This window comes from Triticum dicoccoides, chromosome 2B (genome assembly GCF_002162155.2).
Source record: "Triticum dicoccoides isolate Atlit2015 ecotype Zavitan chromosome 2B, WEW_v2.0, whole genome shotgun sequence".
Classification (NCBI taxonomy): Eukaryota; Viridiplantae; Streptophyta; class Magnoliopsida; order Poales; family Poaceae; genus Triticum; species Triticum dicoccoides.
This window is the reverse complement of record NC_041383.1, coordinates 65451005-65505881: the sequence shown is the minus strand read 5'-3', so window position 1 is coordinate 65505881 and position 54877 is coordinate 65451005. Positions and strand designations below refer to the sequence as shown.

Here is a 54877-nt window from a genome sequence, read left to right as displayed (position 1 = left end):
CCCGAAACCATCCGAAACCATTCCGATGTCGGATAATAGTCATCCAATATATTGATTTTTACGTCTCGACCATTTCCATACTCCTCGTCATGTCCGTGATCATATCCGGGACTCCGAACTACCTTCAGTATATCAAAACACAAAAACTCATAATACTGATCGTCATCGAACTTTAAGCGTGCGGACCCTACGGGTTTGAGAACTATGTAGACATGACCGAGACACGTCTCCGGTCAATAACCAATAGCGGAACCTGGATGCTCATATTGGATCCTACATATTCTATGAAGATCTTTATCGATCAAACCGCATAACAACATATGTTGTTCCCTTTGTCATCGGTATATTACTTGCCGGAGATTCGATCGTCGGTATCTCAATACCTAGTTCAATCTCGTTACCGACAAGTCTCTTTACTCGTTATGTAATGCATCATCCCACAACTAACTCATTAGCTACATTACTTGCAAGGCTTATAGTGATGTACATTACCGAGAGGGCCCAGAGATACCTCTCCGACAATCGGAGTGACAAATCCTAATCTCGAAATGCGCCAACTCAAAACGTACCTTCGGAAACACCTGTAGAGCTCCTTTATAATCACCCAGTTACATTGTGACATTTGGTAGCACACAAAGTGTTCCTCTGGTAAACGGGAGTTACATAATCTCATAGTCATAGGAACATGTATAAGTCATGAAGAAAGCAATAGCAACATACTAAACGATCAAGTGCTAAGCTAACGGAATGGGTCAAGTCAATCACATCATTCTCCTAATGATGTGATCCCGTTAATCAAATGACAACTCATGTCTATGGCTAGGAAACTCAACCATCTTTGATCAACGAGCTAGTCAAGTAGAGGCATACTAGTGACACTATGTTTGTCTATGTATTCACACATGTATTATGTTTCCAGTTAATACAATTATAGCATGAATAATAAACATTTATCATATATGAGTAAATAAATAATAACTTTATTATTGCCTCTAGGGCATATTTCCTTCAGTCTCCCACTTGCACTAGAGTCAATAATCTAGATTACACAGTAATGATTATAACACCCATGGAGCCTTGGTGCTGATCATGTTTGGCTCGTGGAAGAGGCTTAATCAACGGGTCTGCAACATTCAGATCCGTATGTATCTTGCAAATCTCTATGTCTCCCACCTGGACATGGTCCCGGATGGAATTGAAGCATCTCTTGATGTGCTTGGTTCTCTTGTGAAATCTGGATTCCTTTGCCAGGGCAATTGCACCAGTATTGTCACAAAAGATTTTCATTGGACCCGATGCACTAGGTATGACACCTAGATCGGATATGAACTCCTTCATCCAGACTCCTTCATTTGCTGCTTCCGAAGCAGCTATGTACTCCACTTCACATGTAGATCCCACCACGACGCATTGTTTAGAACTGCACCAACTGACAACTCCACCTTTCAATATAAACATGTATCCGGTCTAAGATTTAGAATCGTTCGAATCAGTGTCAAAGCTTGCATCGACGTAACCATTTACGACTAGCTCTTTGTCACCTCCATAAACGGGAAACATATCCTTAGTCCTTTTCAGGTATTTCAGGATATTCTTGACCGTTATCCGGTGATCCACTCTTGGATTACTTTGGTACCTCCCTGCTAAACTAATAGCAAGGCACACATCAGGTCTGGTACACAGCATTGCATACATGATAGAGCCTATGGCTGAAGCATAGGGAACATCTTTCATTTTATCTCTATCTTCTGCAGTGGTCGGGCATTGAGTCTGACTCAACTTCAAACCTTGTAATACAGGCAATAAACCTTTCTTTGCTTGATCCATTTTGAAACTTTTCAAAACTTTATCAAGGTATGTGCTTTGTGAAAGTCCAATTAAGCGTCTTGATCTATCTCTACAGATCTTGATGCCTAATATATAAGCAGCTTCACCGAGGTCTTTCATTGAAAAACTTTTATTCAAGTATCCTTTTATGCTATCCAGAAATTCTATATCATTTCCAATCAACAATATGTCGTCTACATATAATATCAGAAATGCTACAGAGCTCCCACTCACTTTCTTGTAAATACAGGCTTCTCCAAAAGTCTGTATAAAACCATATGCTTTGATCACACTATCAAAACATTTATTCCAACTCCGAGAGGCTTGCACCAGTCCATAAATGGATCGCTGGAGCTTGCACACTTTGTTAGCACCTTTTGGATCGATAAAACCTTCTGGTTGCATCATATACAACTCTTCTTCCAGAAATCCATTTAGGAATGCAGTTTTGACATCCATTTGCCAAATTTCATAATCATAAAATGCAGCAATTGCTAACATGATTCGGACAGATTTAAGCATCACTACGGGTGAGAAAGTCTCATCGTAGTCAACCACTTGAACTTGTCGAAAACCTTTCGCAACAAGTCGAGCTTTGTAGACAGTGACATTACCATCAGCGTCAGTCTTCTTCTTGAAGATCCATTTATTTTCGATGGCTTGCCGATCATCGGGCAAGTCAACCAAAGTGCATACTTTGTTCTCATACATGGATCCCATCTCAGATTTCATGGCCTCAAGCCATTTTGCAGAATCTGGGCTCATCATCGCTTCCTCATAGTTCGTAGGTTCGCCATGGTCAAGTAACATGACCTCCAGAATAGGACTACCGTACCACTCTGGTGTGGATCTTACTCTGGTTGACCTACGAGGTTCGGTAGTAACTTCATCTGAAGTTTCATGATCAATATCATTACCTTCCTCACTAATTGGTGTAGGCGTCACAGGAACCGGTTTCTGTGATGAACTACTTTCCAATAAGGGAGCAGGTACAGTTGCCTCATCAAGTTCTACTTTCCTCCCACTCACTTCTTTTGAGAGAAACTCCTTCTCTAGAAAGGATCCAAATTTAGCAACAAAAGTCTTGCCTTCGGATCTGTGACAGAAGGTGTACCCAATATCTCCTTTGGGTATCCTATGAAGACACATTTCTCTGATTTGGGTTCGAGCTTATCAGGTTGAAGTTTTTTCACATAAGCATCGCAGCCCCAAACTTTAAGAAATGACAACTTTGGTTTCTTCCCAAACCACAGTTCATAAGGCGTCGTTTCAACGGATTTTGATGGTGCCCTATTTAACGTGAATGCAGCCGTCTCTAAAGCATAACCCCAAAACGATAGCGGTAAATCAGTAAGAGACATCATAGATCACACCATATCTAGTAAAGTACGATTACGACGTTCGAACACACCATTACGTTGTGGTGTTTCGGGTGGCGTGAGTTGCAAAACTATTCCACATTGTTTCAAATGTAGACCAAACTCGTAACTCAAATATTCTCCTCCACGATCAGATCGTAGAAACTTTATTTTCTTGTTACGATGATTTTCCACTTCACACTGAAATTCTTTGAACTTTTCAAATGTTTTAGACTTATGTTTCATTAAGTAGATATACCCATATCTGCTCAAATCATCAGTGAAGGTGAGAAAATTATGATACCCGCCGCGAGCCTCAATATTCATCAGACCACATACATCAGTATGTATGATTTCCAACAAATCTGTTGCTCGCTCCATATTTCCGGAGAACAGCGTTTTAGTCATCTTGCCCATGAGGCATGGTTCGCAAGTACCAAGTAATTCATAATCAAGTGATTCCAAAAGTCCATCAGTATGGAGTTTCTTCATGTGCTTTACACCAATATGACCCAAACGGCAGTGCCACAAATAAGTTGCACTATCATTATCAACTCTGCATCTTTTGGCTTCAACATTATGAATACGTGTATCACTACTATCGAGATTCAATAAAAATAGACCACTCTTTAAGGGTGCATGACCATAAAAGATATTACTCATATAAATAGAACAACCATTATTCTCTAATTTAAATGAATAACCGTCTCGCATCAAACAAGATCCAGATATAATGTTCATGCTTAACGCTGGCACCAAATAACAACTACTCAGGTCTAAAACTAATCCCGAAGGTAGATGTAGAGGTAGCGTGCCGACCGCGATCACATCGACTTTGGAACCATTTCCCACGCGCATCGTCACCTCGTCCTTAGCCAATCTTCGCTTAATCCATAGTCCCTGTTTCGAGTTGCAGATATTAGCAACAGAACCAGTATCAAATACCCAGGTGCTACTGCGAGCATTAGTAAGGTACACATCAATAACATGTATATCACATATACCTTTGTTCACCTTGCCATCCTTCTTATCCGCCAAATACTTGGGGCAGTTCCGCTTCCAGTGACCAGTCCCTTTGCAGTAGAAGCACTCAGCCTCTGGCTTAGGTCCGGACTTGGGTTTCTTCTCTTGTGCAGCAACTTGCTTGCCGTTCTTCTTGAAGTTCCCCTTCTTATTCCCTTTACCCTTTTTCTTAAAACTGGTGGTCTTGTTGACCATCAACACTTGATGCTCCTTCTTGATTTCTACCTCCGCAGCTTTTAGCATCGCGAAGAGCTCGGGAATAGTCTTGTTCATCCCTTGCATATTATAGTTCATCACGAAGCTCTTGTAGCTTGGTGGCAGTGATTGAAGAATTCTATCAATGACACTATCATCAGGAAGATTAACTCACAATTGAATCAAGTGATTATTATACCCCAGACATTTTGAGAATATGTTCACTGACAGAACTATTCTCCTCCATCTTGCAGCTATAGAACTTATTGGAGACTTCATATCTCTCAATCTGGGCATTTGCTTGAACTATTAACTTCAACTCCTGGAACATCTCATATGCTCCATGACGTTCAAAACGCCGTTGAAGTCCCGGTTCTAAGCTGTAAAGCATGGCACACTGAACTATCGAGTAGTCATCAGCTTTGCTCTGCCAGACGTTCTTAACATCGTTAGTTGCATCTGCAGCAGGCCTGGCACCCAGCGGTGCTTCCAGGACGTAATTCTTCTATGCAGCAATGAGGATAATCCTCAAGTTACGGACCCAGTCCGTGTAATTGCTACCATCATCTTTCAACTTAGCTTTCTCAAGGAACGCATTAAAATTCAACGGAACAACGGCACAGGCCATCTATCTACAACAAACATAGACAAGCAAAATACTATCAGGTACTAAGTTCATGATAAATTTAAGTTCAATTAAACATATTACTTAAGAACTCCCACTTAGATAGACATCCCTCTAATCATCTAAGTGATCACGTGATCCAAATCAACTAAACCATGTCCGATCATCACGTGAGATGGAGTAGTTTTCAATGGTGAACATCATTATGTTGATCATATCTACTATATGATTCACGCTCGACCTTTCGGTCTCAGTGTTCCGAGGTCATATCTGTATATGCTAGGCTTGTCAAGTTTAACCTGAGTATTCTGCGTGTGCAACTATTTTGCACCCGTTGTATTTGAACGTATAGCCTATCACACCCGATCATCACGTGGTGTCTCAGCACGAAGAACTTTCGCAATGTGCATACTCAGGGAGAACACTTATACCTTGAAATTTAGTGAGAGATCATCTTATAATGCTACCATCAATCAAAGCAAAATAAGATGCATAAAGGATAAACATCACATGCAATCAATATAAGTGATATGATATGGCCATCATCATCTTGTGCTTGTGATCACCATCTCTGAAGCACCTTCATGATCACCATCATCACCGGCGCGACACCTTGATCTTCATCGTAGCATCGTTGTCATTTCGCCACCTATTGCTTCTGCGACTATTGCTACCACTTAGTGATAAAGTAAAGCAATTACAGGGCGATTGCATTGAATACAATAAAGCGACAACCATATGGCTCCTGCCAGTTGCCGATAACTTTGTTACAAAACATGATCATCTCATACAATAAAATTTAGCATCATGTCTTGACCATATCACATCACAAAATGCCCTGAAAACAATTTAGACGTCCTCTACTTTGTTGTTGCAAGTTTTACGTGGCTGCTACGGGCTGAGCAAGAACCGTTCTTACCTACGCATCAAAACCACAATGATAGTTCGTCAAGTTAGTGTTGTTTTAAGGGACATTTACATTTATGCCCCTAATTTGTGCCCAGTCTCAGATTTACCCCTAAATTTTTTATGTGCTCAAATTTGCCCCTAAAAAGCATTTTCAGTTGCAGGAATGCCCTTCCATCTGGTCAAAGTTGTTTGACCAAAACTTTGAAAATTCATACCAAATTCATACGAAGTCAGAAAAATGCAAATAAGATATCAAAATGTTCATAAAAACATCACCTATACGCGAATGTCATTTACGTTCCTCACCTACATGTGCATTTATTTGAATTCACCCTAAATTGTTTTTAATGTTATAAACCCTAAAAAGCTTTAAAGAGTGCTTTTGTCATGAACGTAAATGACACATGCATATAGGTGTTGTTTTTATGAGCATTTTGATATCTTATTTTGCATTCTTCTAAGTTCATATGAATTTGTTATGAATTTTCAAAGTTTTGGTCAAACAACTTTGACCAGCTGGAAGGGCATTCCTGTGACTTAAAATGCTTTTTAGGGGCAAATTTGAGCACATCAAAAAGTTAGGGGTAAATTTGAGTAGTGGGTTCGAGTTAGGGGCACAAATGTGAATGTCCCTTCTTGTTTTAACCTTCTCAAGGACCGGGCGTAACCACACTCGGTTCAACTAAAGTTGGAGAAACTGACACCCGCCACCCACCAATGTGCAAAGCACGTCAGTAGAACCAGTCTCGCGTAAGCGTACGCGTAATGTCGGTCCGGGCCGCTTCATCCAACAATACCGCCGAACCAAAGTATGACATGCTGGTAAGCAGTATGACTTGTATCGCCCACAACTCACTTGTGTTCTACTTGTGCATATAACATCTACGCACCAGGCTCGGATGCCGCTATAGGGGAACATAGTAATTTCAAAAAAAATCCTACGCACACGCAAGATCATGGTGATGCATAGCAATGAGAGGGGAGAGTGTTGTCCATGTACCCTCGTAGACCGTAAGCGGAAGCGTTAGCACAACGCGGTTGATGTAGTCGTACATCTTCACGATCTGACCGATCAAGTACCGAACGTACGGCACCTCCAAGTTCAGCACACATTTAGCTCGATGACGTCCCATGAACTCCGATCCAACAGAGCTTTGCGGGAGAGTTCCATCAGCACGACGGCGTGATGACGGTGTCGATGATGCTACCAACACAGGGCTTCGCCTAAGCACCGCTACGATATTACCGAGGTGGAATATGGTGGAGGGGGCACCGCACACGGCTAAGAGACCAATGATCAATTGTTGTGTCTAGAGGTGCCCCCTGCCCCGTATATAAAGGATCAAGGGGGAGGTGCGGCTGGCTAGGAGGAGGCGCGCCAGGGAGGAGTCCTACTCCCACTGGGAGTAGGACTCCCTCTTTTCCTAGTTGGAGTAGGAGAGGGAAGGAAGGGAGAGAGGAGATGAAGGAAAGGGGGGCGCCCCCCCCCCCCTCCTTGTCCTATTCAGACTAGAGGGGGATGGGGCGTGCGGCCTGCCCTGGCCGCCCCTCCTCTTCTCCACTAGGGCCCATGAGGCCCAATAAACCCCCCAAGGGGGTCCGGTAACCGCCCCGGTAGTCCAGTATATGCATGAAACCTTCCGAAACCATTTCGGTGTCCGAACATAGTCATCCAATATATCGATTTTTACGTCTCGACCATTTCAAGACTCCTCATCATGTCCGTGATCATATCCGAGACTCCGAACTACCTTCGGTACATCAAAACACAAAAACTCATAATACCAATCGTCACCGAACTTTAAGCGTGCGGACCCTACGGGTTCGAGAACTATGTAGACATGATCGAGACACGTCTTTGGTCAATAACCAATAGCAGAACCTAGATTCTCATATTGGCTCCTACATATTCTACAAAGATCTTTATCGGTCAAACCGCATAACAACATATGGTGTTCCCTTTGTCATCGGTATGTTACTTGCCCAAGATTCGATCGTCGGTATCTCAATACCTAGTTCAATCTCGTTACCGGCAAGTCTCTTTACTCGTTACATAATGCATCATCCCGCAACTAACTCATTAGCTACATTGCTTGCAAGGCTTATAGTGATGTGCATTACTGAGAGGGCCCAGAGATACCTCTCCGACAATCGGAGTGACAAATCCTAATCTCGAAATACGCCAACTCAACATGTACCTTTGGAAACACCTGTAGAGCTCCTTTATAATCACCTAGTTACGTTGTGACATTTGGTAGCACACAAAGTGTTCCTCCGGTAAACGGGAGTTACATAATCTCATAGTCATAGGAACATGTATAAGTCATGAAGAAAGCAATAGCAACATACTAAACGATCAAGTGCTAAGCTAACGGCATGGGTCAAGTCAATCACATCATTCTCCTAATGATGTGACCGCATTAATCAAATGAGAACTCATGTCTATGGCTAGGAAACTCAACCATCTTTGATCAACGAGCTAGTCAAGTAGAGGCATACTAGTGACACTATGTTTGTCTATGTATTCACACATGTATTATGTTTTCGGTTAATACAATTCTAGCATGAATAATAAACATTTATCATGATATGAGGAAATAAATAATAACTTTATTATTGCCTCTAGGGCATATTTCCTGCACAGAGTGTGTATAATCCATGGACTCAACATTAGTCAAAAGAACTCATATACTTATTGCAAAAATCTACAAGTCATCAAAAACCAAGCACTACGCGCATGCTCCTAGGGGAATAGATTGGTAGGAAAAGACCATCGCTCATCTGGTCGTCCCCGACCGTCACTCATAAGGATGCACAATCTAAGAACACCTCATGTTTCAAATTTGTTACACAACTTTTACCATACGTGCATGCTACGGGACTTGCCAACTTCAACACAAGCATTCTTTAAATTCATAATCACCCAACTAGCATGACTCTAATATCACTACCTCCATATCTCAAAACAATTATCAAGTATCAAATCGATCATAGCATCCAATTCACTTCCTATGGTAGTTTTTATTATACCCAACCTGGATGCCCATCATTCTAGGACAAATTTTATAACCATAGCAAATATCATGCTGTTCTAAGAGACTCTCAAAATAATATAAGTGAAGCATGAGAGATTAACAATTTCTACAAAATTAAGCCACCGCCGTGCTCTAAAAGATATAAGTGAAGCACTAGAGCAAAAACTATCTAGCTCAAAAGATATAAGTGAAGCACATAGAGTATTCTAATAAATTCCAATCAAGTGGGTTTCTCCCAAGAGGTGTGTACAGCAAGGATGATTGTGGTAAACTAAACAGCAAAGACTAATATCATACAAGACGCTCCAAGCAAAACACATATCATGTGGCGAGTAAAAATATAGCTCCAAGTAAAGTTACCGATAGACGAAGACGAAAGAGGGGATGCCTTCCGGGGCATCCCCAAGCTTAGGCTTTTGGTTATCCTTGAATATCTTGGGGTGCCATGGGCATCCCCAATCTTAGGCTCTTGCCACTCCTTATTTCATAGTCCATCAAATCTTTACCCAAAACTTGAAAACTTCACAACACAAAACTCAACAGGAAATCTCATAAGCTCCGTTAGTGCAAGAAAGAAAAACTACCACATAAGGTACTTTAATGAACTCATTCTTTATTTATATTGGTGTTAAACCTACTGTATTCCAACTTCTCTATGGTTCATACCCCTACATACTAGCCATAGATGCATCAAAATAAGCAAACAACCCACGGAAAACAGAATCTGTCAAAAATAGAACAGTCTGTAGCAATCTGTAACTATTGAATACTTCTGGAACTATAAAACTCTTACCAAAATAGGACGTCCTGGGAAATTTGTATATTGATCTACATCAAAAAGAATCAACACAAAAGCACGTTTCTGTGAATTACTAAAATTATTTTCATGCAAGCAAAGTTTCTGTTTTTCAGCAGAATCAAATTAACTATCACTGTAGTTAATCCTATAGGTTCTACTTGGCACAAACACTAATTAAAACATGAAAAAACATCTAAACAGAAGGTAGATGAAAAATTTATTACTAAACAGAAGCAAAAACAAAAAAACTAAAATAAAATTGGGTTGCCTCCCAACTAGCGCTATTGTTTAATGCCTCAAGCTAGGCATAAAAGCGAGGATATATCTAAGTAGTGCCATCTTTGGCACTCAATTCCTCAATAGAGCACTTATAATCTTTAGGGGTTTCTCCCTTTTTAGCAATGATTAAGCCCTTAGGCAAGAATTCAAGAAATTCATTTGTAGCAAAAGGTTCCTCAATGATAGAGAGACAATTGGGATGAACAGTTATTGATTTGAGCTCCGCATTTTCCTTACTACAAGATTCACCCGTATTCTTAGGAACATAGATAAATTTGGTAGTTTTGGTAGGGGGAGTTGGAGTATTTTTCACAAAGGAAAAAGCTGAACCTAAGTTAGTGATAATATCTTCAAGTTTACCGATTCTTGAAGAATCTAGATTGATTCTTTAGTTAACTATGGGTTCTTTCTCCTTAAGATTTTTCAAAGTAACTCCAACCCTAGACCCATATTGGGTAATTTGGTTGTGGATCTTTTTATCCAAATTTTCAATTAACTCAACAGTGACAACTTTATTTTCAATAATTTCAAGCCTTTGCATCACATGTTCTAGAGTTAAAATAGTTCCATTAACCAAAAGAGGGGGTGGACCAAACAAATCTAACATAGCATTATAAGCATCAAAAGTATGGCTATCCAAGAAATTCCCTCCGGTAATGGTATCACGAATGCATCTATTCCAAGGGGTAATGCCTACATAAAAATTGCGAAGAAGAACGGAAGTAGAGAGCTTCCTAGTAGATCTATTTTGAGCATTGCAAATTCTATGCCAAGCATATTTTAGATTTTCTCCCTCCCTTTGCTTAAAATTAAGAATTTCATGTTTGGGAGTAATAACGAGGATAGGAGGACTAGCCATAGCGACGAGAAATCCAACACACAAGCAAACAAAAAGGCAAGCGAAAGAGAGAGGAGATTGGGAAAGAGAGGGCGAATAAAACGGCAAGGGTGAAGTGGGGGAGAGGAAAACGAGAGGCAAATGGCAAATAATGTAATGCGAGGGAGATGAGTTTGTGATGGGTACTTGGTATGTCTTGACTTGAGCGAAGACCTCCCCGGCAACGGCACCAGAAATCCTTCTTGCTACGTCTTGAGCTTGCGTTGGTTTTCCATGAAGAGGAAAGGGTGATGCAGCAATAGTAGCGTAAGTATTTCCCTTAGTTTTTGAGAACCAAGGTATCAATCCAGAAGGAGGCTCCTCAAAAGTCCCACGCGCCTACACAAATAAACAAGAACTCGCAACCAACGCAATAAAGGGGTTGTCAATCCCTTCACGGCCACTTGCGAAAGTGAGATCTGATAGAGCTAATATGATAAGATAAATATAATTTTGGTATTTTATGATATAGATTGGAAAAGTAAAGATGCAAATAAAAGTAGATTGAAAGCTTATATGATAAGAGATAGACCCAGGGGCCATAGGTTTCACTAGTGGCTTCTCTCAAGATAGCATAAGTATTACGGTGGGTGAAAAAATTACTGTCGAGCAATTGATAGAAAAGCGAATAATTATGAGATTATCTAGGCATGATCATGTATATAGGCATCACGTCCGTGACAAGTAGATCGAAACGATTCTCCATCTACTACTATTACTCCACACATCGACCGCTATCCAGCATGCATCTAGAGTATTAAGTTCATAAGAACAGAGTAACGCATTAAGAAAGATGACATGATGTAGAGGGACAAACTCATGCAATATGATATAAACCCCATCTTTTTATCCTCGATGGCAACAATACAATACATCTCTGGCTGCCCCTGCTGTCACTGGGAAAGGACACCGCAAGATTGAACCCAAAGCTAAGCACTTCTCCCATTGCAAGAAAGATCAATATAGTAGGCCAAACCAAACTGATAATTCGAAGAGACTTGCAAAGATAACTTAATCACACATAAAAGAATTAAGAGGAGATTCAAATATTTCTCATAGATAAACTTGATCATAAACCCACAATTCATTGGATCTCGACAAACACACCACAAAAAAGTTACATCGAATAAATCTCCAAGAAGAACGAGGAGAACTTTGTATTGAGATTCAAAGAGAGAGAAGAAGCCATCTAGCTAATAACTATGGACCCAAAGGTCTGTGGTAAACTACTCACAACTCATCGGAAGGGCCTTGGAGATGATGTAGAGGCCCTCCGTAGTAGATTCCCCCTCCGGCGGAGCGCCGGCGAAGGCTCCAAGATGGGATCACGCGGATACAGAAGGTTACGGCGGTGGAAATAGTTTTTCGTGGTCGCTTCTGATGTTTTCGGGGTACATGGGTATATATAGGAGGAAGAAGTAGGTCGGTGGACGCTCGAGGGGCCCGCAAGGGTGGGGGGCGCGCCCACCTGTAGGGGGCGCGTCGGGCACCTCGTGGCCGCCTCCCTTGTTTCTTGACTTCCACTCCAAGTCCTATGGATCACGTTTGTTCCAAAAAGATCGCTCCCGAAGGTTTCATTCCGTTTGGACTCCATTTGATATTCCTTTTCTTCGAGACACTGAAATAGGCAAAAAACAGCAATTCGGGCTGGGCCTCCAGTTAGTAGGTTAGTCCCAAAAATGATATAAAAGTGTAAAGTAAAGCCCATAAACATCCAAAACGGGTAATATAATAGCACGGAACAATCAAAAATTATAGATACGTTGGAGATGTATCAATAGCAGTGTGTGGCACATACTTTAAACCATGAGGCCCAAGTTCAATGGCCCACTTGGCGACTCGTCCTGTGGCTTCTATGTTTTGAATGATATCTCCTAAAGGAGCAGAACTGACCACAGTGATAGGATGGCCCAGGAAATATTGCTTAAGATTTCGGCTTGCCATGAACACCCCATAAACGAGCTTCTACCAATGTGGATACCGTTGCTTGGACTCAATAAGTACCTCACTGATGTAATAAACCAGCCGTTGAACCAGACGTTCCTTGCCAGCCTCCTTGCGCTCCACCACAATGGCCACACTGATCGCACGTGTGTTAGCAGCCACATATAACAATAATGGCTCCTTATCAATGGGAGCAGCAAGGACTGGCGGCTCAGCTAGCTGTCTCTTCAAATCTTCAAAGGCAGCATTGGCAGCATCACTCCAGACGAAGTTATCTGTCTTCTTCATCATCTGATACAGCGGTATGGCCTTCTCACCTAACTGGCTTATGAACCGGCTTAAAGCAGCAATACGACCCGCCAGACGTTGAACATCATTGATACACGCTGGTTTAGCCAAAGAGGTGATTGCCTTGATCTTCTCCGGGTTAGCCTCAATGCCTCTGTTAGAAACCAGAAAACCCAAAAGTGTGCCTGCCGACACACCAAAAACGCACTCAGCCGGGTTAAGCATCATCTTGTAGACCCGGAGATTATCAAAGGTCTCCTTCAGATCATCTATCAAGGTCTCCTTTTCTCTGGATTTCACCACAATGTCATCCACATAAGCATGAACATTGCGCCCGATATGATTGTGAAGACAGTTCTGCACACATTGCTGATAATTCGCCTAGGCACTCTTAAGCCCAAAAGGCATAGACACATAGTAGAAGGCTCCAAATGGAGTAATAAAAGTCGTCTTCTCCTGGTCCTTAACTGCCATCTTGATCTGATGATAACCAGAATAAGCATCCAAAAAGCTCAAATGCTCACAACCCGCCATAGCATCAATGATTTGATCAATATGAGGGAGAGCGAAGGGATCTGTCGGACAAGCTTTGTTTAAATCCGTGTAATCCACACACATACGCCAAGTGTTGTTCTTCTTAAGCACCAGCACCGGGTTAGCCAACCACTCTGGATGAAAAACTTCAATAATGAACCCGGCTGCCAAGAGCCAGGCCACTTCCTCACCAATGGCCTTACGCCTCTCTTTATTGAGCCGCCAAAGAAACTGTTTGACCAGCTTAAATTTTGGATCAATATTGAGAGTGTGCTCAGTGAGTTCTCTTGGTACACCCGGCATGTCAGAAGGCTTCCATGCAAAGATGTCCCGGTTCTCACGGATGAACTCGATGAGCGCGCTTTCCTATTTGGGATCCAGATTGGCATTGATACTGAATTGCTTAGATGAGTCGCCTGGAACAAAATCAACAAGCTTGGTATCATCAGCCGACTTGATCTTCATTACCGGCTCATGGTCTGTGGTTGGTTTCTCCAAAGATGTCATGTCCGTCGGTCAACATTGTCCTTGTAGAACTTCAACTCCTCTGTTGCACAAACAGATTCAGCGTAAGAAGCATCGCTTTCCTCACGTTCCAAGGCTATCTTCCGACTCCCATGCACTGTGATGGTGACCTTATGACCCGGAATCTTGAGATGCATATAAACATAACATGGTTGTGCCATGAACTTGGCATAAGTCGGTCATCCAAACAGGGCGTGATACGGGCTCTTGATTTTGACCACCTCAAAAGTTAACTTCTCAGCCCTAGAATCATGCTCATCTCCAAAGGCCACTTCCAGTTCAATCTTACCCACTAGGTATGCCGACTTACCAGGGACCACTCCATGAAAAACAGTGTTGGAAGTCTTGAGGTTTTTATCAGTCAACCCCATGCGACGGAAAGTCTCATAATAAAGGATATTGATGCTATTGCTTTCATCCATGAGCACCTTAGTGAACTTGTATCCACCAACCTGAGGTGCCACCACCAAGGCCAAGTGACCCGGATTGTCAAACCGGGGAGGATGATCTTCCCTACTCCACAGAATAGGTTGCTCAGGCCATCTCAAATAACGAGGAACTGTCGGCTCAACAGCGTTCACAGCCCTCTTATGAAGCTTCTGATCCTGTTTGCACAAACTGGTGGTAAACACATAATATTGTCCACTATTCAGCTGCTTCGGATTACTCTGATATCCACCTTGTTGTTGTTGTTGACCTCCCTGGCAAGATTGCTGATTATAACCACCTTGATTACCTTGAGAGCCCTGAAAATTGGAATTTGAACCGCCGCTCGGGCCATGAAAGCCGCTGCCACCTGAGCCGCCGCTCGGCCCATGATTACCATCGAACATGTTGGAATTCTTGAAAGCTTTCATGATCGTACAGTCCTTCCATAAGTGAGTGGTCGGCTTCTGCGGAGTACCATGCCTTGGACAGGGCTCATTCAGTAACTGCTCAAGCGTGCCGAACCAAGGAGGTGGTCTCCCCTTACGTCGTTGATTGTTGTCCTGCACATTGGTGTTAGCCACAAACTCCAAGCTACTGTCAGCCTTACATTTATTATTACCTCCTTGATTTGTCGGGTTATACTAGGGACCCTTGGCGTTGTCGTTCTTCTTTCCCTTCCCTGTCTTCTCATCGTCAGAATCAGGATCCTTGGTACTATCAGAGTCGGCGTATTTGACTAGAGCCGCCATCAGCTGGCACATGTCATTACAATCGCGCTTGAGCCGCCCCAGCTTCATCTTCAGAGGCGTAAAACGGCAATTTTTCTCCAACATTAAGACTGCAGAGCCAGCATCCATCTAATGTATTATGGCTTTCACCCGGCGCACCCAATGGATCGTGGACTCACCCTCTTCTTGCTTGCAATTAGTCAAATCCACAATTGACATAGGCTGCTTGCATGTATCTTTGAAGTTCTGAATGAACCGGGCTTTTAACTTTGCCCATGAACCGATGGAATTAGGCGGCAGCCCCTTCAACCAAGTGTGGGTCGTCCCATCCAACATCATGGTGAAGTACTTGGCCATCGCAGCGTCACTGACTTCCAGTAGCTCCATAGCCATCTCATAGCTTTCAATCCACGCCCCAGGCTGTAAGTCGGCCGTGTAATTATGCACCTTTCGAGGCCCCTTAAAATCCTTGGGAAAATGCTCGTTCCGCAGAGCCGGCACCAGATAAGGGACACCTCCGGTCCTAGTGGTCATGCCTGCCTCAATGGAAGTCGTCGGATAAACCGGAAAAGACCGGTAAGCTGCCCGCTAAGCCGCCCGCTCAGCCTCTTACGTATTCTGTCCTGATCAACCAAGTTAAGAGCTCCATCATGCGTCGGGTCATGCCCGCATGGCTGGTCACGGCGCTGGGCGTTGCTTGAAACGGCCGCTAAATCCATGTGCCTGCTATAACTCGGGTCCAGCTTGGACGAGGGGTCGAATGAATCATGTCTCGGCTATACGAGTACGCCTCCTGCTGCACCAAAGTCGTCTGAAGAAGCTCTCTGACCCTTCGAGTTTCAATTGCCGTCGGAGAGTCGCCCTCCATCGAGAGAGTCGCCAATCGTGCCGCCGCAGCAATCATGTTCTCCAAAGGGTTAGAATAATGACCCGGTGGTGTTGGTACATACTGAGATGGAGCAATATTCATCCGGGGAGGTTCCGTCATATGTGGCTGAACCGGCATTCCAACCCCGGGTGTTGCAACCCAGTCTATCTCCGGCGGGTTACTGGGCCCTGCATCGAGTGTACGGAAGAGGTTTCGAGGATCATAAACCGGAGGCAGACGGGATTGAGTCTTCTGGTACCTCCTCCTTATGACCTCATTCGACGCGTTCTGATCCCACGTGAGCTGGAAAGCCTGCGGCTGAATCCGCTGAGCCTGGGCATCCAGAGCCGCCTGCTCTGCGGTCATCCTGACATCCTCTGCCGCCAGGTCTTCCGTAGCCTGCACTATATCATGCTTTAACTGCGCCACTTCCGCATCATGTTGAGCTTGATCCGCCTGGTTGACCACGGCGGTTAATAGACTTGTCATCTTATCCGTGAGATACATCAGCACCTGAGCCGGCAGACGCACAGGGCCTCCTACCCCGGCATCCACTGACCCGGAGGTTATCACTGCCGCAGTCGTAGAGTTTTGAACGGGTTGCGTGCCAGCCATGAAGATCCCAACTCTGCTCGGTGGCTCAAGGAGGTCCGGAATACTGATGCCATCGGAAGAGCCCCCAAGCCCGTTGTCTTGCAATTGATATAACGAATCCCTCTCACCCATGGACGACTCACCATCAGAATAGATGGACGTCTCACCGATGGACACAAATCCTTCAGAAAGTCCCCCTCCGTGGATGCATCCCATGAAGGCACGCTTCATGGCAGGCTGAGCCCGGGCGGGTCTCGCACGCTGAGCCGTCTCGACGAGGTCAGTGTAGATGTCCGGCTCAGGGCCCGGCTCGCCGATCTTGCCGATGAAGACGTGGATTCCGCCGAAGGTGACCCGGTACCTGTACTCAATTGAGCCGGCGTCGGGGCCCCAGCCTGCATCGTCGATGTAGAGCTTGCCGCAACGACTCTTGGTCAACCAGACCACAGCGTATCCCTTGAGCCCTTTGAAGCTGCCCTTCAAGAACTCAAATCCATCGTGCGCTAGCCCCACGGTGGGCGCCAACTGTCGTGGAATTGTCACGTCAGATGTCCTAGTGAAAGGACTTAGTTGTGGAGCCATCGCAAGTAGGAAGCTTAAAGGGGTTAATCGGGACAAAGGACACGGGGTTTATACTGGTTCGGCCCCTTATGGTGAAGGTAAAAGCCTACGATCCAGTTTTGAGTGGGATTGCTTATGTCTCGATTACCAGGGAGCGAAATCGCTTGACCTAGCTCTCGGTCTGATGTCACTTGCCCTGAACCGCCGTCGGGTCGTCCCTTTATATACATAGGTCAACGCCAGCGGCTCACAGAGTCCCGGCCGGCTCATAAACAGTGCCCGGCTCGGTCTCTAACTATTCTTGCCTTACAATACAAGTTATGTACACATGGCGGTTTATCTCTACGGGCCTTAAGTCGCCTTTGGGCTTTGGGCCCTTAACTGAACCACCATCTTCAAGCTTGTCTTGGGCTTCAAGAGTCTTTATAGGTATAACCCGGCCCCTCCTGGGCGGGTCATACCTAATAGTTATATCCTCAACAGTGACTGTAATTTGAGGATTATGTATATTCATTAAAAGTTAATGCTTTAATCTGGTACTTTATCAAAGGAGTATCTTAGATAGCCTTAATTTCCATTAGGATCCTGCACAAATGGGAGGGTGGGACAAAAGACATGGTGTAAGTTCCTATTGAAAACACGTATAACTATATATAGAATACATTCCTACATTGATGTGATGAATTTGAGCTGGCATGTTGTTGCCTATGTTTATACTATCAACACCCTATTATCCATTCTCATGCCTACTGATCATTTTTGCTCTTTCTAAGAAACTTTTTACTTGGCAATTGCTGAGTATTGTTGCTTTTGTTACTATTCTGCAATCCAACTACAATCACTTCATCCCATTTGCTACTAACGAATTCCCCCGAGCAAGTATTTACTTACATGTGTGGTCGAGTTGACAACTCAGTTGCTAAAGCTTATAAATATTCTTTGTCTCCCTTGTGTCGAATCAATAAATTTGGGTTGTCATACTTCCCATCGCAGATTGTTGCGATCCCTTGCACTTGCGGGTTATCGTAGACCAGTGATGAGAGTGAAGTCCCCATAGTACTCTTCCATGGACATGTCTTCTTGTTATCGAGTGTTGCAAATTCTGCAACAAGGAAAAAGAAACTGCACCACCAAGGTGAAGGTGGCGCTGCTCAAAGTACTTCCATATCTCTTTAGCTGAAGTGTGATGCTCAAGACTCATTTGGGGTGACGGATCAACGCCCAGAACTAAGATTCTCATCACTTAATAGTCGATCTTTTGCCAAGACTTCCTAGTTGCATCGTCATTCAAATTAAGCGGGTCATCTGTCAAGTGAGAGCCAAAACCAGCCAACAAGATAGTCTAGGCTAAAATGCACATTCCCTGTTATTTGAACCATCAAACTTAATTTATATGGTCATACTCCCAAAATCGTTCCTTGCCATGGTTGTTAGGAGAAAGCAATGTTTTATTTCCTTGACTGGGCAGCAACAACCTATCCAGCAGATATGAACAGAGAAAGTAGCAGCCTAGATTGACTTACTGAGCGGACAAGTTGGAAAGCACCCAATCAGACAACAGTTGTAAACAACAACAAACAAGAGCAACATCACAACACTAGGCTCACTGCTGGAAAACAGAGGAGCAACACAAGTTGGTTAGCTGCTGGAAAGCAGATGAGAGGATCTTGCTATTGGAGATCAAATGAAGTGCCAAGAACGTGTTGGAGAGTAGGGGGGTTCTCGAGAGCAAGTGAGAGCGCATCAGATGCAGGAAACGAGGACACATCGAGGATCTTGCTGGATAGCAACTCCTACATGTTGATGGCTAAAATGGGATGGGACGGCGATGTGGATGTTGCTGGAATAGATGGTTTCATCTGAATCACCTCTCCACTGCTGGTAGAATAGGAATTAGAGTTGGCTCCGCTACCATTTTTCGTAACGTGTAAGAAAGAAAGGAGTCAAACCATTTTCTATATTGAGAGTGAGAGGGATACACATGATTACATGGGCCTAGGCCTTACTCAACTATGACTACGGGCTTGTACAAGAGGCACACGCATATACACTTAACATAGCTATACCAATTGGTATAGACTATGATGATGAACTTGCTTGGCATGCTGATACAAAAGGTTTGTTTTCAATAAAAACATCAAACCATGTCTATGTGGAGGAAGGAAAGAGGAGAAGCCAAAGAGGGATAGTTGGATCGTCAAGGTAGAAGCAGAACATGAAGTAAATTGGAGAACAATATGGATAATATGATACCCAAATCATTTAAAGGACTTCATATAGAGATTAGGCCACAATTCCTTGGCATTGAGCGATTATTTTGAGAAATAGAGGAGCTCAAGCAGAGAAGGATTAACCGTTCTGTAAGCAAACCCTTAAAGGTAGGGGGCACTTCTTTCTCAAATGTAAAAGAGTGGCTCACATATGGGAAATGCTATGAATGGAAAACATAGGAAGGAATCTGGTAACGGAACAATGTGTTGCAAAATTTATAAATAAAGTTCCAAAGCTAGAAAAATAACAAAACAATAAGGTTAATTATAGTACTCTTGTGGTAGTGGTGGAATGAAAGGAATAAAATCAGAGAGGGAGGTAAAGTACGAAGTAATGATGTTATATACTATTACTAAACAGACTAATGAATGCTACCATGCTTTCTTGAAGGAAAATGAGCTCAAGAAAACATGTCAAGAACAGTGGAAACCACCTCGACACAGAACGCTGGAGATGAACATTGATGGGACCTTTCATGTTCAAACGAATAGTGGTGGCTATGGTGCTATAATCCAATGATCATAAGGGGTCAATTCAGGCGTGTCAAGGTTGGAGAATCTAATAAATCCTATTCACCCTGAAATATTGGCTGCTACACGTGGTGCCTAGCTGCCATGTCAAGATGAATCATTGGTATCTTCTTTGAAAGTGACTCCATGTTATTAGGACATGGCGTAGAGCAAAAGGATCGAGATCGATCAGGTGTCTGCATGGCGCTAGGGGAGCTGAAAGAGTTCCTGAACCAAAACTTTGATTGGTTTGTTTTTAGCTTTGCAAGTAGGAATTGTAACGGAGTAGCCCATGTATTAGCAAGTATGGGACATTCCATGACTATGTGAGGTGTTAAGCGTAGAACATGTAACCCTTGATGTACGAGTGTTCATGGTGAGCCAGTCAGCTTCGTCCACAGAGTAATGCAATCGAATGCATTCTTTCAAAAAAAAAAAAGCAAGTTCTCAAGGTTTAATAAGCCAAGGAAGTTTGGTGCACTAACCACATGAAGCATTTGGATACACAACAACTCGATCATCACTTATGTTCATGCATTTGCTAGTTTTCATGCTCATGCATCCCATGTATATATTATTCGTGTTTGCAGTAAAATAATATGAGCTCACATAAATCCAAGGCACAATCTCTTTACCCGAACTTTTCGCACATCGACACTCCGACAATGCTTTGGTAGAGAAGAAGAACAATACACATGTGTTGCCTTTAACTAAACTCTTCTGAAGAGCCTACGTGAGTCACCCACCCTGGAATTCCAAGATTGTTAGGAATCTCCTCGGGCTTGTAATGCGAGGACAGAAAAATTGCGCCCCTGTGTCGAGGATGACCCAAAGCATGAGAATAATAAAGTCTTCAATTCACCGTGCCAAAACACGGATGGCTCCCTGGTGTCGATAACGAGGGACACCGGAACAGGATAACTCCACCTCACACAATTATGAAACAATTAAATAACAACACATCACACAATTAGCTACACAAGGCATGATGAAATATACTAAAAGTTTAAGTAGTTGAGATGAGATCAGACTAACATAGTGTGGATAGCAGTAAATGCTACAAGTACGGGGTTATACGGGGTTTTACAGGTTGGCTAGAAAATAATGCGACGTGAAACTTTGTGATGAGATTTCAATTGCGAAAGCGGCCCCCACCCTCTGAAATTCTGAGGGAGGGGGGAGCAATGTTTAGAGTATAATTGGCTTGATGCCAACATTCAGCAAAATTTGTCAAAATTAAAGGTTGCCAAAATTTAACAATTGTTTGTGAGATTGACAAAAAAAATTCAACCAATTACTAGCCAACATTTGACATTTGCCAAATATTAGCATTGCCAACTTTTGGCATCGAACCAATTATGTTTACTTTTTTTTGAGACAATAATTATGTTTACTAGTTTGTTGGAAGATTCCTGCAGGTGCCTGTACGATTCCTGCATTTTCGGTGTGGAAGCGGCTCGCGCGCGGGCCTGTGCAGGAAGAGAATACCGGAAACTCGGTAGTGTGGGCTGGGCAGAGGATACGGCCCGCAAGCCCGCCCAAAGCCCGGACCTGCCGCGCCTTGAAATACATCGCCTTTGGCGCCCAACGCAACCGCCTCAACCAACAGCTTTCCTCGCCGGCGTCCCCAACAAACCAAGAACCCCTCGCCCTCTCTCCACCGCGCAACGCCCACCGCCTCAGCTCTCCGGCGCCGGCGACCGATGGACCAGTTCCACGACGGGCACCACGTGCGGCTGCGGAACCTCGTGCAGCGCACCTACCTCCACGCCGCCGACGACGGGGTGGGCGTCACGCTCCACGAGCGCCGCGCATCCATGAACGCGGCGTGGGCGGTGCACATCTACCACGGCGGAGACGGCGATGGCGATGGCGACGGCCATCGCCTGCTCCTCCACAGCGCCGCCTACGGCCGCTACCTTGCCGCCGGGGCCAGGCCGGCACGGCTCGGCCACAGAGGCCTTCGCGCGGAGCTGAGCGACTACGACCTTCCGGAGGTGGAGGCCATCATGTGGCGGGCCGTCGGGTCGGGCTTCGACTTCGAGGACGACGTCGTCCTGCTCCGCCACGTCGGGGGCCGCTACCTCCGCGCCAACGGCAAGTACCTCCCCTGGAACTCCTCCGGCGTCAGCGTCGACGACGACGACGACGCCAGCCCCATGATGTACTGGGTCGTCGAGCCCATCCCCTTCAGAGAGGCGGGCATGCCTGCCATTCCTGGCCCGCTTCCGGTGAGCTCGCCGTGACCCGCTTCTTGAATTGCTTTCGGCGATTGCGATTGTGTTATGAGTAGCTAGTTTCTTTCAGCTTCTTGCCAAATTTGTGCTTCCTGAGTGAGTGAGATGGTTAATGGTTCAACTGCAGACTCGCCCAAGATGCCTCTCCGCCATATTCGGTTCTCCCGGACGGCGGATCCTGTTCGTGGGGGCGCTCGAGAACGGGTTCTACCCCGAGGAGGTCGACGGCTGGCGCCTGTTCTTGTTCAAGGAGAGGTCCGTGTTCCGCCTGAGGGACGACCTGGCGTTCCGCGTCGCTGCCGGCGTGGACGACCCGAACATCGTCATGTGCGTCCGAGCGGGCCGCTACGGGAGGCTGACCCCTCTCGTCGTCGACCTGCCCCATGGCAGCTACGGCGAGACCCTCGAGATTGTCGTCTTCCTGGCCGGGACCCCTGGTGAGAGCCTCTCTCCATGCCCCTACATATCTCCTAAAACCGGTAATCTTTTGGGGTTTATTTCAGCTTACTGAAGCAGTTACAATCTGACAAACAGGTTACTGAAACTGTTGTAGTCTGAAAAACAGTTATTGAAATCGTTTGTTTTTTAGATTCATTTACTGAAACTGCTGTTTTAGTCTGAAAAACAGTTAACTGAAACTGTTAGGTGTCTGCAACTGCTGTAATCTTGTACTCCCTCCGTAAACTAATATAAGAGTGTTTAGATCACTAAAATAGTGATCTAAATGCTCTTATATTAGTTTACAGAGGGAGTAGATAAGTAAAAGATGGTTTTGAATTGAAACCGCAAATCAGTTGATTCATCTCTTTTCAGCCTTAGCAGAGAAGATGGTGATGATATCCATTTGATTTGGCCCATTTTACTTGTCTTGAATAACTTGTGAACAAAATTCAGGTTCCAACAGTGGTAAATCAAATCTTGTTTCTGCACGATACATTCTGTTAGAACATGGGTGTAATCCTGTAGAAGAGTTAAAGTAGTTGGATGGAAAGAGTAGGTGCCATGTGGATTTATCAAAGCTAGTTGGACATTTCTCTTCTTGATTCAGAATTTCAGATAACTCCGTTCGTTCATTCCATATGTTTGCCGCTAGTAGAAATTATGGAAGCTCAAAGGCCAAATCAATTTCGGTCATCTCATTTCACCTTTGCAGAGAAGATACTAATTTCTAACCTGTGAATAAAATTCAGGTAGCACCTTACAATCATTAGTTCCTTGCACATTACATTGTTTCAGGTTTTTTCTTCTTGATCTTGTTATTGATTATTGGTCTGCCACCTAACTCGCTCATAATTTCTGCTAATTCAGCCTACGATGCACTGCGATACCCGGATGCCGATGCATAGTAGAGGAAGATCAGAGCGGGAGTCCTGACAGTTCACTTGTTCACAAGTTTCGCTGCCTCGGATATGATGGCGTCAACTTTTGCCTATAGATGGATAGATACAGATTCAGAAAACTCAGCAGCTCTAGAACTACTGAAATCGTTGCGACCAATGGCTGAACAATTTTGTAGTGATGCTGGAATGTAGTAGCTCTTCTGACATTCATCGTGTGATGTGATTGCCACGGCTTTGTAGACAAAGCGTTTCACTGCAGGGTACTTGCAATGTGTTGATGGTCCTGCAATTTTTTTGGATCATGCATTTCACATACTGGAAAATACATTAGTTTTTGCAAAGCTGATGGTCCTTCATTCCTTTTAGAAATGCAGAATGCAGTGGGTTCTTCCTGTGAGCTCTTTATCATGTTTGTCGTTCTGCTGTTTTGTGTGTTTTTAGAATCCTTAACTCCTTGCATTAAAGCATACCCCTCCATAACTTAATATAAGACATTTTTTGCACTATCATTGTGTCAAAAAACATCTTATATATTACTCCCTCCGTTCCCAAATATTTGTCTTTCTAGACATTTCAAATGGACACAACATACGAATGTATGTAGACATATTTTAGAGTGTAGATTCACTCATTTTGCTCCGTACGTAGTCACTTGTTGAAATCTCTAGAAAGACAAATATTTTGAAACGGAGGGAGTAAGTTAGAGGGAGGTGTACATTACAACGGCTGTCATTTTACAGAACGAAGCCATGCCATGCTAACACGGTGAGGCGATAAGCGCTTTTCATACACAGGCTTGGGAGACCAAAACAAATTGTTGATGGTGTAGTTTGTCAGGACACAGACCATGTTTGAGTACCTGAATCCTTGCGAAATCTGTCGAACACCGTGTTAGGAACAGTAATTTCATAGAAATCAGATTGGCCTGGCTTTTCACAAAATCAATTATGAACCCATAAACAAATGGGTAAACACTGTCACAAAATCAATTTTGAACCCATAAACAAATGGGTAAACGCTGTCTTATCATCTGAGGCGAATAAGACTTGGTTTCGAAAGAGTAGCAGTGATGCTTAATTTTCGTGCCCGGCACGACTGCATTGTACCACAGGCAGTAATGAGGCCCCAACATTTCTTTCAGGATTTTGTATCAAGTGACACATCACCAAAGCACAGTCCTGGGATTTCAACAATTGCAGGCTCATTACTTCAGTTTGCTGCTCCACAACAGCATACACCTTTTCTGCTAGGCAAAATGAAAAAGAAAAAAAATGCCATGAACTGCTTATATATGGCCATAACTGACACACAGTATTTTTTTTCTCACCAGGTTTATCGTACTCATAAGCAGCAACAGTTGGCGACAAACGTGTTGCCTAGATTCTACTGAGTTAGTAGTAAGGTTCATGAACACTGCACCCCAAACATGGCAACTTGGGGGTAAATGATATCTCAACGAAATGAAGTGTGTGTCACCATAACATCCAGAAAATATGTGTTTTTAGTACAACTTGATATGTCCGGTGGTACAGCTCCAGCCAATATACAACATTCCACAACCAAAATGCAAAGACTACCTCTCGGCAGTATATGTCCAGGAGCAAAGACTAGCAAAGAAGGCATCTGCAGGTAGTCTTCTAGCACAAGCATTGTTAATAAACTTATAAGCAAAAACAGAAAAGTTTGCGGGTTGAAAAAGTTAGTGAATTTTGGAAAAAAAAATCAAGGATTTGACGAAAGTTAATTGATTTTGGAAAAAAAATGTTCACTTATTTGAAATAAGTTTGAAAAATAATCGTGGATTGAAAAAAGTTCATCGATTTCGAAATACGAAAAAAATGAATTTGGAAAAAGTTCGTTGATTTTGTAAAAATACTAATTTGAAAAAATTCATCGATTTTGAAAAAAAAACACGAAATTGAATTTTTTTTGTGGATTTTCAAAACAAAGTTCACAAATTTTAAAAAAATATATATTTTTTAAAAATTTAAAAGGAAAAAAATAAATAAATAACGAACAAAATAGGTCCAGAAAAAACCTAAAAAAAGGAAACAGATCTCTCCGGCTGATAACCTTGGATAGGACGGCCCATGCACAATGCCTTCAGGCGCCAGTTAACAAAATACGCGTTAACTGGCGCAGAGGAGCCGAATAGGAATTGGCATGATTTTGTGGCCGTGGTGCTACCGCTTGCATCACCACGCTATATGGATCTAGCCAGGCGAGCGCAAGTAGAGACAGCGACAACACATGTCTATTTTTCTGTTCTTTTCTAGTTCTTATATTTATTTTTGGTTTAATTTGAAATTAATGTATACAAAAAATTTTGTGAATACAAATATGTTCACGAATTCAAAAAAAACTTTAGTAAATTAAAAATATGTTTGTAAATTCAAAAAATATTCATGAATTCAGAAAAAAGATAGCTGACTCAAAAAATGGCCGCAGATTCAGAAAAATGATCGTGAAAATTAAAAAATGGCCAGTGAATATCGAAAATGTTCATGCATTCAAAAAAATCACATATTTCAAACAGTTTTTGAAGATTAAAAAAGGTTTGAGGTTTTGAAAAAAGTTCATGATTTTTTTAAACAAAAATCTTAAAAAAGATCACAAGTTTGAAAAATATTCACCAGTTCCAAAAAATTCATGAATTTGAAAAGAAAAGCAATTAAATAGAAACTGCAACATAACCGAAAAATTAGGAAAACCAACAGAAATAAGGGCTCTGAAGTTTCCCGATCCTTTCTAAAATCTCTCGGAAGGAACGCTCGGTGGCGCATGATGGGCCGGCCCGGCGTGCGTAGGCGATGGCTCGCTTGTGCTTGTAGAGGGCAGCACGTAGCATTTGTGGCACATAGGCAATTTGTGCGTCATATTGACTTCCGTCGCCATAATAGTCGTTCATATGACACTCGTGGTCTAAAAAGTCGTTCTAGGAGCATCGTCATACAACCCTTGACCTGCATTATGTGTAGAAGACGCTCCAAATAAAGCTCATGAGCCTTCATATTTAACGTTGTGACACTAATATGTAGCGGCCTTCATCTGCAATCGTTCGCACGAAAAGGAAAGTTTTGGTCTAACATCTTCCTTACGTGTAGCCTAGTCAATGGAGTTGTCGTACGACTGTCGCTTTCACTTCATCGGCCCCTCCGCTTTTCCAATTAATAGCAGTCGTCGTGTTACACACATGTATCCCCCTTCGTGTGCGCAATCCGTCCCCATTTGCCGTCGGAGCGTGCCGATTCACAGGTATATAAACCTTCATCACTCTCCTTCCCCCGGCACCAACTAGCCTCCTATCTCCCCTCATCCCCGTCGCTACCAGCCTGCCACATTCACCTCATCGCCCAACTTCGTCAACTATGACCCCACCTCAATCTCCCCCTTCCCCATCATCGTCACACTCGCCCTTATTAACCATGACGGGGCTACGCCCTTGTCACGGGCCTTTCGCTGGTGAGACCGAAGAGGACCGCGTCAAGAGAGAGTTATGTGGAGAGGGAGTGGGACTACTCCCACTGAGTCGAGGAGGACGGTCATGGTAAGGCTGAATCAGCCGTCGACTGCGGGCGCCTCCCCGCCATCCTCAACTAGCTCGACTCATACGACCGCCTGGACAGAAGTGGATCTGCCTTAAAAATGGTGGCATTATCCCGCATAGGCTTTTGTCGACCGCCTGGGGATCAATATCATGTGGAAATCTTCTAGAATTGCTCTACGATAATTGCAACATGTCACATGCGTATGTACCAAACGATGCGCAAGCCTACAACATGTCAAACATGGAGTGTGGAAGGGGGCTCCTTCATGGAAGGTGGCCGAACTCATCACATATACTTTTTCAACACGGAGAAGAACTGTCTTTCACAACAAGTCCGTTCCAACCAGCCCCCCTCCAGCCTCGACGCGCCTGTCTGTCATCATACGGCACAGAAACAGAACCCCCAACCACGACCGGCGACCGCGCACCGCCCGGCCCAGATCCCCGCCCGCCGGCAGCGACCATGGCGACGGCCAAGGCCGCCGGCGACGAGCCGGCCCTCGGCATCCCGTACAACCCGGCGCAGGCCCAGGGCAGCTACTACTACCCGCCGGACCCCTACGCGGCGGGGCGGGTGCCGCCGAACGCGATCTACGCCGGCGCGCCCAAGGGGGTGCCCCTGCAGCACACCATGTTCCGCGACACGCCCGCCCCCTTCCACTGCCAGTCCTGCGGCGACGCCGCCGTCACCTCCGTCCGGTCAGGAACCAACCCCTAATCTCCCCTCTTTCCCCTTCCCCCCCTTTTTTTGCTTCTCCTCCCTTGTAATCTCGCGCCGTTATCTGGGGCAATACACGGCCTCTATGAGGTTTAGGCGCGATTTGAGGATGAGATCCTAGTGAATTGTGGATTGATCGGACAGAATTTAGTTTTAGCCATGGGCATATTCCTTGGTGCGTCCCGAGGGCTAGCTTGATTCCAGTGAAAGAGTGGATAATGGTGTTGTTCTAATGATAGATAGGGGTGATAGTTAGAGATGATGGCTATGTCCAAGTCTAGTGCGTCGTAGAGGTAGTTCCTATGATCTCTGGACTGTCAATTGGGAGGAGCTTGATCCTTGAGGTGCTCTTCATGCTGTTATATTCATAATAATCTGGCTCCTTGTTCATCTTGTCGTGCGGGGCAGCCTTGGTTGGAAAGAGGAATTGTTGCTGCGTTGATTGTTAATAGTCAAACTCTTCAAAGTTGTTTAGTGGGACAAAATTGCGGAAAGAAAGCCCGGAGGAAGAGTGGCCTTGAGTTTCTCGCCCCTTTGCCTTAGGATTCGTTAATTCTATTTCTCATAAGGATTGATACTTATTTTGAAGTTGAGTTACAGAATATCTTAACTATTAAAGTGGAGTTTCATTCTGGTCGCATTACTCTTATGATTCTGACTTCCATTTGAGTAATATTTAGCTTAGATGGATTCAAGTTTAATTTGGTGAACAAAATTATGTGTGAAGATATATTCTGATGACCATCAAAGGTCAGCTGTCAAGGGTGCCACGCAATCATCAACCTTCTATGCCATCTTGTGCTCCTTTTATCACTAGAACGTATGAATGATTTCTGACTGCTAAAAGTCAAAAGACCCGACTCTAACATAGAAACATTATAATTATCTCCAGTTTTAGCGGGGAACGGGATAAGATCATAAGAGATGCTGGCTAGTGATATTGTTAGGGATACATGAAACAGTTTGAACTCTGTATAGATCATGCCCAATCACACTTCTTATACCATTCCAAACAGAACATCTGAAATAGAACCAAGCAGCAAGCGGAATCTCTAACTTGTAGCTTCTGATTTCCAATTCTAGTTGGACACACCATCATTCCAATTCTAGTTGTGTTCTTTATTTTTTAAATATTATTTAGCCCTTCAAACCAAGCTCATAGCTCAAGACTATATTATCTTTATCCAAAGGTGATCCCAAGTTCGGCTTTGACTTTGAATTGATGTTGAACCCTGCTTGGTGAGACCAATGATTTCCTGAAATAGCATTAGCCTCAAGACATATACCATGACATCTAATGTATGTATTTATATTATTTGTTGTCTTGTATTCTGCAGGTTTGTTATTTTTTAGAAATGCTAGTAGCAGATATGTTGGAAAGACGTTTTTATTAGTTAGCAAGCCAAACCTTAATCTAGCATTTCTCTGTTATGCAAAGACCTTCCAAGTAATACATTACCTGTAGCCTGATAGCATCTGATTATTCTATTCACATTTCCTAGTGTTATTTATCTCAATTCTGTAACACCTTTTGGGGATGCCATTAGTTCGTTCTCTAGGGATTTTGGTTGACTGGCAAACTTAAATGAGCATTATCCTGTGTTATGAAGTCCGGCTTAGTACTATTTTCTGGTAGTATCTTGTATTTCTGTCCACACATTACGAGGGGCTACTTTCATTATCTTTGTGGAAAAACAATATTTTGTTATTGTTCAGTTTGGCTTGTCTATCCTATTTGTATATTTGATTGCTAATAAGCAGTCTTGTAGTTTTGCGTGTGGTTGAATAGATAGGCGAGGGAGACGTGAATGCAATATTCCTTGTAGTACTTGTCGTGATAGTGAAATGTAATTGGAAATCATGGATGCTAAGCCTTCTTTGTTACACATTGAACAGGTCGAAGCCGAGTGTCGCATCAGTTGTGGCTTGCATGATGCCGTTCTTTCTGGGCGTGTGCTTCCTGTGCCCCTCCATGGACTGCCTCTGGCACAAACAGCATTACTGCCCCAGCTGTGGAGAAATGGTTTGGCATCATATCCCTGCCCTCCTATATCTTGCTTTCTTGTGCTTCTAATTCTATGTGTAATCCTTTTTTTCCCTCTGATGAACTGTGCAGGTGGCTGAGTTCAAGAAGGACGATCCGTGCATCGTCGTCGACCCAACCAGCTGGACCGAGCCAAGCTTTGCCGTGCCTGCTTAGAGCGCTCACATGAACTGCCTGATATGAGTATATGATATAGTTTCCAACCGTGTGTTGTTCTTGTGTGATCTGTACATAAATAAAATGGCTACTTTGTCATTATATCATGTAGCATGTTGTTTCTTAGTTTGTGTCCACCGTCTGCTGGGTAATGCTTTGTAATGAGTGGCCTACATTGACAATTTACTGCAGAAATACCACGAGTGTGACCAGGCCGGATTAGCTATTCTTGCAATGGGACATTTGATGATATTTTGGGGATTGATTAGCTTGTGCTCACATATGTTTGGTTCATAGCTATATGTATATTTTTTCTTCTAAGTTGTGGCAAGACAAAAAGAAAGTGGTGAACATACTGATCATTGCAACTGTGGCAAGATTTGGCAAAAATATGTGCATATATATAATAAAACTGGGACCGATTTTATTTGCTTCATAGCTAAGGAAGTGACGGGAATTTAGCAATGTGTGGATACGAACCAAACATGCCTGAATTTAGCAATGTGTTAGAGCAATGAACCAAACATGACTGAATACGGGACCCCTCTATCATTAATCCTTCCGCAAGTCCAGAGCATCTTGAACATGTTTTTTCAACCTTTTTGAAGCACTGATTTTGTTTCTTTATTTAGAGCACCATGAGTGTCAAATTTTTTTGGAATTTCTGCATGCTGTCAGAACATTCAAACATTTTGCCGGGCAAACCATCTTTTTTTTTTTGCTATTCTGAAACATTACTGTTCGCCCGGGCGCATGTGAGGTCGGAAACATAATTGAATATCCCGGGGTCTGCTGTTCTTTCCTCTAAAAAGAATCATGAAACATTAAATGGCAGTGGGTCAGCTTGAAGAAACAGTTAGATCATCAAACACTGGACCTGTAGGAATGAAAGCTACGTTGAATGATAGAGGGGTCCGGTGTGGCATGTCTCTTTATTTCCAAAGACAACGTATTTTGTTCCTCGAGCACATATACACGAAATAGTATAAAATCCAAAAAAGTAAAAGAATTCATAATATCTGATGTTTTTTAGAACAAACATGGTTGGATGTGTTGCTCACGTGCAAATTTTCGTGATGAAAAAACAATTGGCCAGCTCCGTATAAAAAATAAAACCAATACTCCAAAAAGGTTATTTCCAAAAGCATTTTGAGGGAGCGGATTCTTAGATCGGATGGCATCCGGGAGCTGTTAGATCTGCTGGACCTATGCGCAAATTTTGACAGCTCGTAAGCTTTTTTGCAAATGTTGCAGAGTCATTGAGAGCCATCAGATCTAAGAATCTGACGGCCCAGAAGGTTGTATCACGGTAGCACCTAAAGCTTGGTAGCACTAGATATTTTCCCACATTTTGAAGCACTGATTTTGTTTTAATTGTATCCAGGCTAGCACGAGTGCGGTTCATTCATCACTCATGGAAATCCACACGTAGGTAAACACTAAGCAATGTCAATTGCAAAAATATTCCCCCCTTGTTGTGTTTCGGATTTTACTTTCTGAATACCGATGGAAGTGAAGGAGACGAACATTGAAGAGAACAAATAGAGGGGCAAAAGAAGAACTACTTGTCTGCAAAGAGAAAACAAAAAAGCAAAGCAAAGAAAGACGCACTCCATTGCCTTTCAAAAGAGAGAGAGAAATGTGAACTAAGCATAACTTAAATGATTAGGGAACCTTCTCGGATTCAAGTTGTAGATATAGTTGCTTGCATATTTTCTGGATTTATTTGTGCTCACTCTCTCGAGGTGCTCATATAGGGCGTGTTTGGTTGTCGTAGTCTACAATAGCTGCATTGCATAGCCTTCTCAACTCAGTCTGGCTATGCAAATGCAACCTCAAATGCACCATCTGCAAGTTGTTTGGTTGCCTGCATGCCCTCTTGCCTGCATGGGCTGAACCACACTGCCTGGTGTTTGGTTGCCTGCATGTTAATGGACAAACCCAAGGCATGGTGTTTGGTTGTATGCAACGTCTGGTGTGTGGTAAGCTCTTTGCCTAGTTGGTGAGGTTACCAGCACACTTCTGCACAACCATGTAACACACATCATAAGCAGAGCAGAGCATAAACAGACCATCAACTACTTAACAACATAGTTCAGATAACATAATACCACACATCATAATGATAGTTCAAACAGTTCAACGCATAAACCATAAAGCAGACTCGATAGTACTTAGGAAGGAGGTGCCCCGGCCCTAGTCCCTAACGGCGAAGGCTTCGTCGTGCTTCCTGCAATTGTTGACCACCTCAATGCCATCGTCGTCGAAGATGATGACCTTGGGGGTGTCGGGAGGCAGGAGCTTGAACGTCACCATGTAGCCAATCTTGATCTGATGAACGGCGGTGAAGGTGGCCCAACCATGATCCAGGGTCACACTACCATTCATCAGCTTCACCATCACCCTCCAGGAGCAGCCGGTGTTGTTCCTCAGCTTGAACTCCGTCGGCACCGCGACGAAGTGCTTGGTGAAGTCCAGGGGGATGCACTCAAGCTTCGGTGCAAGGATGACCTTGCAAAATTGAGTTGGGCCACCCTACTCATGGTGGTGCTTGTAGTTGCGGCGCTTGCTGCTGGGGGGGGGGGGGCTCCTCCATGCGCTCGTCGTCGCCAACCGTTGGCGTCTTCGGTCCTTCCTCAGCGGTGGGTGGCAGCACCACCTCGGGCATTGGATGAACCGCCTCCTTGCCCTTCTCGCCAATAGCCGGAAGCACCTCCGTGCCCATCTGATTGCTCTCCTTGATTTGCACACAATTCATGGAGTCAAGCACAACACAGAGTTCATGGCTTATTGAAGAGCGTGTAGTTAAAACGGCATGATTGTCATTCTTCCTCCTCTCCACCGCGCCTATATTTACTCACCCTAACCACCACCACTTACCCACCCCTCTCTTCTCTCACTATCAACCTTCCTCCTCTCCATCGCCATGAGCTCCAGCTCCAACGCCAACCCCTTCCCTTAGGGTATTGGCTGGAGGGCCTTCTTCCTCGGGTGGTCGGCTGGTGACCGCATCAAGTTCGAGAACACCATGGAGATGTGCTCGAACTTTGGCTCCATGCCTGACATGCAGAAGGAATCTGATGCAGTGCTCATGAGGGCCACTGCACAAGAGTTGAAGACGCCGATTCCTAACCCAACGAAGGGCGCGATGGCAGTCGACGACATTCGCTGGGCCATGAATCAGGCCGTCTCTGACGCCGCTAAACAGAGGAAGAGGTGGTCCAAGTACAAGAAGTACTTGGCTCCTAATTACCGCCGCGCCGCAGTGTACTGCGAGACGGCAAACGTGCCACCGACGATCATCGGTGGGGAGCCTAAGGAGGAGGAAGAACCAGTGCAGATGCTAGTGAGGGCGCCGGAGCCAGGCCGTCGTACCTGGCAGATTGACCTCGACTCCGGCGAGGACGACGACGACCCGCCACCCCGCACGGCGATGGACAAGAAGATGAAGGCCAGCCACTCGACCTGCCGCTCCGCACGCCTCAACGGCCGCCGTGGTTAGCCAGTGTCTGTTGTGTACCCCCAATCCCCTTCTACTCCATCCGCATCTACCTCTATTCCGATCTTGCAACTAGTACGAATTGCCATGCTTATCTACCTCTATTCCCCATTCCCCTCTCCGTCGTGGATCGAATCTACCACCGGATCGAACGCGAAAAAGTAGTGCATGACGAACAGAAAAGTGCTTACCGCCATTTGCCGCGGGGCGGGTGATGATCAGCTCACCGGTGATGGAATCCGGTGGTCTTCTTGCTCTCCTCCGATCTGCTGCCGCCGGTGAGAGTTGGGAGAGTGGGGGAGAGTGGGGAGAGGGAGCGGTGAGGCTAATAACTGCCGGCGCTTCGGGAAGCAACGCAGCTTCTCGAGCGTGGCCACGCGCGTGCAGCCGCCGCCGCCCACGTGCACCGCTCGGGCCTGGCTGTGAAGAAACTGCCGATTCGAGCGTTCTCAGGGAGCCAGGCCTAGGAATGCTTTAAACATCATACCATGCAGGCCCAACAGTATATGCAGCCAATCAAACAGCCCGTTTTCTTCCCGCGCGGACCTGGTTGGGTCTCATGCAGGCAACCAAACACGCCATAGGGTGTGGAGTGTGTGTGGGCTTTAAAGGTGGGTCTGCGTCCGTGTTTCATAAGGGATAAACAAGACTTTTCTTCTTTTATTAGAAGAGAGGAAAAGAAGACTTTGGGTCGAGACGTTTGAGCCCTGAGCGAGTGAGTGTGTGGATTCCTCACCACATTTGGCGGAATTCCACCGACACGGCCGAATTTCATGGGCGCCCGTGCCTCCTGTTTCTCCCGCCTCTGCTGCTGCTGGATCTCCTTCCCCTCCTCCGACCCCCGTCCCCCGCATCCCCCTCCGACTCCCGCCGCCGCCGCCGCAGCCTACCTCCCCTGCCCCGGCATGGACACGGAGGCGGGGCCTGGGACGGTGACGACGGCGGCCCGCCGCCCCCCGCAGCCGCGGACGCCCTACGCCGACGCGGACCGCACCCTCCGCGCGCTCGCCGCCGCCGCCGAGGGCTTCGGCCGCCGCGCCATCGGGGGCCTCCACGGCGCCCTCTACCATGTCACCTCCCTCCAAGGTCCCCTTTTTACCCGCCTTCAATCTTGCTCCGGAACCCTGTCAGGAACTGACCGACTGATTGATCGATCGGCGCGCAGACGACGGGCACGGGACGCTGCGGGAGGCGTGCCGGGCCAAGGAGCCGCTGTGGGTCGTCTTCGAGGTGTCCGGCGACATCCACCTGCAGACCTACCTCCGGGTCTCCTCCCACAAGACCATCGACGGGCGCGGCCAGCGGGTCCGGCTCACCGGCAAGGGGCTCCAGCTCAAGGACTGCCACCACGTCATCGTCTGCAACCTCCAGTTCGAGGCCGGCCGGGGCCACGACGTCGACGGCATCCAGATCAAGCCCGGCTCCACCAACATCTGGATCGACCGCTGCTCCCTCGCCGACTACGACGACGGCCTCATCGACATCACGCGCCAGAGCACCGACATCACCGTCTCCAGGTAGTTCCTTTTTTTTCTTACTGCCCCTCCTCACCAACAACAGTAAATTTCTATGTACAACATGAAGCAATCCAACTAAATTTCTGTGTATAACATCACGAAAACTTCAGTTCTTCACTCGTTTCATTTGACAATTGTGCTGATGAACATGTGCCTGTGTGTCATTGTTTTGCACAGATGCCACTTTGCAAGGCATGACAAGACGATGCTCATCGGCGCGGACCCGGCGCACGTCGACGACAGGTGCATCAGGGTGACCATCCACCACTGCTTCTTCGACGGCACGCGGCAGAGGCACCCGCGCCTGCGCTTCGGCAAGGTCCACCTCTACAACAACTACACCAGGGACTGGGGCATATACGCAGTCTGCGCCGGCGTCGAAGCTCAGGTGGCTCGTTTCATCCGGCATCTGCTATTCCAAATGCTTGCAACGGGCAACACTCACTTAGATGATCAATCTAATGAAATGATGCCTCCATTTGCAGATTGTGTCTCAGTGCAACATATACGAAGGAGGACACAAGAAGACGGTCTTCAAGTACATGCCGGAGAAGGTACTCTGCATCTTCAGACAAGATGATACTATGAGGCTGAGCATTTTGCATACATCTTGGTTACAGATACTGATGAGTGCTGCTGCAGGCTGCTGACAGAGAAGAGACGGCGGCCGGGTGGATCAGGTCGGAGGGCGACGCGTTCCTGCACGGTGCGCTGCCGTGCCTGGTCGACGGCCCGGGCGCCGAGTGCGTCTTCAGGCCGGAGGAGTACTACGACAGGTGGACGATGGAGGCGGCGTCGCCGGCGCTCAAGGAGGTCATTCAGCTCTGCGCTGGGTGGCAGCCTGTGCCCAGGCCCCCGGACTGCTAGCGCTGTGACTCATGGAAGTTCAGGTTCAGGTCCGGCCAACAACTGCAAACCTGATCGGCCATTGGGTCATCAAAGTAAAAAAGAAAATGAGCTTCTATTCAGTAGTCCTATGCTAGAATTGTAATAAACTCTTAGCGTGTGATACAGTTGATCTTGAGTGATTAGAGGATGAAACTGTTATTCTTTAGAAGAGAGGATTTACAGGTGGATGGGGGAAGCAAGTGGTTATTCCTAATGCAAATTAGTATTGCCACAATAGTAAAACAATCAGAGCACGAAAAAGTTACTCTGCAGAAGAGAGAATTCACATTTGGTGAGAGGGAGCGAGTGGCCATTTCTAGTGCAAATAAAAAACAAAGAGGTAAAATAATTAAAGGTTATCCGTTAGAAGACACAATTTATGGTAGAGGAAGCAAATGGTTTTTCTTAACGCAAATTAACATATTCAAGAAAAACTGCAATTGATCAAAACTTATATTAAAATACCTTACAAAAAAAAAGCTTACATTACAGGAAGCTTAAATGGAAAGAAGGTGATTCCAGTGCAAATTTGCAGTGTATGAAGCAAATGGTGTTTTTTAACGCAAATCTATACCTACTATTAAAGAGAATAGGTATTCTTGGTTTGGTTTCATCCGTCTATACCTACTATTAAAGGGAATAGGTATTCTTGGTTTAGTTTCATCCGTCGCCTGATTCCCGTGCATTCCTACGTTGACCGATCTCTCCCCGTGTTGTTTTCTTTTTCCTGAACCGACTCAGTGCGTGTTTTAGATCGATCGATCTCTCAGCTTTATCCTGGGACGCGCTCACAAGCTGGGCCTGCACAACAATTTTTTGGTTTATTGAGAGCAGCCTAAAATGGGGTGGGTGCTAATAGATGAGCAACCCTCGGCGCACGTTTTTTGGACGATGATATCGATCGAACCATGCATGGATAAGACCAAGTGCAGCACAACAGCTGGATCATGTGTCGTGTGAGAATAGGGAAGGGAGTGTCGTGCGCCCAGTAGTTTTGTAGAGGATTAAGTAGCGAAGAGGGAGAGAGAGGGGCATGGAAGCATTAAGTCGGCCAATTGTTGGCTAAGAGCTTTAAAAGTAACTTCAATTTTATCACAACGACTTAGAATGGGAGATTTAAAATTAGGCCACGAAAAAATAGAGCCACCTTTTGATATAAAATTAGCGGAATGGGAGATTTCGCTGCAGTTTGATTTATTCATATTTGGTCTGATCAGACTTCTCTTACAAAAGTCATACCAAAAGTATCATATGTGTAATATGATTCTTAATGCGCCACCAATATACATTTTTGCTAGACCAGTGTGCGCCTCTCTGCAGCTGTCAGGTGGCATCATCCCAATGTTTCTGTGATACGCTAATGGACGTTTTGGTGGACACCTCCCTGTTGTCGCCGAGTGGCACCATCCGGATGTTTTCATTGTCATGTCGATGGATATTTTTTCATTGTCATGTCGATGGATATTTTGGTATACACGCCAATCATCTCTCCCGGTGCAACACACGGGCATGTTTGGTAGTTAACATATTAAATAAACTGCAATCGATAGAGGAAGCATATGGTGATTCTAATGCAAATTAAATTGGTGATTTTTTTAAATGGAAAGGTGGTGATCCCAGTGGAAATTTACAGTATAGGAAGCAATTGGTGATTGTTAATGCAAATTACTAGAATAAAGAAAATCTTGTGTATCGGAAATGGAAAAAGAAAAAACAGTTTGCGACCACAGTTACAAAAGTCATACCAAAAGTATCATATGTGTAATATGATTCTTAATGCGCCACCAATATACATTTTTGCTAGACCAGTGTGCGCCTCTCTGCAGCTGTCAGGTGGCATCATCCCAATGTTTCTGTGATACGCTAATGGACGTTTTGGTGGACACCTCCCTGTTGTCGCCGAGTGGCACCATCCGGATGTTTTCATTGTCATGTCGATGGATATTTTTTCATTGTCATGTCGATGGATATTTTGGTATACACGCCAATCATCTCTCCCGGTGCAACACACGGGCATGTTTGGTAGTTAACATATTAAATAAACTGCAATCGATAGAGGAAGCATATGGTGATTCTAATGCAAATTAAATTGGTGATTTTTTTAAATGGAAAGGTGGTGATCCCAGTGGAAATTTACAGTATAGGAAGCAATTGGTGATTGTTAATGCAAATTACTAGAATAAAGAAAATCTTGTGTATCGGAAATGGAAAAAGAAAAAACAGTTTGCGACCACAGTTACAAAAGTCATACCAAAAGTATCATATGTGTAATATGATTCTTAATGCGCCACCAATATACATTTTTGCTAGACCAGTGTGCGCCTCTCTGCAGCTGTCAGGTGGCATCATCCCAATGTTTCTGTGATACGCTAATGGACGTTTTGGTGGACACCTCCCTGTTGTCGCCGAGTGGCACCATCCGGATGTTTTCATTGTCATGTCGATGGATATTTTTTCATTGTCATGTCGATGGATATTTTGGTATACACGCCAATCATCTCTCCCGGTGCAACACACGGGCATGTTTGGTAGTTAACATATTAAATAAACTGCAATCGATAGAGGAAGCATATGGTGATTCTAATGCAAATTAAATTGGTGATTTTTTTAAATGGAAAGGTGGTGATCCCAGTGGAAATTTACAGTATAGGAAGCAATTGGTGATTGTTAATGCAAATTACTAGAATAAAGAAAATCTTGTGTATCGGAAATGGAAAAAGAAAAAACAGTTTGCGACCACAGTTACAAAAGTCATACCAAAAGTATCATATGTGTAATATGATTCTTAATGCGCCACCAATATACATTTTTGCTAGACCAGTGTGCGCCTCTCTGCAGCTGTCAGGTGGCATCATCCCAATGTTTCTGTGATACGCTAATGGACGTTTTGGTGGACACCTCCCTGTTGTCGCCGAGTGGCACCATCCGGATGTTTTCATTGTCATGTCGATGGATATTTTTTCATTGTCATGTCGATGGATATTTTGGTATACACGCCAATCATCTCTCCCGGTGCAACACACGGGCATGTTTGGTAGTTAACATATTAAATAAACTGCAATCGATAGAGGAAGCATATGGTGATTCTAATGCAAATTAAATTGGTGATTTTTTTAAATGGAAAGGTGGTGATCCCAGTGGAAATTTACAGTATAGGAAGCAATTGGTGATTGTTAATGCAAATTACTAGAATAAAGAAAATCTTGTGTATCGGAAATGGAAAAAGAAAAAACAGTTTGCGACCACAGTTACAAAAGTCATACCAAAAGTATCATATGTGTAATATGATTCTTAATGCGCCACCAATATACATTTTTGCTAGACCAGTGTGCGCCTCTCTGCAGCTGTCAGGTGGCATCATCCCAATGTTTCTGTGATACGCTAATGGACGTTTTGGTGGACACCTCCCTGTTGTCGCCGAGTGGCACCATCCGGATGTTTTCATTGTCATGTCGATGGATATTTTTTCATTGTCATGTCGATGGATATTTTGGTATACACGCCAATCATCTCTCCCGGTGCAACACACGGGCATGTTTGGTAGTTAACATATTAAATAAACTGCAATCGATAGAGGAAGCATATGGTGATTCTAATGCAAATTAAATTGGTGATTTTTTTAAATGGAAAGGTGGTGATCCCAGTGGAAATTTACAGTATAGGAAGCAATTGGTGATTGTTAATGCAAATTACTAGAATAAAGAAAATCTTGTGTATCGGAAATGGAAAAAGAAAAAACAGTTTGCGACCACAGTTACAAAAGTCATACCAAAAGTATCATATGTGTAATATGATTCTTAATGCGCCACCAATATACATTTTTGCTAGACCAGTGTGCGCCTCTCTGCAGCTGTCAGGTGGCATCATCCCAATGTTTCTGTGATACGCTAATGGACGTTTTGGTGGACACCTCCCTGTTGTCGCCGAGTGGCACCATCCGGATGTTTTCATTGTCATGTCGATGGATATTTTTTCATTGTCATGTCGATGGATATTTTGGTATACACGCCAATCATCTCTCCCGGTGCAACACACGGGCATGTTTGGTAGTTAACATATTAAATAAACTGCAATCGATAGAGGAAGCATATGGTGATTCTAATGCAAATTAAATTGGTGATTTTTTTAAATGGAAAGGTGGTGATCCCAGTGGAAATTTACAGTATAGGAAGCAATTGGTGATTGTTAATGCAAATTACTAGAATAAAGAAAATCTTGTGTATCGGAAATGGAAAAAGAAAAAACAGTTTGCGACCACAGTTACAAAAGTCATACCAAAAGTATCATATGTGTAATATGATTCTTAATGCGCCACCAATATACATTTTTGCTAGACCAGTGTGCGCCTCTCTGCAGCTGTCAGGTGGCATCATCCCAATGTTTCTGTGATACGCTAATGGACGTTTTGGTGGACACCTCCCTGTTGTCGCCGAGTGGCACCATCCGGATGTTTTCATTGTCATGTCGATGGATATTTTTTCATTGTCATGTCGATGGATATTTTGGTATACACGCCAATCATCTCTCCCGGTGCAACACACGGGCATGTTTGGTAGTTAACATATTAAATAAACTGCAATCGATAGAGGAAGCATATGGTGATTCTAATGCAAATTAAATTGGTGATTTTTTTAAATGGAAAGGTGGTGATCCCAGTGGAAATTTACAGTATAGGAAGCAATTGGTGATTGTTAATGCAAATTACTAGAATAAAGAAAATCTTGTGTATCGGAAATGGAAAAAGAAAAAACAGTTTGCGACCACAGTTACAAAAGTCATACCAAAAGTATCATATGTGTAATATGATTCTTAATGCGCCACCAATATACATTTTTGCTAGACCAGTGTGCGCCTCTCTGCAGCTGTCAGGTGGCATCATCCCAATGTTTCTGTGATACGCTAATGGACGTTTTGGTGGACACCTCCCTGTTGTCGCCGAGTGGCACCATCCGGATGTTTTCATTGTCATGTCGATGGATATTTTTTCATTGTCATGTCGATGGATATTTTGGTATACACGCCAATCATCTCTCCCGGTGCAACACACGGGCATGTTTGGTAGTTAACATATTAAATAAACTGCAATCGATAGAGGAAGCATATGGTGATTCTAATGCAAATTAAATTGGTGATTTTTTTAAATGGAAAGGTGGTGATCCCAGTGGAAATTTACAGTATAGGAAGCAATTGGTGATTGTTAATGCAAATTACTAGAATAAAGAAAATCTTGTGTATCGGAAATGGAAAAAGAAAAAACAGTTTGCGACCACAGTGGGAGTCGAACCCACGACCTTCTGATCCGAAGTCAGACGCGCTAATCCACTGCGCTATGCGGTCACCTGATGTACTGACTGTCCCTCCTCGCTTGATATACCCGCAGAAATGAGAAAACTGACGACAACAACGTCTCACCAACATAACCTTGCTTATGACACCAACATATCACCAGCTGATTACTGAACCCATACTCGAAAATGCACATTACCCAGAAGGAAAAGAAATGGCTGCTGCCATATATATGGATAATTACATTCATCACCGTCGAATATCGTCGCTATATATAGAATATATTACTAGATACATGGAACTGGAATATTACATCTGCATCAGCCACCACTGTCTACCTGGGCTGGCATAAACAAGCTACAGAGTTTTGCTTTCCACTAACAATTTTCTTTCTTAAACCGAGCAAGACCCAAAACACTAGCACTACTTCCACAAATCTCGCCATTGCCCGTGTGCGAAACCGCCAAAATGAACCTCCTTCCTTTCTCGATAAAGGGCGCTTTTAATATTTATCGCAAAAATGTAGCATGAAAGCTCCTCCCTTAACCAAAAAGGTCCAGCAGGTACAGATCAGCTATGGCTTCCTCCAGGAGATCCTCGCCCAGCATGCTCCCAATGTCCTCCACTATCTCATCAGTGACATCCTCGCAGTCCAGCCACCCCACGCCCATCAGCTTCTCCTCCTGGAAGCACTCCGTCTCCCGCCGTTGCCGGCGCACCCTCTCCCAAACCTCCTCCGTGATCTGCTCCTTGTCCCATTCCATGCCCAGCTGACACTTCTTCGCCAACCCCTGCTGACTGCCACATTGTGTCAAATAGGTGATGGTATCTACAAGGACATCATTTGCCAGATCAAAGAGGAGCCGCCTCTCAGGCCGCGGCCACAAGACGAGTTCGCCGTACTTCCTTTCGAGATCATCGTACACGTCGCCACGCCCGCGAGATCCCGACAGATAGCGCGCGTCGAGCAGAAGATCATGCTCAGAGCTCTGAATACTTCCTAGAAATGTGAGCATGTCAGCCACATAAGAGAAGTCCCTCTCGTCTTCATCCCGGAAAGTCCGGGACGTTGTCGGCGCGCTTTCATTGGCCGGCTCGCAGTTCGCGGCGGTCTCGTCATCGTCAGTGAACAGAGCGAGGTCGGTTTCGTCGTCCCCGTCGCCCGTCGCCTCCATCTTGAGCAGCCGAAGTTGCATCCTGAGCCCTGCAGCAAACAAAAGTAAGTCAAGTGAGTGATATGGACAGCGTGACAGGAAAGTGGTTTGGCAGTGTGCGTGTTTCTGCACTTGCCTTGAAGGTCTGCACTTATTTTCTCAAAACCTCCTGAACAACAGTCCTCGGCATCCACGGACGATCCGAGGACGGACACCGGACTCGGTTGTTCGTCTTCGTTGGAGCTCACGACGGATACTAGTTCTGTCAGATGATCGGACGGAGCTTCATTATCATCACATCGATCGTGCCCATTCCCCTCAATCTGAGTGCAGCAGAACTATAGATTAGTTAGTAATTCATAGACCAACCAAAAACCTTCAGTTTACTGAACAGAGGGGTGGGAAATCATAAACCCATATGGTATATGCAAAGAATGCTTAGCCATACTTCCAAGAAACTTGACCCGCATAAAATGAACATACCTGAGATGCTGAATATCTAGGACTAGGGACAATAAAATGGTCATCTGCTGCGAATGCGTGCTCTTGGTCCAGCATCATGTTCTGTGCAGAAGACTGGGCCTCACCCTGCCATTTTGGAACTGCATGGCTGCTATCCAAATGGTCAGAATTTCCACCATGCACAAGTCTTCCTCCAGTTTCAGATAGCTCTGGCACTGCACCGGTGTAAGTTGGTTCTTCAAAATTCACATGGATCTCGCGTTCGGTCACCACACTTTGCACTTCGTCCAGAGACTGCACATCGCTTTCATCAGAGAGATATGTCGAACTTCTGACTGACGATCTCCTTGGTCTGTCCTGATGCAGATCTTCAGAACTATATGGCCCTGATCCGATGATGTTCTCTGCCACAGAATATTCACCATGTGTGCAACTTGCTTTTCTGCTGCTCGATTTCGGACTCCCTCGGTTGATGGATGATGTAGAAACAGACTCCAACCTTGTTAAGCCACATATGTTATCATCTTTCCAGCCATCATTGCTGCTGATACCAAGAGGATAACCACATGATCCTGGCATCACATCCCTATGTGACTCGCCCTCTGGCCATTGCCGGCTAGCTGCTGCCCCTGAAGTAAACTTTGAGGTCTCTTTGTCAGAGAGAGCAAGCATGTCCCCGAGTGTGCTGAATGTAGCATTACCATCTTGTGATGGATGTTGATGTTGCTGGGTCGTCCTCCATCTGTCAGCTAGGCGTCTCCTTGCTTCCTTCCTGATGGATCTCTTAGCTGAATGTGTCGGTGAAGTCCCTGCGCAAGAACCATCCGGAGCATCATGCACACCAGAAGATCTTTGCAATGCTGCCGAACTTTTTAGCTTAGCCATGGATGTCAACAAAGACACCTGCTCATCCTGGTTGGACGTCCCAATATCTGGACTGAGTTTCTGCTTTCCATTTGCACCTCCCCTGACAGCAGCAACTGTCTTCATCTGTGTTGAAACCTCTCGAGCAATTTCTCTGGACTCCTTTGCTCTCTGGCGCCGTGCATCGGGATATGCTGTGGAGATCTGAGGCATGGATTCTTCTGCATGCTGCCTTTGAATGCCATCATCCAGGCATGCTTCAGTCCTTCTGTAACTGGAGCAGAACATGTCATTGGTTATTGGAAATGCTCCTTCCATGTTCAGATTTTTATCAAGGCATGGTTTCAAGACAACAATCCGAGTGGGAGAAACACGCTTATCAATGCTCTCCCTGTAGCTTGACCTAGACAACTTTTGTCTGAAAGAACCGGTTTCTTCTCTGGGAGGTTCACTGGAAAAGTTACTATGAGGCTTCCTTGGAGAATGCTTTGCTTCTTTTGGTGAGTGAAAACACCGTTCAGTGTCATCTTCTGGTGGATACACAATATCTGCATCAATAAACTTACTTCTTCTGGATGGTTTCAACAGCGTGATCCGGTTTACACCAGAGGATGGAGGACAACCGAGGCCGGACAGATCACTCGCGGCAACATTGTTGGATTCTTGAAGAATTTCCATGAGAGCATCTTTGTTTGATACCAATGCCTCTAGCGCACTATTGAACTCTTTCGATCTCTGAAAAGATTCATCAGTGGAAAGGCGTTTTGCATCCATAAACTTCTGCCTTACAAAATTAAGGTCAGCATTGTTGACCCTGTCATGTCCAGAACACGTGTTACGGTTTCGGTTCTTCGTTTTGGTGGTCTCCATTACCTCGAAAACATCTTTGAATTCTGGAATCTCATCAGTGCTTGCCCTATGTGGAACATCTCCCGAGAAGGCATGCCTGTCACTATAATTCCCTGATTTATCACTGCAACTCCCTGGCGACCTGCCCTGTGAACGGTCCCCGTTACATGTATCTTGGCTGTGCACTCCAAGTGAAGGCATTATGTCAAGGCCCATTAGCCTGCCCACAACACCAGGCGATGTGTGCCTAGCAGTGACATCTCTGTAGACATCGTCATCTATTAGCATTTTCATCGGGGTGCGACCAGCTCTTTTGGGTGTACAAAGCCTGCTCCCATCAAACTGAGAAAAGGAAAAAAAAACATTAGATCGGAAATTGTTAGTTTGCTCTTGAAATGATATCACACACTGAACTGCATGGTAATAAATGAAGATATAGCTTTAGAAGCAAAAGAGAACAGAGAATCAAACCGTGAAGCACTTGGCTAAAATCTGCACATTACAAGAAATTGGTTGTCTAATAAAATGCCGTGCAGACAAAAGCTTGAAAACAATAGAGCATTTACATGCTTAGCCCTTTTTTACATGCTCAAACTAATTACTACAAACAAAGTACTAACCGATTCCGCTTTTACTTTAAGCTGTGCAAGAGGTTGCCTCAGTTAAGTCAACTGCTAACTTGCTATATGGTTTCATAGGCTTAGCTTATTTATTTATTTTTGATTTACCTACATCATGGTAAAAACTAAAGGTTTAAAGATAAAACCACACCACTCACCAAGGAATTGGAATGCATCCCAAGTTCACCACCTTGTTTGCTCGAGGATCCAACTCCTGAACCAAAGATAAAGACACCGATGAATAAACTCCACAGAGGCAGTTCAGGGTGGCAAAAGTAACAACGCACATCACGATCAGAGGTACGTAACACAGAATGAAAGGGAGAACCGATATGTCATTACCAATATGTTTAATTAGTTGCTACGCTAGGATTGTGGTGAGAATGGCAGATGTCTCTGAAACCACTCTGTTCCGGTAAACTTTCAGAGCTGATGAATGGTAGGTGGGCGCAGGACAGTGATAGATCCGGAATCAGCAACGATGCAAGATACACATAAATACTCCTACAAGCTAAGCTATGTACGACCAACCATCCAACGGATAGTGCGTAGATACTACATACGAGTAGTAGTACTGTTAACTTGGATCCGACACAATGGCCAGACAAAGCTTTACTTTTAGTACAGATTTACTACTCCCAACACTGCTTAGCCCAGCTAGTGAGTACTACAGTAAAATGTACCTGTCAGATGTTGAACAACCCAAGTTTGTTTAAGCCGACATATTAATTTTTTTAGTGCTGATTGGAATACCGAATCCCTATTGTCAACGAAGCTTCATGGTGCTCCGTGAGCATGTGGGCGCATCACTGGGATAGTATACATTTCCTGGCACAGTTTCTGACCTTGAGAATGGCGCCATGTTCCTGAAAATGCGGCCTGTTTCGCGTGATCTGGCGGGACTGGGAATAATTTACTAACTGGCGAGCGGCGACCAGGAAAGAATCCAAAGCACATCGCCATGAATTTGCGCAAGTTGTCGTGGGCAGGACAATCTAACTCGAGAGAAGTGATATGAATCCAAGGCAAGGCAGGCATAAATCTTTCTTTCTTTCTTTCTCCTGTCCCCTCCCCGGTGAGGATGAAGGCCCTGGAACCAGAACTCTGTGTACTCATGGGGAACGCATTGCTTCGAGGAGAAGCGGGGAGATGATGGGGGTAAGGAGCAAAACGGAAAGAGGAAAATCAGAACTTTTTAGGCCAGGGGCTAATGTCCATGGCCGGTCACAAGAACCCCAAGCTGCCGCTCCAAAAGCGGGTAAGGAAAGGAAAGAAAAGAAAACTGAAATCTTCATGAGCAAATCCAGGGAAGAAACCCTCTCCGAGGGCCCTGGGATTCGGAGATAAAAAATGAGCAGAGGGGGGAGAAGAGGGAATGGAGGAGGCGTACCGGCGGCGAGATGGGGCGGGGCATTGTGGCTGGGGCTGTGGTGGCGGCGGCGGCGGTGGGAGTGGAGTCCGTCCGTGCCTCCGCCGCGGCGGAGCCCCCCCATCTCGGCGGGCGGGGTGGGGGGATGGGGATGGGCCGGGGATCTTTTGGACAAGACGGGGGAGGTGAGCAGTGAGTGAGCACGGGCAGGAAGCTGGGCAAGGAAACTCTGCTTCTCCTCTCTCTCTCTCTGTTGAGCCCGTGGCCCTGGCCTGTAGGGAAGAGGTGAGGTAGGGGGGACTGCACTTTTATCAGTCAAGCCCTCGTGCTTTGTATTTCATCGGCAGTTGGTCCTCGGGGAGCCTTGTAACTAAAAATCGGAGTAAATTGCACATGGCACGGGGTAGAACGTGTAGGGTAAGCCTCAATTTGCAGTTGCTGAACTATGTTCTGATGTGTTCACTTTTGTAATTCGCTGTTACAAATTGGGCACAAAAGTGGGTGGGGCAAGCAAGATCATGACAATCTACCGCATTGCCAAAGAAGGCATGCAGGGGAACCGCGTCCGTGAGTCCGCAAACGTCCGTCTAATTGGACTTAAACCTTTTTTTTTCCAGAAAAACTTTCAATCTATTCATCTTCAATCATGGCAGTACAACGAACACCAGAAATAAAAATTACATCCAGATCCGTAGACCACCTAGCGACGACTACCAACACCGAATCGAGCCAAAAGCGCGCCTGTTGGGGAACGTTGCAGAAAATAAAAATTTTCCTACGGTTTCACCAAGATCCATCTATGAGTTCATCTAAGCAACGAGTGAAAGGGGAGATGCATCTACATACCATTTTGTAGATCGCGAGCGGAAGCGTTCAAAAGAACGGGGTTGAAGTAGTCGTTCTCGTCGTGATCCTATCACCGGAGATCCTAGCACCGAACGGACGGCACCTCCGCGTTCAACACATGTACGGTCAGCGTGACGTCTCCTCCGTCTTGATCCAGCAAGGGGGAAGGAGAGGTTGATGATGATCCAGCAGCACGACGGCGTGGTGGTGGATGCAGCAGAACTCCGGCAGGGCTTCGCCAAGCTGCTGCGGGAGAAGGACGAGGTGTAGTAGGGGGAGGGAGGCGCCAAGACTTGGGGTGCGGCTGCCCTCCCCCTTGCCCTCCTTTATATAGGCCCCCAGGGGGGGTGCCGGCCCTGGGAGATTCAATCTCCCAAGGGGGCGGCGGCCAGGGGGGGTGGAGTGCCCCCCCAAGGCAAGTGGTGCGCCCCCCCCCCCACCTAGGGTTTCCAACCCTAGGCGCAGGGGGGGCCCAAGGGGGTGCGCACCAGCCCACTAGGGGCTGGTTCCCCTCCCACTTCAGCCCACGGGGCCCTCCGGGATAGGTGGCCCTACCCGGTGGACCCCCGGGACCCTTTCGGTGGTCCCGGTACAATACCGGGTGACCCTGAAACTTTCCCGATGGCCGAAACAGCACTTCCTATATAGTTTTCTTTACCTCCGGATCATTCCGGAACTCCTCGTGACGTTCGGGATCTCATCCGGGACTCCGAACAGCATTCGGTTTGCTGCATACTCATATTTATACAACCCTAGCGTCACCGAACCTTAAGTGTGTAGACCCTACGGGTTCAGGAGACATGTAGACATGACCGAGACGGCTCTCCGGTCAATAACCAACAGCGGGATCTGGATACCCATGTTGGCTCCCACATACTCCTCGATGATCTCATCGGATGAACCACGATGTCGAGGGTTCAAGCAACCCCGTATACTATTCCCTTTGTCAGACGGTATGTTACTTGCCCGAGACTCGATCGTCGGTATCCCAATACCTCGTTCAGTCTCGTTACCGGCAAGTCACTTTACTCGTACCGTAATGCATGATCCCATGACCAGACACTTGGTCACTTCGAGCTCATTATGATGATGCACTACCGAGTGGGCCCAGTGATACCTCTCCGTTATACGGAGTGACAAATCCCAGTCTCGATCCATGTCAACTCAACAGACACTTTCGGAGATACCTGTAGTGCACCTTTATAGTCACCCAGTTACGTTGTGACGTTTGGTAAACCCAAAGCACTCCTACGGTATCCGGGAGTTACACGATCTCATGGTCTAAGGAAGAGATACTTGACATTGGAAAAGCTCTAGCAAAACGAACTACACGATCTTGTGCTATGCTTGGGATTGGGTCTTGTCCATCACATCATTCTCCTAATGATGTGATCCCGTTGTCAATGACATCTAATGTCCATAGTCAGGAAACCATGACTATCTGTTGACCAACGAGCTAGTCAACTAGAGGCTTACTAGGGACGTATTATGGTCTATGTATTCACACGTGTATTACGATTTCTGGATAATACAATTATAGCATGAATAAAAGACAATTATCATGAACAAGGAAATATAATAATAATCCTTTTATTATTGCCTCTAGGGCATATTTCCAACAATCTCCCACTTGCACTAGAGTCAATAATCTAGTTACATTGTGATGAATCGAACACCCATAGAGTTCTGGTGTTGATCATGTTTTGCTCGCGAGAGAGGTTTAGTCAACGGATCTACGACATTCAGATCCGTATGTACTTTGCAAATATCTATGTCTCCATCTTGAACATTTTCACGGATGGAGTTGAAACGAAGCTTGATGTGCCTGGTCTTCTTGTGAAACCTGGGCTCCTTGGCAAGGGCAATAGCTCCAGTGTTGTCACAAAAGAGTTTGATCGGCCCCGACGCATTGGGTATGACTCCTAGGTCGGTGATGAACTCCTTCACCCAAATAGCTTCATGCGCTGCCTCCGAGGCTGCCATGTACTCCGCTTCACATGTAGATCCCGCCACGACGCTCTGCTTGCAGCTGCACCAGCTTACTACTCCACCATTCAACATATACACGTATCCGGTTTGTGACTTAGAGTCATCCAGATCTGTGTCGAAGCTAGCGTCGACGTAACCCTTTACGACGAGCTCTTCGTCACCTCCATAAACGAGAAACGTGTCCTTTGTCCTTTTCAGGTACTTCAGGATATTCTTGACCGCTGTCCAGTGTTCCTTGCCGGTATTACTTTGGTACCTTCCTACCAAACTTACGGCAAGGTTTACATCAGGTCTGGTACACAACATGGCATACATAATAGATCCTATGGCTGAGGCATAGGGGATGACACTCATCTCTTCTTTATCTTTTGCCGTGGTCGGGCATTGAGCCGAGCTCAATCTCACACCTTGCAATACAGGCAAGAACCCTTTCTTGGACTGATCCATTTTGAACTTCTTCAAAATCTTATCAAGGTATGTGCTTTGTGAAAGACCTATGAGGCGTCTCGATCTATCCCTATAGATTTTGATGCCTAATATGTAAGCAGCTTCTCCAAGGTCCTTCATTGAAAAACACTTATTCAAGTAGGCCTTAATGCTGTCCAAGAATTCTATATCATTTCCCATAAAAAGTATATCATCTACATATAATATGAGAAATGCTACAGAGCTCCCACTCACTTTCTTGTAAACACAGGCTTCTCCATAAGTCTGCATAAACCCAAACGCTTTGATCATCTCATCAAAGCGAATGTTCCAACTCCGAGATGCTTGCACCAGCCCATAAATGGATCGCTGGAGCTTGCATACTTTGTTAGCATTCTTAGGATCGACAAAACCCTCCGGCTGCATCATATACAGTTCTTCCTTAAGATGCCCGTTAAGGAATGCCGTTTTGACGTCCATCTGCCATATCTCATAATCATAGTATGCGGCAATTGCTAACATGATTCAGACGGACTTCAGCTTCGCTACGGGAGAGAAAGTCTCATCGTAGTCAATCCCTTGAACTTGCCGATAACCCTTAGCGACAAGTCGAGCTTTATAGATGGTGACATTACCATCTGCGTCCGTCTTCTTCTTAAAGATCCATTTGTTTTCTATCGCTCGCCGATCATCGGGCAAGTCAGTCAAAGTCCATACTTTGTTTTCATACATGGATTCTATCTCGGATTGCATGGCTTCTAGCCATTTGTTGGAATCTAGGCCCGCCATCGCTTCTTCATAGTTCGAAGGTTCACCGTTGTCTAACAACATGATTTCCAGGACAGGGTTGCCATACCACTCTGGTGTGGAACGTGTCCTTGTGGACCTACGAAGTTCAGTAGCAACTTGATCAGAAGTACCTTGATCATCATCATTAATTTCCTCTCCAGTCGATGTAGGCACCACAGGAACGTTTTCCTGAGCTGCACTACTTTCCGGTTCAAGAGGTAGTACTTCATCGAGTTCTACTTTCCTCCCACTTACTCCTTTCGAGAGAAACTCTTTTTCCAGAAAGGATCCGTTCTTGGCAACAAAGATCTTGCCCTCGGATCTTAAGCAGAAGGTATACCCAATGGTTTCCTTAGGGTATCCTATGAAGACGCATTTTTCCGACTTGGGTTCGAGCTTTTCAGGTTGAAGTTTCTTGACATAAGCATTGCATCCCCAAACTTTTAGAAACGACAGCTTAGGTTTCTTCCCAAACCATAATTCATATGAAGTCGTCTCAACGGATTTAGACGGTGCCCTATTTAAAGTGAATGTAGCTGTCTCTAGAGCGTATCCCCAAAATGATAGCGGTAAATCGGTAAGAGACATCATAGATCGCACCATATCCAATAAAGTGCGATTACGACGTTCGGACACACCGTTACGTTGAGGTGTTCCAGGCGGCGTGAGTTGTGAAACGATTCCACATTTTCTTAAGTGTGTACCAAATTCGTGACTTAAATATTCTCCTCCATGATCCGATCGTAAGAATTTTATCTTTCGGTCACGTTGATTCTCTACTTCATTCTGAAATTCCTTGAACTTTTCAAAGGTCTCAGACTTGTGTTTCATCAAGTAGACATACCCATATCTACTCAAGTCATCAGTGAGAGTGAGAACATAACGATATCCTCCGCGAGCCTCAACGCTCATTGGACCACACACATCAGTATGTATGATTTCCAATAAGTTGGTTGCTCGCTCCATTGTTCCGGAGAACGGGGTCTTGGTCATTTTGCCCATGAGGCATGGTTCGCATGTGTCAAATGATTCATAATCCAGAGACTCTAAAAGTCCATCAGCATGGATCTTCTTCATGCGCTTGACACCAATGTGACCAAGGCGGCAGTGCGACAAGTATGTGGGACTATCGTTATCAACTTTATATCTTTTGGTATCCACACTATGAATATGTGTAACATTACGTTCGAGATTCATTAAGAATAAACCATTGACCATCGGGGCATGACCATAAAACATATCTCTCATATAAATAGAACAACCATTATTCTCGGATTTAAATTAGTAGCCATCTCGTATCAAACGAGATCCAGATACAATGTTCATGCTCAAACTTGGCACTAAATAACAATTATTGAGATTTAAAACTAATCCCGTAGGTAAATGTAGAGGTAGCGTGCCGACGGCGATCACATCGACCTTGGAACGATTCCCGACGCGCATCGTCACCTCGTCCTTCGCCAGTCTCCGCTTATTCCGCAGCTCCTACTGTGAGTTACAAATGTGAGCAACGACACTAGTATCAAATACCCAGGAGTTACTACGAGTACTGGTAAGGTACACATCAATTACATGTATATCAAATATACCTTTAGTGTTGCCAGCCTTCTTGTCCGCTAAGTATTTGGGGCAGTTCCGCTTCCAGTGACCCTTCCCCTTGCAATAAAAGCACTCAGTCTCAGGCTTGGGTCCATTCTTTGACTTCTTCCCGGCAGCTGGCTTACCGGGCGCGGCAACATCTTTGCCGTCCTTCTTGAAGTTCTTCTTACCCTTGCCCTTTTTAAACTTAGTGGTCTTATTGACCATAAACACTTGATGTTCTTTCTTGATTTCAACCTTTGCTGATTTCAGCATTGAAAATACTTCAGGAATGGTCTTCACCATCCCCTGCATATTGTAGTTCAACACAAAGCTCTTGTAGCTCGGTGGGAGCGACTGAAGGATTCTGTCAATGACCGCCTCGTCCGGGAGGTTGATCTCCAGCTGGGACAGGCGGTTGTGCAACCCAGACATTTTGAGTATGTGCTCACTGACAGAACTTTTTTCCTCCATCTTACAACTATAGAACTTGTCGGAGACTTCATATCTCTCGACCCGGGCATGAGCTTGGAAAACCATTTTCAGCTCCTCGAACATCTCATATGCTCCGTGTTTCTCAAAATGCTTTTGGAGCCCCGGTTCTAAGCTGTAAAGCATGCCGCAGTGAACGAGGGAGTAATCATCAGCACGTGATTGCCAAGTGTTCATAACGTCTTGGTTCTCTGGGATGGGTGCTTCACCTAGCGGTGCATCTAGGACATAATCTTTCTTGGCTGCTATGAGGATGATCCTCAGGTTCCGGACCCAGTCCGAATAGTTGCTGCCATCATCTTTCAGCTTGGTTTTCTCTAGGAACGCGTTGAAGTTCATGTTGACATGAGCGTTGGCCATTTGATCTACAAGACATATTAAAGACTTTAGACTAAGTTCATGATAATTAAGTTCATCTAATCAAATTATTTAATGAACTCCCACTCAGATTGACATCCCTCTAGTCATCTAAGTGTTACACGATCCGAGTCGACTAGGCCGTGTCCGATCATCACGTGAGACGGACTAGTCATCATCGGTGAACATCTCCATGTTGATCGTATCTTCCATACGACTCATGTTCGACCTTTCGGTCTCTTGTGTTCCGAGGCCATGTCTATACATGCTAGGCTCGTCAAGTTAACCCTAAGTGTTTCTGCATGTGTAAAACTGTCTTACACCCGTTGTATGTGAACGTAAGGATCTATCACACCCGATCATCACGTGGTGCTTCGAAACGATGAACTTTAACAACGGCGCACAGTTAGGGGGAACACTTTCTTGAAATTATTATAAGGGATCATCTTATTTACTACCGCCGTTCTAAGTAAACAAGATGCATAAACATAATAAACATCACATGCAATTATATAGTAGTGACATGATATGGCCAATATCATATAGCTCCTTCGATCTCCATCTTCGGGGCTCCATGATCATCTTCGTCACCGGCATGACACCATGATCTCCATCATTGTGTCTTCATGAAGTTGTCATGCCAACGACTACTTCTACTTCTATGGCTAACGCGTTTAGCAATAAAGTAAAGTAATTTACATGGCGTTCTTCAATGACACGCAGGTCATACAAAAATTAAAGACAACTCCTATGGCTCCTGCCGGTTGTCATACTCACCGACATGCAAGTCGTGATTCCTATTACAAGAACATGATCTCATACATCACAATATATCATTCATCATTCATCACAAGTTCTGGCCATATCACATCACATGACAATTGCTGCAAAAACAAGTTAGACATCCTCTAATTGTTGTTGCATCTTTTACGTGGCTGCAATTGGGTTCTAGCAAGAACGTTTTCTTACCTACGAATAACCACAACGTGATTTTGTCAACTTCTATTTACCCTTCATAAGGACCCTTTTCATCTAATCTGCTCCAACTAAAGTAGGAGAGACAGACACCCGCTAGCCACCTTATGCAACTAGTGCATGTCAGTCGGTGGAACCTGTCTCACGTAAGCGTACGTGTAAGGTCGGTCCGGGCCGCTTCATCCCACAATACCGCTGAAGCAAGAAAAGACTAGTAGCGGCAAGCAAGTTGACAAGATCTACGCCCACAACAAAATTGTGTTCTACTCGTGCAATAGAGAACTACGCATAGACCTAGCTCATGATGCCACTGTTGGGGAATGTTGCAGAAAATAAAATTTTTCCTACGATTTCACCAAGATCCATCTATGAGTTCATCTAAGCAACGAGTGAAAGGGGAGATGCATCTACATACCACTTTGTAGATCGCGAGCGGAAGCGTTCAAAAGAACGGGGTTGAAGTAGTCGTTCTCGTCGTGATCCTATCACCGGAGATCCTAGCGCCGAACGGACGGCACCTCCGCGTTCAACACACGTACGGTCAGCGTGACGTCTCCTCCGTCTTGATCTAGCAAGGGGGAAGGAGAGGTTGATGATGATCCAGCAGCACGACGACGTGGTGGTGGATGCAGCAGAACTCCGGCAGGGCTTCGCCAAGCTGTTGCGGGAGGAGGACGAGGTGTAGCAGGGGGAGGGA

At 45.0% G+C, this 54877-nt stretch overlaps 4 protein-coding genes and 1 non-coding gene across 6 annotated transcripts; 3 read left to right on the top strand and 2 right to left on the bottom strand.

The window, feature by feature from the left end:
- Window positions 1-21881: 21881 nt before the first annotated feature.
- LOC119367147 lies at window positions 21882-23761 on the top strand. The gene is made up of 3 exons (XM_037632748.1): window positions 21882-22409; window positions 22543-22852; window positions 23724-23761. The coding sequence occupies exons 1-3, from the start codon at window positions 21882-21884 to the stop codon at window positions 23759-23761; spliced, it is 876 nt and encodes a 291-aa protein (XP_037488645.1).
- Window positions 23762-27543: 3782 nt separating this feature from the next.
- On the top strand, window positions 27544-30499 carry LOC119360478 (GSH-induced LITAF domain protein-like). The gene is made up of 3 exons (XM_037626104.1): window positions 27544-28001; window positions 29917-30043; window positions 30137-30499. Exons 1-3 carry the CDS (start codon window positions 27544-27546, stop codon window positions 30218-30220), a joined length of 669 nt encoding a protein of 222 aa, XP_037482001.1. The 3' UTR covers window positions 30221-30499.
- A 3886-nt stretch (window positions 30500-34385) lies between these two features.
- Window positions 34386-36373, top strand: LOC119362176 (probable pectate lyase 4). Its single transcript, XM_037627375.1, has 5 exons — window positions 34386-34805; window positions 34885-35236; window positions 35414-35624; window positions 35722-35790; window positions 35879-36373. Exons 1-5 carry the CDS (start codon window positions 34493-34495, stop codon window positions 36101-36103), a joined length of 1170 nt encoding a protein of 389 aa, XP_037483272.1. The 5' UTR covers window positions 34386-34492; the 3' UTR covers window positions 36104-36373.
- A 5014-nt stretch (window positions 36374-41387) lies between these two features.
- TRNAR-UCG lies at window positions 41388-41461 on the bottom strand. Its single transcript has one exon. It is a non-coding gene; the product is annotated as a tRNA-Arg (tRNA).
- Window positions 41462-41616: 155 nt separating this feature from the next.
- On the bottom strand, window positions 41617-46942 carry LOC119362175. Of its 2 annotated transcripts, none has more exons than XM_037627373.1 (5): window positions 46750-46942; window positions 45518-45573; window positions 43048-45081; window positions 42701-42902; window positions 41617-42614 (listed from the first exon to the last, which is right to left on the bottom strand). In XM_037627373.1, the coding sequence occupies exons 1-5, from the start codon at window positions 46850-46852 to the stop codon at window positions 41953-41955; spliced, it is 3057 nt and encodes a 1018-aa protein (XP_037483270.1). In that variant the 5' UTR covers window positions 46853-46942; the 3' UTR covers window positions 41617-41952. The 2 variants fall into 2 exon arrangements, with proteins under 2 accessions (XP_037483270.1, XP_037483271.1); XM_037627374.1 differs by having other exon boundaries at window positions 42701-42887.
- Between the last annotated feature and the right edge of the window lie 7935 nt (window positions 46943-54877).

What these genes read in the sequence shown, in the direction of transcription:
- LOC119360478 (XM_037626104.1), top strand. Translation starts at nt 27,544, where the DNA reads ATGGAGTGTGGAAGGGGGCTCCTTCATGGAAGGTGGCCGAACTCATCA. An exon ending in GCCGCCGTCACCTCCGTCCG is followed by an intron (nt 28,002 to 29,916) that starts GTCAGGAACCAA and finishes CACATTGAACAG; the next exon opens with GTCGAAGCCGAGTGTCGCAT. An exon ending in GCCCCAGCTGTGGAGAAATG is followed by an intron (nt 30,044 to 30,136) that starts GTTTGGCATCAT and finishes TGAACTGTGCAG; the next exon opens with GTGGCTGAGTTCAAGAAGGA.
- LOC119362176 (XM_037627375.1), top strand. Translation starts at nt 34,493, where the DNA reads ATGGGCGCCCGTGCCTCCTGTTTCTCCCGCCTCTGCTGCTGCTGGATC. An exon ending in CCATGTCACCTCCCTCCAAG is followed by an intron (nt 34,806 to 34,884) that starts GTCCCCTTTTTA and finishes ATCGGCGCGCAG; the next exon opens with ACGACGGGCACGGGACGCTG. An exon ending in TCAAGTACATGCCGGAGAAG is followed by an intron (nt 35,791 to 35,878) that starts GTACTCTGCATC and finishes GTGCTGCTGCAG; the next exon opens with GCTGCTGACAGAGAAGAGAC.
- LOC119362175 (XM_037627373.1), bottom strand. Translation starts at nt 46,852, where the DNA reads ATGGGGGGGCTCCGCCGCGGCGGAGGCACGGACGGACTCCACTCCCAC. An exon ending in CCCGCCCCATCTCGCCGCCG is followed by an intron (nt 45,574 to 46,749) that starts GTACGCCTCCTC and finishes TCTTTGGTTCAG; the next exon opens with GAGTTGGATCCTCGAGCAAA. An exon ending in CTAGATATTCAGCATCTCAG is followed by an intron (nt 42,903 to 43,047) that starts GTATGTTCATTT and finishes ACTAATCTATAG; the next exon opens with TTCTGCTGCACTCAGATTGA.
- LOC119367147 (XM_037632748.1), top strand. Translation starts at nt 21,882, where the DNA reads ATGGACCAGTTCCACGACGGGCACCACGTGCGGCTGCGGAACCTCGTG. An exon ending in CCATTCCTGGCCCGCTTCCG is followed by an intron (nt 22,410 to 22,542) that starts GTGAGCTCGCCG and finishes GTTCAACTGCAG; the next exon opens with ACTCGCCCAAGATGCCTCTC. An exon ending in CTTCCTGGCCGGGACCCCTG is followed by an intron (nt 22,853 to 23,723) that starts GTGAGAGCCTCT and finishes CTGCTAATTCAG; the next exon opens with CCTACGATGCACTGCGATAC.